General features: G+C 45.2%; 2 pseudogenes; one reads left to right on the top strand and one right to left on the bottom strand.

The window, feature by feature from the left end:
• Nucleotides 1-40,606: 40,606 nt before the first annotated feature.
• On the bottom strand, nt 40,607-41,713 carry LOC121465969 (annotated as a pseudogene).
• Nucleotides 41,714-69,694: 27,981 nt separating this feature from the next.
• LOC121466257 lies at nt 69,695-69,791 on the top strand (annotated as a pseudogene).
• The last annotated feature ends 2,298 nt before the right edge of the window (nt 69,792-72,089 follow it).

The raw sequence follows: 72,089 nt of genomic DNA, 5'->3' as shown, positions 1-72,089 counted from the left end.
TCTAAGTTGGAACCTTTGTTCAAATTCTGCAAGAAGTGGCTGGGGACTTTGAGGTCAAAATGTGTCATGTCCCCAGTCCATATGCTGGTGGATCCCATGTTTTGTCTAGGGAGCAAGTGGCATTATGAAAAGTAGAAAAAAGAAAGAAAAAAAAATTCATAGGAAGTGATGGACAGTTTTCAATCAACTCCAGTTTCTTGGGGGAAAGGGAGAAAATGGGGACTGCAGGCCCAACCAGCTTAAAGTTCAAACAAAAGTTGCTATGCTTTCACATAGAGAGCATGGCAGGAGACTATGGTCTCCCATTGTAAACTGAGACTGCTCGTTCATTTCCTGGCCGCATAGACCTGAATAATCACACAGAAACTATACTAATTACAACACAGCTTGGCCAATAGCTTAGGCACATTTCTAACTAGCTTTTACATCTTAAATTAACCCATTTCTATTAATCTATATGTCTCCATGAGGCTGTGGCCTACCAGTAAGTTCTGGTGTCTTTCTTCTTCGGCAGCTACATGGCATCTCCTGACTCCACCTGCTCTCTCTACATATAGCTGTTCAGACTTCCTACCTGGCTTTACTCTGCTAAGCCATTGGCCAAAACAGATTTATTCATTAGCCAATAAAAGTAACATACAGAAGGACATCCCACATCATTCCATAATTAACTAGAATAAACCAAATCAAACAGGATGACCAAGGAACATGCAAAGACAGCTAGAAACCTTTGACTTCTGCATATCTTGTGTGTGAGAGTTAACACAGCTTAGATATACTTTCCCTAAGACGCGTGGGACTAAAAGTATTTTGGGCTTTGGAATATTTTACATATATAATGAGACATCTTGGAGATGAAATCCAAAGCTAAGTATGAAATTCATTTATGTTTGATAGGCATCTTACAAACTCAGCCTGCAGGTGCTTTTCTCCCATATTTGTAGTGAACCGATGTTTTCACTGTAACAAATAATTGAGGTCAGAGGTCAGATGTGAAATTTTTCTCCTTGTACATCATAACAACATACACAAAGTTTCAGCTTTAAGAGCATTTCAGATTTTTAGATTGGGAATGTTCAACTTATATAGGAAACCAAAACAATATGCTGACGTGTGAATCCAATTAATCTTATCAATAAAAACTAGGAGTCAGCTATCGGAGTAAAAACCTTAAAGATCAGAGAAGCAGTGGAACAGCCACATCGCTTCCTACCTCTTCCGTTCCTCCCATCCCAAAGGGCTGAGATCCTGTCTCTGTCCTGCTTTATCACTTCCTCTTCCTCTCTCTACAGTCCCCCAACCTCTATGGTTAGCTAGTGGCTTGCTCAGGCCTCTGATTCCAAGCAAGCTTTATTTATCAGAACACAATTAAAAAGACACAAAACAATATGCCTCACTATTTACTCAATCTATTGTATATTTCTATAGTCAATTATAAAAGTGGCCATACAGATTTTATCTTACTCAAGGTACCTTACCTGTGTTCGTTTCTACAGCTTCTTTTGCAGTTGTGAAGATACTACTGGTCAGGAACTCTTCTAGGAGGTGGGGTAGCTTAAAAACTTGAGTAAGATGGGATGTTGCCTCTCAGGAGGCCACAAAGGAGATGGGTGTGCAAAGAGGTAATTATAATGTGTTCTGGGAGAAGCTATAAGAGACTCCATGTAAGGTGCATGGACTCTCAGAAGAAAGACTAATTTCTTAGGCTGGCAGGTGAAGTGGTACATGAGATAGCATTGCAGATGGTGACTCCCATAGTTTATTTAGATTCAGAGAGAGAGAGAGAGAGAGAGAGAGAGAGAGAGAGAACACATTCTGAGCTGCCTTGGATAGATCATGTGCATGCTGAACTCACACCAAAGATTGGAGCATCTCCTTGTACATTTTAACTTCCTGGGCCTCCTTGAGTCTGGCCTGTTGACACTTACTGTGTCTTGAAAAGTATCAGTTTAAGGTATGGACTCAGAGTTTTTGTTCTGATATTGAGGAATCTACCTTGAATAAAAACAAAAACAAATAACCAACCAAATAACAAGAACAACAAATCAATGGTTCCCTTTACTGTCAATCATTCATTCATTTCCCATCAACCTCTACTTCCAAAAAATTTCACTAGTGTCCTCCTTAAAATGGATTTGGTATCATGAGTTGGCATTCCAGAGAGGAAAACTAAGCTTTCCTGTTAAGAAATATACGTCTATGGAAGATTTGATTGAGCACCATAGTTTCATAGCCTTTTCCTTGGTAGTTCAGAATGATATCCTAAAAAAAGAAGTGTAGGGGCTGGCGACATGGCTCAGCGTGGAAGCACACACTGCTGTTGCTGGCCCCAGAGTTCTGTTCCCAGCACACATGTTCTCAGCACCCAGCTCACAACTGCCTGTAACTCCAGCGCCAGGGGATCCAGCGCCCTCTTCTGGCCTCCATAGGGACTCGCACTCTCGTGCACACACATTTACACAAACACAATTAAAAAGAAATTTAAAAGAGGTCTGGCATTCCTAAATGCAAGCTTGAAATCCTCTGGAATTACTTTGCTGTCTTTCCTAGAGAATGTCCACCTTCTAATGCCCACAAGGCATAAAAAGGTGTGGCAGGCAAGGGGAGAGCTTCAAAAGAAGCCTAAATTAGCTTCGGCAGAAGAAATAAATTCATCAGCAATGTCTCCTCTCCGCATCTGCCCATAATTCTCCCAGCTACAATTTAGTTGGTGACCTTTTCTGTATTTCTTTGTATTGAGAATTTACACAACTCAAGAAAGACAGGAGAGGAAAGAGCGTGAAAGTGCACAATACACACGTGTTGCTCAAGGTACGTATGCATGTGTGTGCATGTACGCAAATCTGGCTACCAGGAGGTGAGCAGTCTCTTCCCTCAAACACCTTCTATCATGGTGTTCTGCTTCACACAGGTCCAGAATCAACAAAGCCAATTGATCGTGGACCATAATCTCCAGAACCTTGAGCCAGGAATGAAATTGTTCTCCCAACACTGCCCTGAGCTTGAGACCAAGCTTTCATGGATGTTAAAGGGACAGCCCTAGCAACCACCAGAATTACCTCCCTGAAAGTAACTCATTAAGGGAAAAAGGTTCCCGAGGAAAGAAGCCACGTTAATGAGTGGGGCTGGAGGCTGTTCATTGAAAAGAACTGTGATTAAATTGGGCGGTGGTGGTGCATGCCTTTAATCCCAGCACTCAGGATCAGCTGGGCAGCGGTGGTGCAGGCCTTTAATCCCAGTACTTGGGGTCAGCCTGGTCTACAAAAGCTAGTTCTAGGATGGCTAGGACTGTTACACAGAGAAACCCTGCCTTGGAGTTGGAGGTGGGGAGGGGGAAAAGACGGAAGAAAAGGACTGGGAGAAGAAAAGCTAATGGAGCAAATGATGTCTGCTATCAGATATCTGAAGGTCTCCAAAGCTATGTAATGTGATAGATTGGTAATGTCTGCCAAGGACCAAGGAGAGGGAATAGCAGGGACTCACTTTGCCTTCTTTGCATACGTAGCAGGTATTGTTTGCTTACTTTAAATCTAGTTTTCTTTCACAGTTTTTGCTTTATCGTTAGGATGGAGTTTATTGCTCTGACGGGGGTGGGTAGATGTCTCTAAGGACAAGAGATCTAGATATGGAGTGAGGGAGAAGAAAGCTAACTAGTGGAACCATTTGCAGCAGACAGAGGGAAACAGAACCACCCCCTAATAGTGGAGGACTCAGAGTCCAGGGAAGAAGAGGCTCCATGAGACTCTTCTCTGCCTCTGAGCCTCAGCTCTGGAAGAGCCTGGGGCAGACAGACGCCACACTTCCTGCTTAGGACCCTGTGCCAAAAGAAGGAGGCCATGGTAGTGGGCTGTTTCAGGAAGAGAGAGGGAAGAAGCAGGTACCCCAAACGTCTCCGTTCCTGTGTAGGTTGAAGTGTTTGAAAGCTCCCAGTGTCCCTGCAGATGAACAAGGCCCCTCTCTTCAGTGCCCACTGTGGGATGACAAATGACCAGATAAGGGACACAACTGAATGCCAGAGTTCCTATAAGGCCAAGGAGATGTAGGATGCCATCAAGTCAAGCAGGGGTGACAGCCAAGCCCCTTGTTCCAGGTCTGAGTGTGAGTCCATAGAAGATGGACAAGGGCAGAGGTGGGAGCCAGAAGGAGCCCAATGGAGTTGAGCAGAGAGTGGCAGAGAAGCAGAGCACTTGCCAGGAGCCTCTCCCTGGAGCTGTGGGAATGTGTAAGCCCTCTAGCCTGAAGACAGCAGAATGGGGGAAAGAGGGTAGAGCCTCTGAAAGGTCCCCTGGGCAGCGTGAACTTTAAATTGCCCAATGGCTGCAACTGCAGTCAGGTTGTCCTTTCTGAATCTGAATGCAGCCATGTTAGCATTGTTGTCTCCTCACCCACAGATGCCCCTTGAGTACATGTCAATCACAGGAACCTGACATGGATGGTGTAGCTGCAATAGAAGGTCAGAGGGAGACAAAGTAGATGCTCGTGAAGCAGAAGCAGCAGCAGTGTAGGAGGAAAGGAAGAGGGGAGGGCCACCTGAGGGAGGACTTAGTACTCATCACTATCATTTGGGTGCATGCTCACTGCTGCCAATACAGCCAGGACCCCAGCAGGCACTGCCCAGATCTTGTTAGAAACCCTCTATAGAGCTGGGGACATGGCCCATCTCGTCCAGTGTATAAGCATGAGGACTTGACTTTCCTGCCATCAGTTTTCACATTTTAAAGATGTATGTTATTTCATTGTGTGTGTGTGTGTGTGTGTGTGTGTGTGTGTGTGTGTGTCTGTGTGTCTGTGTGCCTGTTTGTTGTGTCTGTGTGTGCCTATAGCGGTCAGATGAGGGTATCAGATCCCCTGGAGTTAGAGGAGGTTAAGTGCCCCCTGATTTGCACATTGGGAACCAAACTCCTGACCTCTTGGAGAGCAGAAAATGCTCATAACTGCTATGCCACCTATTTAGCCCCAACCTTATTTACCTATTCTGTCAGGTTAGCTTCACTGACCAGAAAGCCCCAGGTGTTGTTCCTTGGGACCCCATTTACTTGAATTTTTATTTTTTAAAATTTTTTTGAGACATGGTTTTTCAATGGACTGGAACTTGCTGATTCTATCAGGCTCACCTGTCAGAGAGTCCCAAAGATCCAACTGTCACCATCTCTCCAGTGCTTGCTCACACACCCTAGCCCCTTTAGATGTGGGTTCTGAGGCTTAAACTTGGGTCATTAAGCTTTTACAAGGCAAGCATTTTACTGCCTGAGCTAACTCTCCAGTCATGATTTAAACTTTTAAAACTGTGAACAATTCATAGGGGTAGTGCTGAGTGTGGGGGTCAGAATGGGTGTGTGGAGGTCAGAATGGGCGTGTGGGGTCAGAATGGGCATGTGGGGGGTCAGAATGGGCGTGTGGGGGTCAGAATGGGTATGTAGGGGTCAGAGTGGGTGTGTAGGGGTCAGAATGGGTATGTAGGGGTCAGAATGAATATGTGGGGCTCAGAATGGGTTGTGGGGGTCAGAATGGGTGTGTGGGGGTCAGAATGGGAGTGTGGGGCTCAGAATGGACGTGTGGGGGTCAGAATGAGCGTGTGGGGGTCAGAATGGGCATGTGTGGGTCAGAATGGGTGTGTGGGGTCAGAATGGGTGAGTGGGAATCAGAATGGATATACGAGGGTCAGAATTTGTGTGTAGGGGTCAAAATGAACATGTGGGGCTCAGAATGGGCTGTGGGGGTCAGAATGGACATGTGGGGGTCAGAATGGGCGTGTGGGGGTCAGAATGGGCACATGGGGATCAGAATGGGTGTGTGGGGGTCAGAATGGGCATGCTGGGGTCAGAGTGGGCACGTGGGGGTCAGAATGGGTGTGTGAGGGTCCTGACAGGCTCTGTGTCTGAATATAACCCGTGTTTAGGAATTCTCTCAGATTTGGAGCAATGGGTGCCCTTAAAAAACAAGGTATTTGGGACATCTCTCTGTCCGGCTCTGTGAGAATGCTGCCTTTGAGGCTAGGGACATCCATGTCTTCAAAGTAGTGCCCTGTGTGACAGGATATGAAGGAATCTTGTGTTCTCCCAAGGTCAGTAAAAAGATGGGCTGTTGGCTAGAAAGCATCAGTGTTGGTAGGACCTGGATTCTTGTCCCATCTTTGCATTCCAGAACGGATATTCTGTCAACCTATCAGGAGTAGGCTCTTCTATAACACCAGATGACTATGGCTTTCTAGAGACACAGCCCCAGAGACAGTAGCCTATACTATGGACAGGAGAAACGTCTTCCTATTCCTGAGCAACTTGGTTTTCTAGCGTACGACCTTCATTCATCTCAACCCTGATAGGTCAGGACATCTGCCAAGGCTGGGGGAACCATCTCTGAATTAATGCCTCCTGCAGGCTGTTCTGACTGCCCCCTTTCCTCTTTCCTACCTTCCACACACTAGTACACCCTGAGGCCCTCCTCATCCAGCATCTTACAGCCATCTAGCATCTTATAGTCCAGTTGAGAATGAAGATATCTTCATTGTATCCAGTCGTGTCCCACCCAAATGACACATTAAAGTCTAACCCTAGTTCCTCAGAATGTGACTTTGAGTGCAGATAGTGTCATTACAGCCATTAGTAGTTAGCATGAGGTCACAAGGGGGGGTCCTGATCCACCTTGACTGAGGGGCTCATCGTGTGTGTACCTCAAAGGCAGACACTAGAAGGGAAGGCCATGGACCAGAAGCAAGGAGATGACCATACCCAAGTCCAAGGGAGCGATTTGGACCAGATTCTTCCTCCCGGTCCTCAGGAGAAAAGAACCATCCTGATGCCTTGTCCTCAGACTTCTAACCTCCAGAACACGGCGATAATGCATTGCTGTTGTTTAAGTCACTAGAGTTAATGTTCTGTCCTGGCGATTTCTGGAAAGTGATAAGGATGTATAGATGAAGCTACAGAGCACAAGGCAAGGCCAGGGCCTCTGGGGATTCTGTTGGCAAAGAAACACCTGACCCTTCAAGTACACAAGCCCAGTGAGAGGGTGGATAACCCACCATAACTTTCTGTGGCACTTACGACACCAAAATATAAGCAGGGCTACTCCCGAAAGCAGCAGTTCCGAGAAGACAGTGCTGAGTCATAGTGAGCCCCTGAGCTGGACAGCTCAGCCAAAGGAAGACCATGGCTGGAATGTAGCCTCTCCCCCAAAGTTCACATGATGGACCCTGGATCCCCAAAGTCACACCAACCATATGTGGAGGTGGGACATTTGAGAGATGATTCAGATTAAATGAGGGTCTTTAAGATGACTCAACAGATAAAGTTACTTGCCTCTAAGTCTAACAACCTGAGTTTGACCCCTAGCACTCACACAGTGGATGGAGACAATCAATTCTTGCAAGTTGTCCTCTGATGGCTACATGCATTTCTTTCTTTTTTTCTTCCTTCCTTCCTTCCTTCCTTCCTTTCTTTCTTTTTTTGAGACAAGGTTTCTCTGTGGCTTTGGAGCTTGTCCTGGAACTAGCTCTGTAGACCAGGCTGGCCTCGAACTCACAGAGATCCACCTGCCTCTGCCTCCCGAGTGCTGGGATTAAAGGTGTGTACCACCACTGCCTGGCTTGGCTACTTGCGTTTCGTGACGTGAGCACACACACACAACTGACTGACTAAATAAACAAACAACTCTTCAATCTAAAAACAAAAAATAAGGTTGTTAGATGAGGTCCCGAGGAGCCCCTAGGATGGTATCATGGAGATTGTAAGAAGAGAAACCTACACTGGCAAGTTTGCTCATCCACACCACAAGATGCCCTCACTCTGCTCTGATGCAGCAGAAAGACCCTTGTTGGAGGCCGATATATTGAACTTCCCAGCCTTCAGCATTATGAGCTAAATAAACCTCTGTTCTCTATGTACCTTGTCTTAGGTCTTTTCTAGCAAAGCTGAAGCTGGTGGGACAGCTTGGCAAAGAACTTGAAGGATTCCACTTCAAATTAGTAAACAACGTACAAACCCGGCCCATCAAAGAATGAGGTTTTTGCTTCCAGGAAATCATTTTCTCCTCTGATTCTTGGAGTCCAGCAAGTACTGAAAGGAGCAGGCCAAGCACCTTGGCCAGAGTACTGCCATTTTGACTTCAGACTCCATTTTATCTGCAGGGTGAAATAAAGGTCAGGTTCCCAAGCCCCAGGGGAGCGGAGAACTTCCCAATGGCCGATCAACCTTCTCCCTAAACCATAGAAATAGTCGTTATGCATCTTTACTTCTCTAGAAACATCATGGCTGTTCCTAGCAACAGAAGGAAACAAACTAAGCTGATTGATTGGACTGAAAGGCTTGCATTGTATGCTACTTGACAATGATGGAACACTCGAGAAAGCCCCTAATCTCTAAATCCTGATGGGTGGAAATTGTGACTGTAACTTGGCAACAAATGTTTGTGAATTTTGTTCTTATAAACCCCACTTCTGCCCCTGTGCGGGGTTGTCAGGAGAAACAAGGCTCCTGAGTCCTTGTCCTGTAGCCCTGATCGATCAATGGCCTAATTATGTGGTAAATTATTAAAATCTTTGGAACCCGTAAGTGTTGTCTCTCTCCTTCCTCATGGAGTATGCAGGCTAGGGGTAGCCACACAAAGTGCAGAATTTCGATAGTTATAATAAACAAAGAGCTCACAGCCTAGTGCCGAGCAAAGACACCAGACCCAAGAGTGCACTCTGCATGAGTCCTCTAGGCTGAGATTCAAGAACAAACCAACCTATAGATACAGTGAAAACCCGTAGGCTTCTCCAGGGAAGCAGTGACTAGGAAGCACCAGGGGGCAAGTAACTGGAGTGATGATGCCCTGTTCTGGGAAAGAGAGATGACTTGGGCAGGAACCCTTGTTTGTTAGTGCTGGACAATGGATGTTTGTAAGCTGGCTGTGTGAATGTCGCCCTAGAAGCATACAAAGCCTACAGTACTCCACTCTCAAACCCTAGCATTTGAAGACAGTCTGCAGGCATTTCTCACTTTTGTGTTGTCTTATTTGCTCTGGGAAGAGTTTATTTTGCTGAGAATATACTATATATACCGTTTTGGGTCCTTTTTCCTTTTCAAATTGATGTGATTTTATCGTTAATGTCTTGGTCAACATCATTTTACAGTCTCTCTCTCTCTCTCTCTCTCTCTCTCTCTCTCTCTCTCTCTCTCTGTGTGTGTGTGTGTGTGTGTGTGTGTGTGTGTGTGTGTGGACATGTTCAGGGGGGTGTGGAGGATGGAGAACAGCCTTAGGCATCATCCTTGGAAACAGTATCCATCTCCAAAACATTCTCTAGTTTTCCTGGAGATCAGAATTAAGCTAGACGTCTGGTCCCAGGGACCCCCTGCCTCCACCTCCCCAATCTTGGTAGCAAATGTTTGCTACTAAGCATTTTAAGTGGATTCTGGAGACTGAACTCTGGTCCTCATACTTACAAGGCAAACACCTTCATTTTTAAGAAACTTCCTTGCCTGTGCTTTTAATTCACACACAGCTCACAGGATTGGGCATTCAGCTTGCCTTGGCAAAAATAAATAACTCTGATTAACATCTGTGCCCATACATCTATGTCTGCATTTCTGATAATTTCTCTAGAAGATTGCTGCAGAGCGAGTGCATCCTGTAAGGTTTTGTGGTTGCTAGTTGCTGACTGCCTTGCCTTCCACCGAACAGGTGCCACGCTTTGCTCATGTCCTCAGGGGTTTTAGGAGAGAGGCATTTTGTTATTGTGATTTGTATTTCTAGGGTTACTGGTTGAGCTCAACACTTTCCCATGCATTTTAAAGTTGTCTCTATTTCCTTGTCTGTGACTGTCTACCCATATCCCTGGCTCACTTTCTGGTAGGACTGCGTTCTTAATGTGTTTCTTACTGAAATGAAACCCTTCTAAAGACCGAGGTTGTTAATCCCTTGAACACATTGGTGGTAAATACTTACTCTTGGTGGACTTTAGACTCTGAATTTGTTTTAACTTGTGTCAGCCATATATCTTTCCACCTGAGTGAAAGTCCACTGAGTGAGATACTTTTCTGATTCGTTTTTCTCCCCTGTCCCCTGTCTATACCTCAATGCAGGGTGTTGGAGTAGAGTCAGCCCTGCGAACTCTGGCCTGGAATCCAAAGAGGCCGAGAAAGAGGGGCCAGGTGTGCAGGTGTGCATTTGTCTTGGGGAATGTGGCCATGTGAGGAAGGGTCTGGATTAGTTAGAAGAGAGTGGCACATGTTTCTAAAGCTGAGCTATTGTCCCAAGGCCACAGAAACATAAACTGTAGCTAATCTCAGCCGGAGTGTGCTGTGACAGAAGCCACACTCAGAACAGAGCAAATACTGTCCTCACTGATAGCTTATTAAAATGATAATATTTTGGCTATGTTGACTTAATCGCAATATATTATTAAAATGTTGCTCTCTGAAAATCCATACATACAAACAACATATTCTGGTCATATCTACCTCTATTTCTTCCCCTGAGACCCTCCAGCCTACATCCTTCACTACTTCCCCACTTTTCTTTTAAAACTGATTATGATTAATAACCTCTCTGAGTCAAACTAGTGCTGACTATATGCACAAGGGTTTGGGACCATCCAATGGGATGCAAACAATGGATTATCCTCAGCCATTTCCCCCCGAGAAAATTAGTTTTCTCTCTCTCAGCATCAATAGTCCAGGATCTGCTAAGGGTAGGGGCCTCAAGAGCTCTGATCCCCAAATTAAAATTTCAAAGTGGTTACTTGAAATCGTGCATTTTCATGATGGTTCAGTTTTTGTTGGGAGGCTCCGACACTGGCCACCTGTGGGATGTCCACTCTGGTGAGAGCTGGCACAACTTCTTTCTCTCTTAATTTATATCTGCGTGAAAAACCCTTTGAGTCAGATCATATGATCCCCGCTGTGGCACTAAGAAACCTTCACGTGAGCAGCACCGCATCACTAATGACTCCGTAGGACATGCGGTCTGGATTCCTGCTGTTTCTAGTCCCAAACAGGGAAGTCATTTCATCTCCTTGAGCCTCAGCATCCGTGCGGGTTCTCCATGATGCTGAGTCTGAGATGGAGGTCAGAATGAAATGGACTTGTTAGGTTATCGGACTCACTCCTTGGATCAACACTGGTAAAGGGAAAGAGAAAGCAAGTCGGGGCTTCAAGGCAGGTAACCAGGAATGATGAGCTCACCAAGCTGAGTTCACCAAGGGTTCTGGAGCTAGGATGGCCCTGCACTGCAACCCCAGTCAGAGTAAAAAGATCACAGTTTCGTCATCCATACCCATCTGCGTCACTGGGTGCCGTTTTCCTGGCAAGAGCTGTGACCTGGAATGAGATGTCTCATTCACCTAAGAAAAGGGAGAACCTCAATGAAGGCTGACTGTGGGCAGCCTTCCTAGTAACTGGGGCGAACCATCAATCCTGAAGAAGGCTCTATGCTATGGGACACAGCATCCATGACAACAGTAAACAACAGCAACTAGCCACGGAAGGATCAAATGAGGATGTTTTAAAACATACGTAATAGAGAATATATAATATATAAGCTTCATCATGTATACAAGAACATTTATGCTCTTATGAAGATAAAACGAAGACAAGCGATAAGGAAACAACTTATCAAAGGTACGTGCTGTGGATGTTGCTCAGTGGGTAGAATACCTAGGACACATGAAGCCATGGGTTCAATCCCCGGCATTACATAAATCAGGCATGAGGTATAATCCCAGCATTTATGAAGATCAGAAGTTCAAGGTCATGCTTGGCTTCACAGTGAGGTCAAGGCTGGTCTGGGCTACATGAAACTGTTTCAAAAAGAAAGTTATTGTGTTATGTGAACTGTTGCATTCACCAGGCTTGATAGTGAAGGGCCGTTGTTCTAGATCAATGTAATTTTATAGAGAGGATGAAACTGAGGTAAAGAAAGCTGACATTAGGTCTTGTCCTAGTTTTATTTCTGGGCTTGTGAAAAACAATGTCCTGGCAAACAGCCATTTAGGGGAGGAGGGTTTATTTTAGCTTACAGTCCAGTTTCAGTCCGTGACAGCAGAAATGTCAAGGCAGGCTCTTCAGTGGCTCATCCCATCACATCCATGGTGAGCAGAAAAAATGAACCACTCACTTCTCGCTCACTTGGCTTTGAGCTCGCCACTCTTTCTTTTTTGAAAGATTGTATTTACTTGTTCTATGTATATGAGTGCTGTGTCTGCATGGATGTCTTTTTGGAGGAAGAGGGCACCAGATCCCACTCTAGATGGCTGTGAGCCACCATGTGGTTGCTGGGAATCAAACTCAGGACCTCTGGAAGAGCAGTCAGTGCTCTTAACCACTGAGCCATCTCTCCAGCTCCTAGAGTTTCCCACTCTTAACGGTGTTCAGGACCATTGCATAGGGAATGGTGTCACCCACACTGAACTGGGTCTTCCCATATCAGTTAATTAAGGCAATCCCCCATAGACATGTTCAGATGTAGACAGTACCCCTTCAATACTTGCCCCCCAGATGAGTCTATGATTGACATTTTGGCTTTTTCCTTCATAGCTCCTGCTCATCCTTTTCTTTAAAAATGTTCATGAACAATCATTTTAAGGAGCAAATACATCAAAAATTTGTAAGCTTTCTAAAGGTGGAATAAGAAGCTGAAAGAATGCAGGTTTTGAGTCAGGCGTACTTGAATGCAGTTTCTGCTCTCCAAGTGTCTGTGTCTTCAGCTACATAAAAACAGGGATGAGTCAGGGCCTGTGGCTGGTCAGAAGTCCTTAGGAACAAGCATATTCTTCTGATACCTTTCAAATGGCGTGGACTCACTTCTGCCCGACCCTCACACCATGAGGCCTGGAGGATACTGTGAATAGACCGTAGACCCATAGCTCTGCAAAGCCTGTGCATCTGTGGGCCAAGGCTTGTGGGAGGAACCTGTTTACATCTCAGAAGGGATCCAGTGCAGTAAGGGGCTCACCGAATGGAAGGACTGAGCTGATTGATGGGGCCAATTTGGAGTCAAGGCCAGCCAGTGAGGGAGATTTGCTGCCTTAGTGGTACAGGCTGGCTAGGTGCTTTGCTTCCAGGAACATCCGTGCTGGAACTTTTCACAGGCAGACCCAACAAAACCAGATTCCTAAAAAGCTGGTTCTTTCTATCCAGATGGCTTCTGTAGCCTTGGCAGAAGGGCTTGGGAGTGTGCGTGTGTGTGTGAGTGCACGCGCGCGCCTGTGCATGTGGAAGAGGGTGGCATTCTCAATCTGTGCTTCTTTTTATTTGTTTATTTATATATTTTTAGGCCTTTAAAAGCCCCTTTATGACTCTTTCTCAGTTCAGATATACTTTTTGATTTTCTTTTTTCTCTTCTTTTCTTTTTCTTTTTTCTTTTGGCATTTCTAGACAGGGTTTCTCTGTGTCACTTTGTTGCCTGCCTTGGAACTAGGTCTTGTAGACCAGGCTGGCCTCAAACTCACAGAGATCCTCTTGCCTCTGCCTCCCGGGTGCTGGGATTAAAGGCGTGTGCCACCACCACCCTACTCTCTTTTTGATTTTCTTACACATTCAGTCTAGGAATGAGAGCACACCAAGGGTCTCATGGTGGAGCGCATTCAGAATCTCCTTGGTGACAACATCTATGGTGACTCTTGCTTCCATGCATCCCTGAATATGAACTGATAGATCTGGAAGCCAGGGAGAGCCCTACAGCAAGTGGGGGAAATGGGTTAGTGGATAAAACGCCTGTTGTGCGAGCATTAGGACCTGAGTTCAGATCCCTAGTGTAGACCAAGTCAGGCTCAGCATGTGTGAGCCTACAATTCCAGTGGTGGGAAGGCAGACGCAGCGAGATCCCTGGGGATCATTGGCCAGGCAATTTAGCCAATCAGTGAGCTCCAGGTTCAGTGAGAGACCTTGTCTCAAAAAATGAGGAGAACTTCCAACACCAACCTGTGGCTTCCACATACATGTGTACACACACAGACACACACAGACACACAAACACAGACACACACACACACACACACACACACACACACACACAGAGAGAGAGAGAGAGAGATTCCTCTTGCTCATTTAAGCCAGCTCCATTCTCTGCTAATACAGAAGTTCTAACAAGAAGTTTATTCAGCAATCACCTAGAAACACGAGCATCTCAAATTCCCATATTAACACCAATGACCATTTACCTAGGAAGGACCAAGGCTTAGCTTCAGAACTCCCCTGGGGACATTCAGATATGACTATTGATGTGCAAACCTCTTTCTTGCCTAGTGAATATCTTTCTGAATAGCTGAAACCCCGTCAAGAGTTCTGAAAGCAAAGGGGAGAAAGCAAATATCCCCAAAGAGGCCTCCTGAGTCACTCAGGAGGTTGGGGCATTAAAATGTCTGCCCGCACAGCTCTGTCAAAATAAGGTTGTGGGATCCCTACCCTACACCAAACAGCTTCGAATCTCCACGTGAAAGGTGTCAGGTGTGTGTGTGTGCTTCATACATGCCCGTAAGTCAGAAGACGATGTGTGGGAGTTGGTTCTCCCCTTCCACCATGTAGGTCTCAGGGGCTGAAGTCAGCTCCTCTGGCTTAGCAGCAAGGGCTTCCACCCTCCGAGCCACCTCACCAACCCCTCAGGCCGCAGGTACATTTTGAATAGACTCTCTGGGTGATTCAGATGGGCTTGCTCAGGTTCAGAACCACAAAGGTAAAGAGATAGGTTGTCCCTGGATATGCCACAATAGCTATCTTCTTCAGGCAGCCAGACTGTCATTGGCAGCTTTTCTTCCAACAGGAACTACATAACAGGGTTTTGGGTAGGTGCTCTGGGCCCAAAGGCCTCATGATTCTAGCTCTTTCTTTGGGCAAGTCTCTTACTGTTTTTCTCTTTAGTTTCCTCTTCTGTAAAATGAAAGTTAGTAACACCTCCCTAAGGGAGTAGTTGTGAAAACTGAGGAGACATATATAATATAGTTAGTGTTTGGCTCATGGTGAGAAGCCTAGTCCTCATGAACATAAGCTGTTGCTGCCTGTACATTTACATAATAATAGCTCCAAAGTAGGTTGAAATCTTCATTCTGGGGCCTCCTGGACAGGTACGCTGTGTGCTTCTTGCTTATCTCCGACAGAAGCCCAATGGTTTTCCTCTTTGGAAATTCTTTTCTCAGCAGAGGAAGGCACATTCATGCAAATTTGTTCAGGTCTGCAGGTGCGGAGCGAGTTGGAAATTAGCTTTAGCTAAAAATAAACCAGCTTGATCGGTTGGTTCTGTTTCTAGCAATAGAGTGAATTGGCGGAACATTTCCCTTCTACACAGCTGAAATGCTAGGTCCAGTGTGTTGTAAGAATGCACCCATCTGTGGGCTGACATGGACAGGAGGAATCCTTTGGATGAGACTAAAAGTTCTGGGAGGGAAGAGGATACCAAGATTCGTTCTGTCCTGTAAACTCCTACCAACTGGCAAGGCCTTGGGTTTCTGCCCTGGAAATGTGGGATGCGAGACAGGAACCTAAGTCCAGAGTTTGACCAAGGTGGAGTACCGCAGAGGAGATTTGCGGAGAAAGTAGATCTCAAATGGTGCTTTTGGTGAACACCAGCACAGCTGCTGGAAAGGCTCACATTGGCCTTGACCCAGACAATCTCTTTGGCCCAGCACAAACTGACTCTCATGTGCCTTTGCCGATCAAATTCACGACATGTACTTGGTTCTAAAGTTCCAGCTTCGAGGGGCTGGAGTGGTGGCTCAGCGGTTAAGGATGCTCGGTGCTCTTGCAGAGGACCTCAGTTCAGTTCTCAGCACCCATGTCAAGCAGCTCACAGCTGCCTTTCACTCCAACTCTAAGGGATTCAGTGCCTTCTACTGGACTCCATGGGTGCCCACATGCATGTGTTCATACAGACATACATACACATAAATCAAATAAAATAAGTAATTTTTAAAATGAAGAGACTGGAAAGAAACAATCAAAACCAAAACACGTAAAAGGTGACTGAGAAGGACACCAAGGGTTGACTTCCATATACACATACACATACACACACACACACACACACACACACACACACACACACACACATGCACACACGCACACGCACACGCACATATGCACACCCTGTACCTCCGCAGCACAGAGAGTACAACTGAGACTGTCTAGCAGGCAAAGTCTCTGCAGAACCTGCACTCAAGGTGTTCCACAACAAAGAACCCGAGGCTCTACTCCCAAGTGTTGTTTTCCGCCAAGCCTGGACCAACTTCCCAGGGCCATAGTCTCAGCTCGTGGTCTAAACACTGATTTACATCCGGCTCTGAACTCTGGCAAGGAAAAAAGAGGGGGCTTTTCTCTGTCTTCTTCCCCGTGTGTTAATGAGATTGCCGCTCGGGGTCAATGACTTCCTTCAAGGTCGCTTGCCTGGTGAAGGCTCTCGGGCTTCCTTCCATTCTGCCTGTCATTATGCAGCTTTTTCTTTTATCCTTTCTGGGAGGGCCTCAGAGAAGAGCATATTAAAAGGCCACGGTAATTAGCCTCACATTGTAACACCCTTGACTTCAGGCTAGTTCCTGCAGCAGCCAAGGGGCTGATTTTATAATGCTCTTTCTCAGACAGGTCTCAGACTGTGGTGCAAAACCAGCAAGAAATTTCAGGAGGACACCTGGGTTGGGGGACGGGTCACTGTTACCCCTAGTGGCTTTTAAATAGCAACCGTAGGTAGGTAGAAAGCAGCAGGTCTCATCTTGGTGGCGGCGGCACTGATAGGTTGTTTTAGAGGACTGGGTAATGTATTTCTTTTCTGTCACCGTGATTTTCTGACATAAAACAGTTCAGAGGATAAACAGTTTATTTGGGTTTACGGTCCCAGAGGGACAGAGTCCAGCATGGCAGGGAAGCCACGGGAACAGGCTGGGAAAGTTTGCCAGCAGGAACGGGAAGGAGGTTGCTATACAATCGCTCATCCAGCAAGGCTGTCCACCTCTTAAAAGTTCCATGACATTTCCAAACAGCGCCACCATCTGGGGGCCAAGTGTTCAAACCCAAGAGCTTATGAGAGAATTTTTGTATTCAGACCACAGAGGGAGAAGGAACAAAACGCCAGGATTTTGAAATCCCTTACTACATCCTGAGATGTCTGCTTGCCCCGTGATACTAGCCTCTAGCCTGTGGAGCTGGGCTGTGCGTGGACAGGTGTGAATGGTGGGCGGGGTGGGGTAAGTGAGATTTGTAGGTGGGTGTGTATTATGCATTCTGGGGCTCATTCTGCTGCCCAGATGTGATGAGGTAGACACATCACTTCTATAGTCATGTCTCCCAAACCTCTTTACTCCAGTCCAAAGACAAACCACCCGATGAACTTCCTACAAGAACAGTAAGTCTGCATATAATGACTAGGGTAGAGCTCGAAGTTATGAAGACCAAAGAAAGGTTGATAAAACCTCACAGGTATGAGGAGCTGTGAGGAGAGGAGCATTACAGTGCCTTGGAAGAGAAAGAGGCTGTGTCTTAGTTAGGGATTTATGGCTGTGAAGAGAAAAGCGAGGCCACCATGACTACCACGGCAACTCTTTTAAAGGAAAACATTGAATTGGGGCTGGCTTAAAGGTCAGAGTTTTAGTCCATTATCGTCATGGTGGGAAGTATGGCAGCATGCAGGCAGACATGGTGCTGGAGAAGAAGCTGAGAGTTCTACATCTTGACCAAAGGTAGCAGATGGAGACTATGAGTCACACTGGGCACAGCTTGAGCATATGAGACCTCAAAGTCCATCTCCACAGTGACACACTTCCCCCAACAATGCCACACCTACTCTAGCAAGGCTACACCTCCTAATAGTGCCACTCCTTGTGACCCTAGGGGGACCATTTCCTTTCAAACCACTATAGGCTATTAGTGGAAAAACCAGTGAATCTCAAATAGGCATGCACTAACAGTAATATATCAGTTTTGTTTCTAAGGCTTGCCAAATATGTCGAATTGACAACAGGAGGACTGGGGTGCTGGTGCACAGCTTTAAACCCAGCATTTGGGAAGCAGGCACAGGCGGATCTCTGTAAGTTCAAGGCCAGTCTGGTCAGCATATGGAGTTCCAGGCCAGCCAGAGCTACATAATGAGTTCCTGTCTAAAAGAAAAAACAGAAAGGGAGAAGCTATGAAGAGGGACCAGACAGCTCTCTGAATCAATCAATCTATCTATCTATCTATCTATCTATCTATCTATCTATCTATCTATCTTATTATCTCTAACTTTGCCACAAATTATAATTTTCATATAATTCTGTGAAAAAGATCCTGGATCTAATACCTAGTGTGACCCGGTATAAGTTATTCTTGTTCCTGTCACCTTTTGAAAATAGGGGGGTAATAACCCCCCATTGTGATGTCATAAGGATTAAATTAGTGTATATGAACCATTTATAACTCTATTACAAAGTGGGTGCTTGACAAATCTTAGCTCTAGTCATACTATTTTTTGTTTCATATATGATCTGTTTCTGGTGATTAGCTACTCAGTGTGAAATAGAGCAGTGTCCACAGTGGGATACAGGTTGGGTTGTACAACATTAGCCATTGGCAGGTAAGGGAAACAATAGACTTTTAAAAAAGACATTTTTTAATGTATGTGTATGTTGCATGGGTATGTACATATACTACATGTATGCTGGTGTCCACAGAGATCAGAAGAGGGTGTGCTGTCCTTTGGAGTTAAAGACAGTTGGAGCTGTCCAGCATGAGTTCTGGAAACTGAACCGAGGTCCTCTGCAAGAGCAGCAAGTGCTCTTAACCACTGAGCGTTCTCCCCAGCCCCACGATTTCTGCTTCTATGCTGTGTTTATTTTACATCCTAATTCCCCATGTTGTCAGGTGTGCTACAATGCACATCTTAAGTAGGTCAGACTATACTTCTAAATGCATTCAAAAGGGAAAGTGTGCTCCACTGTTTTTCTCAATAGGGCCAATGGCATGAAAGGCCTGAAGTGTGTGTTGTTGCTGGGGCAACAAAGACTCAGGTATCTGTGTGACCTTCTTGGGCCTCAAAGACACAGACACTTAAGCAAACTAATTTCGTATTAAGCCCTAATGTCTGTGACATTTAAGTCTGCAGGAAAATAATACTCCAATCTAGAAAACTAAACGGGTTGAGGCCGACTCTCTGTATTTACTGCTAGCGTTCCTTCGGTGCGGACTATTTCAATTTGTCCCATTACCAGACAGAAGCTCTCCACTTACTTTTGAGAATTTAAATTTCCCCTCTTGGCTCCCAGCAGGACTTATTTATTACTTTGCAAACTCTTCTCGTTATTTCAGGCAAAGTCGTTTATGACCCTAAAGCTCTTTGCATCTAGTTGATGATGTTTGTAGCAAAGCAGAACAATGATCTTTGAGGCATGGACCTACATAACTTTAGTTTTAAGCTTTCTATAAATGTATTTACACAAATCATTCATTCCAGCACTAGTTTAGTTGGGACCATGTCAAAGGTCAAGCTTCTAGAGATGGTCAGACCTACTGTCCTTAGATTTTGTCTTCTTTCAACTCTTTAAGTTCATTTCATCATCATAAAGTGGAGCTAATGTTGGGCTTGCAGAGTTTCAGGGGTGAAAATAACACTCCAAGTGAAGCGCTTGGTCCAGCGTCCCGGGCTTGAGAGATGACTAATAAATAGTATTTGGGTTGAAAGAGAGCTCCGCTGGTAAAGCACTCGCCACGCAAGCCTGAGCACCCGAGTTTCTTCCCTGCATCCACAGGAAGGTGTCAGGAAAAAATCAACTTCACAAAATGAAGAACACTGTGTCACGCACATGCTGCCTCCTGCCAAATAATAAATAAATAAATAAATAAATAAATAAATAAATAAATAAATACTGTAATCTGGCATGGTAGCACATGCATGCAGTCTGAGTACCTGGAATGCTGGATAGGAGGATCAAGAAGTCAAGACTAGCCTGGGCTAGTGAGACTGGGTCTCAAAAAACAAAACAAACAGATAACAATAACCACAAGGAATTCTAAATGAGAGGCCGGAGATACAGCTTGACCTCTAAGAGCAATTGCTACTCCTGCAAAGGACTTGGGGTCATTTCTAACCCCTCATGTTGGCTCACAATTATCCGTAACACCAATTTCAGTGGATCCTCACCCTTTTCTGGCCTCACATATGAACATGGTACACACACACACACACACACAATAAAAATAAATTTTATTATTTTATCGACATTGTGCCAGCTACTAAGAACAATAAAAATGATTCTTACATATAAGGAATGAGTGTATACACACACACACACACACACACACACACACACACACGAATACAGAAATAAGCCTAAGCAAGCACGGGGTGGAAAGTTGATCTCCTGGCGGGCCCCTCCCATGCCCTTGGCCTCTTCTAAGGAGGTCTTTTTCTTATCAGAGCTCCGCTTTGGCACACTTCGTTATTCAAAATGCTGTAATGAACTTGGTCTTCCTTAGCTTCGTCAGCTCTAGGACAGCCAGCTGCTTCCTTGCGGTGGCAGATGAAGAGTTACACCACCTGGATCAACATCTCTCTACCGTTTGTCTTCCTAGTAGTCCATACTTACCCTTTTAAAATTCCATTTTTAACTTCAATAATATGATTACCCTCTATTGCTTGTTTAATCAGCTACGTCTGTGCCATGTTTTCTGAAATGCAGGTTCTCTTCCTTTTATCCTTTTCTGTTCGCCTCCTACCCTCTTTGAAGACACGGCCCACTTCTCTGCTTTGCAGTTTGATGCATTTGCGAGGCTGCCAAATTTATCAGACTTAGGGTTTCAGTGTTTCCCATTGCTTGTCAGTTTAGACTCTCCCTCAGCCATTTCATTTATATGGACGCTTTGAGCAGACACTTCAATCAATCTAGACCGGCATTTGCGTGCGAAAGCTTTGATTTCCGTTGTCAACGTTAGTAGATCTGCACACAAACCAGATTTGTAACGAAGTTTCCTTCTTCTTTCTAGTTGACTTAACAAGTGTCTGATGCCTTCTGGCCTCCAAGGGCACCAGGCACTCAGCTCACAGACTTAACATGCAGGCAAAACACCCACATACAAAAAAATAAATAAGTAAATCTCTTAAAAAATAATAATCCACAAAAAGGCACTTGTGTCATTATGATCAATGAGTCCTTGTATCTGTCCCACAGGGAGGAACAGTGTGCTGGACCCTAGCCAGTCTCAGGGTTTCCTGGCATTTCTCATTTTTCACCCTTCTTTCTCCACCCTCCCTCCTCCCTCTTTCCTTTCCTTTCTAGAGGAAGAAGAATGCACAATGTAGCCTTGTCTGGGGGATTATGAAGCTTTCCCAACAGTGGTGGCAGAGTTCCAGCTTTTCTTTGGTCTAGGGTCATCCTCACCCACCCCACCCCATCTTCATCTTAATATCTGCTCTCTTTCAAAAGGCCATCCTCAAGGGGTCATCCACACTCCATGCTGCCCCCCATCTTCATCTTCCTTTGCTCTTTTTCAAAAGGTAAATACAAAACCCCACAGTTTCTTAGACCCATGTCTTCCATTTTCTGGACTTTCTCATCCATGTTGACGGAGTGCATCCCCAAGTAACATGCTTTCAAGATGTCTTTGTTTAGATAAATCACATTTGCTCAGAAGTGCAGCCAGACATGCATCTGTCTTCAACAGCCATTGCCTACTGATTTCTGTTGACACCCACTGTGGCTCTGAGCAGCTTGGCCTCAGCAGCTTCTCTTTCAGGGATAGCTGCTCTGGTCCTCAGTCAACACTGGGAAGTGCTTCCTCCTTCCTTATTCAATATTTCAGTCCTGGGGAGTTTTCCCCCTATTGTATAAAGATGCCCCCTTTTCCATTCTCCTAGCTTTCCTGTGACAGATGTTGTTTGGATAACAGTCCTTCTAAATTGATAGCTGATCTATTTTTGTTACTCTGTTTCTGCTGTGCTTTCTAATCTGTTGGCGCTTTTGGCATCCTCTTCTGGAAAACTCGCTATTAAGATTTTAATTTAATTTTTTAACTCCAGACTTTTATCATTTTGCTTGCAAAGGATAGTACAACCCTTAAGTATACATGTTTGTGTTTTTGACACTGGATTTCTTGTTGGCTAGTGATTTCAGATATTTTGTGTTTTCTGAATTATCTTTAAATCAATCTTCCCTCGGTTTCGTTCTTTGTGCTGTTGATTTTCTTATGGATATTCCTGTCAATTCTTTCAACTTTCTTACAGGCTTTCCCCAATCAATCCTGCTCTGCTTGAATTTGTTCCACTTGAGCCTGTTTTATTTTTCCCTGAGTAAGAAACAACCCTGTCACTCTCTGGTGACTCTCCCACCTCAGGATAAGGGGGAAGTCCTGGGCATTTAAAATGACCTTCAAGTCCACTCTCAGTGTTGTGATCCCAGCATGTAAGACCAATAGTACTCAGGTTCCACGGAAGAACTCCAAGTCCGAGTTACTGAGAATGTCTTAAAATATAGTCTTACTATGTTCACTTGATTTCAGGACCTTGCTTGGACATAAGAAAACATCACTCGCGAAGTGTCCTGGTAATGAAACAAGTAAGATAAATTCTATTTACATGGAACATTTACGACTCTCCTTCTATGATGGGCACATGTGTCTTCTACAGTGTTACCATATTTACACCCATTACTAAATAGGCACAAATCTATAGTAGGAAGACAGAAACTTCAACTCTAACCCCAAACCCTAATAGAATTAGTGAGAAGGAACGTTGTCATGAATCTTCTATTCCCAATGAAAAAGCATTAGTGAGCTTGTTTTTATACCTATGCATCCATTATATAGATGGTTCAAACTTTGGTGGCAGCGCTGGGAAGTGATAAGATGGCTCAGCAGGTAAAGGCTCTTGCTTCCAAATGTGAGGACCTGAGTTTAATCCCTGGACCCACAAGATAGAAAAGAGCAGTCTCCTGAGACTGTCCTCTGACCACATGTGTAGTGTGTCACGTATGCATGGGCACACACACAAACAATACACTCACAATAATAGTGATGCTGTTGCTAATTTTAAAAAATGTATAATGGAGGCAAAACAGTAATATCCTACTGGGTGGGTTGTTGCCAAGTTCTAAAGGAAATAAGATTACACAGATATATTTATACTAACACAACCCAAAGGTGAGCTGGAGCAGATCAAACTTTGGAATTGGTTTACCTGTGTCAATATTGCATAGCATTTCTTCAGTGAAGAAAAGAAAAACAACAATTTAGCCCCAGAACACTTTCAAGTGTCTGGAAGGCTTACCCCGTGCCTGACTCACATTGCTCGTGAGCGCAGATGTCCTCACAGATTGTGACATAGCTTTGTGTGAGGAGCAAACAGTCCATGTGTTCAGAATCAACCGGAAAGGGAAGTCGAAAGGCTTCGCATATGACCTCAGAGGTCATGGAGGGGAGGGACCCACAGGGACTCTTGGTCCAGTGCCTGGCTAGGATTTCAGTCTCTTTCTCTCTGGGTTGGCAAAGACAACAAAGCCTCTCAGACAGAGAATCCCCTGCTGAAAAGTCACCTGTTTCTCCATCTACTGCACAGGTCTCCAGCGAACACCTCTTCCACCCCCGACAGCTCAGATCTGACACTGTTGGCTCCTCATGTCTGCAGAACACCTGCACTATGGATATAAGATGCTCAGTTGTGGCCCTGGGGTCAAGGTTCTTGACGGGAAGGTGCTGCTACTGGGGCGATAGGGTCCAGTAGGATATCCAGAGAACAATCAGCTTTCCATCCTCCCCAAAGCCATCCCACATCAGGACTCAGGTTGAGTTGCGCTTCCCTCAGGCAAACCCCTTGCTTGGTGAATGATTAAGTGAAGCCATTGACATTTCCCCCAGTGACCCAGCAGTTGTCATTCCAATCATTAACCTGGCTCCCAGCTCCTCTTTGTCACCCCATCTTCTCCTCTTTGAAGTCAGTTGTGAAAGAGATGAGTCCCACGAAGGCCATCTCTCTTCCTCTTCTCCAGAATGTCAGCACTGGCAAGGATCCATCTTCAGTCCTCTCTGAGGGCTAGGCCTGGGACTCCCGCAGGTGGCATGTCCTCGTCAGCCTTCTCCCAAGATGTGCCAGAGATCCCCAGGCCCACACCTATCTTTTCTACACAAGCCTTTCACACCTCCTCACTGACTCTAGTGCAGGGTCAGCATTGCCTGCCGTTGGCACTCCAGGATGCCCCTGCTACTGATCTGTAGACACAGCTCCCAAGTGAAAAGCCCTATGGTGCCCTCCACACACTCTTCACCCTGGGACTTTGTTCCTACCTGGGATGGCCTGGCATGCCCGTCTCTGCATATTGAAACCCTGTTCATTTTCAAGGCTAAATCAAAAGCTAGCACCTACCCGGAATCCTCTGATGGTTCAGTTCCTCTAACACTGTGTGCTGCTGGAGGAGTCTCATCTCAGAATGCTTTTCATGGCTGGTGTGCTGGCGCAGGCCTTTAACCTCAGCACTCAGGAGGCAGAGACAGGTGGATCTCAGTGAGTTTGAGGCCATCTTGATCTGTGTAGGGAGTTCAAGGACAGCCAGGGCCACATAGAGAGATTCTGTCTCAAAAACAAACCAATAATAACAATAACAATAACAATAATAATAATAATACTAAAAACAAAAAGAAAAGGAAGGAAGGAAAAAATAAGGAAGGAAAGAAAAAGGGTACTTTTCATGGCTGACTTCATGGCCTGTCTCCGGTGACAGTGCTGAAGCTCAGAGACGTTGATTTGCCCTTTGTGGTTTGTGGAACTCGCTGTTTCTCCCAGTGCAAACATCACAATGCCTTGGGAATGGGGCCCTCGATTCTAGTTCATGGAAAACTGGAGTTTTAATGTATGGAAACAGCAGGCCCTGCGGCTGGGGCTCCTGACCTGATGGTTAATTAGATCTGTTCTCTCCCATCTCCCTAGCATGCGTGTGTGTGTGTGTGTGTGTGTGTGTGTGTGTGTGTGTGTGCCTCTTTGTGTCCCTCTCTATGTCTGCTTCTCTCTCTCTGCCCTCCCTTTCTCGTCTCTTCTCTGTCTCTCTTTGTGTGTACCTCTTCCTCAGCCTCTCTCTGCACCCTGTGTGTGTTTATGTGTTTGCCTCTCTCTCTGCCTCTGAGGACTTCATGTCCCCATCAACATTCCCTCCCCACTGCTTTGAATGACCAGTTATCACAGGAACCCAAGTGAGCTCCCTGGTCCCCATAGCCCTCTTCTGGCTGCTCTACCTTCAGGAACACTACTTCGATCCCTTTCTCACTTCCAGGAATTATATCTTGTCTGGTCCTCATGCCCCGCACCAGATGGCATGCTCATTTCCTTCTGGAAGATTCAGTGGCATGCTCAGGTCTGCCTCTGTGTCTTGGCTAAGTGCAGTCAGCTCTTCGCCTCTGCTTGTCTGGTGTTTCCAGCCTACATAGTCACCACTGTGTCTGGCCTCTGAATTAGGGGCTGTCAGGCCATTGATCCATCCCTCCATTAGCACGTATTCATCAAGGTCTTATTACCTGTGGGGCCCAGTGGGGCTGAAATGAATGAAGACTAATTGGCCCTGCCTTTCTGGGCCCTTCCAGTCTGGGATAATGTACTGTAAATGGTTTTGTGGTGTCATCCTGTCTGCTTGCTTAGGGAGGACTGTTAATTCCTCGCTGGCAGGAACTTTATTTTCTTGGTCTTTGTGGCCTCCACATGGCTTACTATAGTGTGGGTATAACATAGAAATGGCAACAGCGGATAATGTATAAAGACTTGTGAAATATTAGCAGCTTAAGGAGCGTGTGCAATTACACTTTTTAAATTGGATACTGGTCTCGTGGGGTAAGCAGGATGAGACTGAAGGATGCAAGTTCCGAAAAGCTTAATAATCCTTTTTCGATAAATACTGTTCAAGCCTTATGCGGTGAAGACTAGAAAAACTTCCTTCCAAGCTCTCTGCCCACAGCAAGGGGTTTTACTGACATTAAAAAAAAGTAATTTTTATAAAGAATGCGTGTGTTTTAAAAGAGTAATATGGAAGGGCTTCTAGTGAAAAAATAACAATAAAAAGAGACTCCTTCCCCAAACCTTAGTAGTTGTTAATCTGTGTCTCAGCTTTACAGGGTCAAAGCATGTCCAGGAACACGGTTAACCGCTGCTTCTGGTGAGTCAGGAAGGATGTATGTGGCTAAGACCTACAGTTGAATTGGTGGGTTTAATGTGAGGAGTCAGGGGCTCAGTTTTGTTTCTGGTGTTGTGATAAAAGGCCCTGAGCTGAGAGATGGAGGCATGCTCACTTGGTTGCAGCTCAATTTCTCCATGCACAGGCACACACTGTTCAGGATGCTCTGCCTAGGGAATGGGGACACCCATGGTGAAGGTGGATCTTCTTACCTCAACTAACCCAATCCACCTGCTCACAAATACACTCAGAGGTTGTTTCTATGGTGATTCTAAACCCCACCAAGTCGACAGTCCAGACTGACCATCACCCCTCTTTTCTTCCCTTCTTTTTCTGTGGGTCCCCGGTGTCCCCCTAGACAGTTTCATTTCTATGACAGTCATACAGAAGTTACTTCAAATATGCGACCTAGGATCTGCAAATGAAAGAAAATGTTTTATATCTATCTTTCTGGGTCTGGATTAATTTCTCTAATATGATCATCTCCAGTTACTCCCATTTTCTTGCAGACAATGTGACTTTATTCTTCTTTGTAGCTAAAGAAAACTACATTGTATATATGCACTGTATTTTCTCTACCCATTCTTCTGTGGTTGGACACCTAGGTTGGTCCAATATTATGTGTATTATTGTTGTCTCAAGCTGTTGTTTTGGTTTTTGTGTGATTTTGATTTTAGCATTCCATTATATAAACTTCAGTACTGAACACAATGAAGGAAGATTTAAAGTATTGAGGAAGAGCTTGGGTCCATATTTTTACCATTTATTTTTATGAATAATTTAATTTTTAGTTATTTTAAAAGTACGTATATGTGGTATGGAACATGTGTGTGCATGCAGGTGCCTACAGAGGCAGAGACGTTGGATCCCCCTGCAGCTCAAACTCCTGGCAGCTGCGAGCCTCCTGGGACCAGAACCCCGGTTCTCTGGAAGAGCAGCAAGTCCTCTCAATCACTGAGCCCTCTCTCCAGCTCCTTACTACATTTTAAAAATTATGCGCGTGCGGCTGGGTGGATAACTACATGTCAGTGCAGTGCCCATGGAGGCCAGAAGAAGGCATCAAGATGCTGGAGTTATAGGCGGTTCTGAGTTACCTGACTGAACTTGGTGCTAGAAACTGAACCTGGGTCTTCTGTAAGGGAAGTAAGCACTCTCAGCTGCCAAGCCATCTCTCCAGCCCTTCAGATTCTAATTTTAAAGGGATGAACTGAACATATAATAGCCAAGACATACAGGAGTCCACTTGGCATTCTACAGGATGCGGTGCAGTGGAACGAAGAGAGAGGGGTGCATGTCAGCCATTGTGGCTGCTCACTGGCCTTAAGAGGCTCTCAGGGGTCTGGAGTTGCTGGGGCTCAGAGCCAGGGAATGGCACCCTGGGTTGACTGCATTTGGCTGTGTGTATATCTCCTACAGCAAAGGGAGTCAACACATGCAGTAGATCTATTTTCAGTTAAAGCAAAAGAAAGAAAAACAGTGAGTTACAACTCCTCACCTCTGGTATCACAAGATCACGGTGTGAGAATGAGATCTTCCTTCTCCTGTTTCTCCCCACGGCTACATCTCATCTGGTGAGCAAGCTTAAATGCTTTGTCTACAGTGATCCCATTTGTTCCTAGGAAGTGGCAGTGATGTTTATGTTTGTGCTATTTGTTTTTATTGCTATTGTCACTTCCAGGTATGCTTAGGGGACTTACTCTGGGATGTCCTCTCTTCTCCTGTCTAGTCAACGTCAGTGCTCAATTTGATCCAGCCTGGAGTCACCCGAGAGGAAAGCCTCTCTTGGGAAACTGCCTGGATCAGACTGGCCTATGGGCATGTTTGTGGGCGGTGGTCTGAATTATGAATCGATGGAGAAGAGCCCAGCCCATGAGAGGTGGCACCATCCCTAGTCAGGTGATCCTAGCCAATATGTGAAAGCTAGCTAAACATGAGCCAGGGAGTGATCCAGCAAGCAGCCTTCCTCCATGAATTCTGCCTTGTCTTCCTTCAGTGTTGGGCTGTGACCTGGAAGTGTAAGATAAAATAAACCTTTCCTCCCCTATGTTGCTTTTGATTAGAGTAATTTTACCACAGCAGGAGTATGGGAACCCAGACACCCTCTAATGTTTGCATATAATGTACTCTCGCTCTTCCAGATACCTTGGGCCATCTCTAGATCTCTCTCAGTTACTAACGCAACACAAACATGAGTAACTAGTTGTTACCCTGCCTTGTTTAGGTGGCCGTGACAAACATCTGAAACACGGCCCGTTTTAGATCATCTTAGATCCAAGGCTTGGCTGAACTGGGCGACATGGAAAGCAGGCTTTCACACATGCTTTGTACTTTCTGTTAGCAAAAGCCCATCATGTGGCAGTTTTAGAAACATTTCCCACATGAAGTGTGAAGTCACTTTGCACTGCTGGCTGCTGGGAGTGGGATATTTGAAAAAGTTATATGGAAAATGATTACTGTAGAAAACGTCTCTCTCTCTCTCTCACACACACACACACACACACATACACACACACACAGAGAGAGAGATAGAGAGAGGGAGAGAGAGATAGAGAGAGAGAGAGAGAGAGAGGAGGGAGAGAGAAAGAGATATTAAAGAGAGATTAGAGAGAGAGAGGAGGGAGAGATAGAGAGAAAGAGAGATTAAAGAGAGAGAGATTAGAGAGAGAGAGAGATTAAATACATTTATTCTGTAATAGGATAACAATGACCCTTCTACACATTACATTTGATTTGATTATTAAATCAAAAAGCTCTGTGCCAGGAATGGATCATCTCCTGTCAGAGTTCTCGGTGACCTTCCAGAACTTGACAGTAAGACCCTGTGCTGACCTGGCATCTTCATCCTCCTACTGTCTAGCTTTCCTAATGCTGGAAGATGCTATGCACGATACTGGAGAAAGAATTGCCAATCATGGAGCCAGCTGTGAACCCAGTGGGCTACCTCTGTGACTTATCCTTTCTACCTTGGCTTCTCCCTCTCTCTTCCTCCTCCTTCCATCCTCTGCATTGGCTTATTAGAGATTTCCCTCCCTGATTTGCGATCTCGGGAAGGTGTTTGTAGTCCCGTCTGTTGCAATTTATGCAGCTTCATTTTTAGCAGCAGGGCCCTTTGGAATATTCTTGCGCTCCACTCTCAGAAGCAAAGCCTACCCACTTCTCATCTTGCATAAACTTACCGAGATCTCTCATCCACGGGCAGTCCCTTCTGGTTCGCTGCGCTGTTGCTGATTTTGTCCTTTTTCATTCCTGTAGTTGCATCTTAACATCCTCTCTAGGGGGAGGGAAAATAAACGCCTGGGTGTTCAGACATTATTTTGAGCAACAAACCAGAACAGCTTTTTCCATATTAACTTTTCCTATGCTTTGCTTTGTTCTTCAAGGGCTTTAATTGAGTGCAAAAAAGAGAGATTAAAAATAAATAAAAGTGGCAAGCTAAGCTCTGAGGTAAAATATTTCCAGTTAATTAACTTCAAGGTGATGAAAATTATACAGACTTAACACTTTTGAAAGTAACTTCCGATGATTTTCAAGGCACCCCCTCCCCAGCAAACCAAATCTAATATTATATATAGGAGGTCAATACTTACATAGTTATTTTGAAAATATATTGTTTTAATAGATGATGCCATAAGGTAGCACTTTACTTTGGAAGGATCTTTATGTTTTATAACATTAGTTACTTTTTAAACTGGGGATGTAGGACACACACACACACACACGCTCACACACAGGCTTACACATCAGTTTTAATGCTCAGGTGATCTACCTGTGTAGACAAGCTATCCCTAAGGCAGAGACAAATGCAGACTAGAAAAGAAATCCATAATCACAATTACTCAGGCACTTTCCCCTTCAAGTTGATGATTTTCTTCTTTCTATATTCTCAGAATTTACTGTTTTTCTTTGTCCTATTAGCTCATTTTTATTCCCTTTATCAATGTAGTAATATAGAGTCATGAATTTCTTCTCTGCAAGTACTGCTTCATCTACATCCACAAAGTTTTAATATATAGTATGTTATTCTGATTTCTTTCTTTTGTATTGTCTTTATTTTCTTAGCTGACTTTACAAAGTAGTACATTTCATTATAGCATCTTTATGTGTTGTTACAATTTCCCCTCCCCCCACCTTACATGAATGTGTTTATCCTGTGAGTATTCACATAGCTAATATTTTACAATTGCCTAGTGTACTTTCTTCCCCATGCTGACATTTATTTCTAAAAATTTTCTAGTTTGAGTTTTGTTGACCAAGGTTTCTGTCCTGCCTGGTCCCACAGTTGTTCAGTCCCAAAGAAACACACAGAGGTCTACATTAATCATCAACTGATTGGCCTGTCAGCTCAGGCTTCTTATTAACTCTTTCTTGCGTCTTATATTAGCCTATTATTCTTGTCTGTGTTAGCCACGTGGCTTGGTACCTTTCATCAGTGAGGCATTCTCATCTTGCTTTCTTTCTGTCTGGGTGACAACTACAGACTGCATCTCTCTTCTTTCCAGAATTTTCCTGTTCTTGTCTCCCCACCTATACTTCCTGCCTGGCTACTAACCAATCAGAGTTTATTAAAAATAATGACAGGATAAAAGACCATTGTCCCACAGCAGCATTTGACCTAAAATTGTGTGTAAATACGGATATTTTCCAGACATGATTAGTGAACTTTCCTAATATATGAGAAGAGTGACTAAGAAATCAGGGCATAGGTAGCACAGGCCTTTAACCCCAGCCACTCTAGAAGCCGAAGCAAGGGAATCACAAATTCAAGGGCAGCCTGGGCTACCTGTTGTGACTGCATGTGTTTGTAAAAGACTAGCTGTGTGAATACTCATAGGACAAACACGTTCATGGAAACACCATCCAAACCAATAAATAAAACAAAACTATGGCAGTTTGGGTCTTTTAATTGAACTGTTTAGTCAACTTATAATAAAGGCAAATCTAAATGTGTATATATGTTTTTATGCCTACATGTCTACCTACATACCTACTTATATTTTTGTATACATATGCATACATATGAATATGGTAATATTTTGTGTTTTAATTAATAAAGCTTACCTGAAGATCAGAGTGCAGAACTAAGCCACTAGAGTCCAAGGAGTCATGGCACACACCTTTAAGCCCAGAACTCAAGGCTACCCTGGGCTACGTGATATTGAGTCTGTCTAAAAGAGAAATAGAGCTCACACAAAGGCGATCCCAGCACTAGGTAGTCACATGCCTTTAATTCCAGCACTAGAGAGGTGGGGACAGGACTGATATAGCTGGGCAGAGAGAGGTATATAAGGCAGGAGGAGACAGGAACAGGACAGTCTGAGGTTTGATGGAAAACATTGTAGTCTACAGTCATACTGAGAACAGGATTACCCCTTTGTTTGTCTGAGCCTTGGTAGAGGTAAAGACTCTCTAGTGGCTTGGCTGCTTGGCTTTTCTGATCTTCAGCTTGAACCCCAATATCTGTCTCTGGGTTTTTATTAGTTGTGCTACATCTTAACATACATGGGGATATTTAGTGTACACAATCATGTATATATTACATAATATATACATTCATGTGTTTATTATGTATGCACATGTGCATATAAAATCATATATACATACCTGCGTGTACATTCTTATTTATGTGAACATATGTATATGAGGCTATGTACACATGTGAAATATGCACGCACATATGTATAAACACATGTATGTATTTAAAATACATATGTACATACCTGTTTACATGTGTGTGCAAAAACACTAACAGTTTATTTGCCTGATTGCCAGGGGTGACTTTTCTTGGACTCACTTACTGGGTGCTAGAGGACATACACAAATATTTAATAAGACAATGATATATATCTATATCAGTGCTAGGCAGCCTGACCCCTCGTGAGAGACTTCCCACTGGCTGCTGGAGGGACCATTGTAACAAATAAAGGGACCTGGAAGGGAAGACTCTCTTCCCTTTTGTTGGCTTTTCTAGTGCTCTGTGCTGCTAATTTTGGTTATCAATGAGCCTAGACTATCTCAGGCTTGGAAGAGTGACTTGTACAGTACTTATGTCATGTGACTGTCATGTACATTTTAAAAAGCACTCTAGAGATGCATTAATATCTTTAGGGATGATTTTAATTTTCACCCAACAGCTCTGCATACTTTAAGGAATATGGAATCAATTTCTGTTTCATTAGTTATGTAAGATGGCACTTTCCTTGTTCATGTTAATTGGATCCACATTTTTTATTTATTTCAGCTTCACATTAGTACAGCATGTAGTTTGTGTTATCAAATGGATTTTTAAGTTTAGTTTTAGAAGTTGGCGTATTATTTTTTAAAGATTTATTTATTATTTTTAATGTGTCTTTATGTATGCCTGCATAATTTATGTGTACCATGTGTGTGCAGTGCCCTCAGAAGCCTGAAGAGGTCAAAAGGACCCACCCTGCCCCGAGCTGGAATTGCAGGTGGTTGTGAGTTACCTCTTATGGGTACCAGGCTCTGAACCTGGGTCCTCTGCAAGAGCAGTGCATGTTCTTAACTACTGTGCCCTGTCGTATTGTTTTACTGCAAAAACTTACACTGTAGAAACTTAAGGAGATTCTTCCTCAAATCCCTGACATATTTTACACACAGGTAGACAATCTCCAACACTGTTATCCATTTATAGGTCTTCTATGTCTGAAATCTGTTCTATTGTGAATCTGTAATTTTTTTTTCTGTCCAGGAGCAGTTCTTAAAATGCTAAACACTTCTTAAAAACTTAAGTTGCATCTTGTAGAGGTAATACAGTATTGCCTGTTTACTGCCAGTCTAAACCTTAACTGTGCTGTTGTTATGGTAAGTATGATCATTCCTGCCTGAGGTCAGCATAGTTCAGCGTGGAGCAGCCGCTCCTGCTTCAGATCCATTTAGTGCCCCTGAGCCACACAGTTCCAGGCACACAGCAAGTCCACATTTGAGCCACAGTCAGCAGTTTAATTCTGAGACTGAGCATGTGGCACAGAAACTCTTTTCATCCAAGTTACAGCCAAATCTGACATGCAGAGCACTGCGCAGTCTGAAAACACGTCTCTGTATGGTGGCGGGAATCCGCCATGCTCTTCTGCCTGCTGAACCATCGGCAGGGTCTCAGAGCACCCTCCTTCAGATCCCAAGCGGGAACACAAACATCCAGTCCCATAAAAGCCATTTAAATGCTCTAAAGCCAGAGTTTGCACTGGCGGCACAGCCCTAGGAAGCCGCGCTTTAAAATGATGCAACTTTTTTTCTGCTGTTGTTGATGAATCAGAAAAATCTTTCTACAGCACGCCCTAGCAAATAGCAAAATCTATGTTAAACTCTCTTTCCTTTATTTTTAAGCCTTTTCAGGTTTTTAAGTGGATTTAGCTCATCATGTTGGGCGCCACTCTGTAGTATGAGGAACAGCGGGCCACTTCCCACCACCCGGCTAGCTTTACCCAAAATAATTACAGGGAAACTGTATTCTGTTAAATATTGCCTGGTTCATTAGTTATAACCTCTTATTGGCTAGCTCTTACATATTGATCTAACCCATTTCTAATAACCTGTGTAACACCACAAGGTGGCTCTCTGTAGCAGGAAGTACGGAGCGGGCGGCCTGCATTCCTGCCGCCGGCTCACGGTGCCTGTACGGCTAGCTTTACCCGAAATAATTACACAGAAACTATATTCTTTTAAACACTGCCTGGCCCGTTATCTGTAGCCTCTTATTGGCTAATTCTCATAACTTGCTTTATCCCATTTCTAATAATGTGTGTAACACCACAAGGTGCCTTACCAGGAAAGATCTTAACCTGTGTCTGTCTAGAGTGGGAGAATCATGGTGACAGACTGACTCAGCTTCTTTCTCCCAGCATTCTGTCTGTCTACTCAACCTACCTCATTTTTTGTCCTATCAGGGCCAATTGTTTATTTATCTCACATTTTCTCCATATTGGGAGTTGTTTTTTTTTTTTGTTGTTGTTGTTGTTGTTTATGATGGGATCTTGTGACCTGCTCCATGATCTAGTCTAGGCAGATGCTGCTTGTTCATTCCTGGCCTTCCAGACTTGAAATAATCACACGGAAACTGTATTAATTAAAACACTGCTCAGCCTATTAGCTCAAGCTTCTTATTAACTAACTTTTACATCTTAAATTAACCCATTTCTGTTATTTTGTATTTTACCATGAGACTCATGGTTTTTACTGGTAAAGTTCTGGTGGGCGGGCATCTTTCTCCTTTTGCAGCTGTATAGCATCTTTCTGACTCCACCTTTTCTTTTCCTCTATCTCTGCTTGGAATTTCTGCCTTGCTCTATTCTGCCTGCTATAGACCCACAGCAACTTCTTTATTAACTGGTGGTAATAAAACATATTCATAGCATACAGAGGGAAATCTCACATTCCCTCTCCTTTTCTGTCTAAATAAAAAGGAAGGTTTTAACTTTAACAAGGTAAAATTACATATAACAAAACATGTATCAAGCAAGAATTACAGTTAAAATATTTATTTCTATTTTATCTTTTATCATAAATAAAGAAAACTACAACTATAATTATATTTTTAACTCCATCAAAGACCCCAGAAGGATATAATATTATCTAAGTAAACAGAAAGTGCATTGTAAGCAACTTTAAAACTCTAGAATTGACAGAGACATCTTGCTGCCTAAGCAGTCAGCCAAAGTTTTTTTTTTGTAACATTGGGGCATTCATTTTCAGCCTACAGGCCCATAGTATTTGTCAGGCTTTTCCATGAAGCAGGAAATTTTAAAGACAGTTTTGCCTATATTGGCAGTTTGTCAGTCACTTTTTTTTTTTTTTTTTTTTTACATCTTGCAGAATGTCTGGCAGACTTTTTTTATGAAGCAGCAACCCTGAAGGACTGTCTCACCTTTAGGCAAGTTCAGCAGTCATTTTTCTGTAGGTCCTGCATGTACCGTTCATGCAACATACCATCAAGAAGTCCAGGCAAGAACAGTTTCTTGCCCAAATGGCTAACAAACTCCATAAGGAGCCGCTTCTATGCCCATCATCCTCTTGAAGTAGAGTGGTGCTGCCAGGAGTAGATGAGTCTCATAGTCATGAAAAGTCCTAAGTTTCTAAAACATTTTTTTCAAGTTTTTTTTTTATTGAGAAAAGGAAAAAAAAAGTATACGCCTCCTCCCAGCCTCCCATTTCCCTCCCCCTCCTCCCACCATTCTTCCCCTCTCCCAAACTCCTCTACGCCTCCCTCTCCAGTCCAAAGAGCAGTCAGGGTTCCCTGCCCTGTGGAAAGTCCAAGGTCCACCCCCCTCCGGCCATGTCTAGGAAGGTGAACATCCAAACTGGCTAGGCTCCCACAAAGCCAGAACATGAAGTAGGGTCAAAACCCCGTGCCATTGTCCTTGGCTTCCCATCAGTCCTCAGTGTTCACCATGTTCAGAGAGTCCGGTTTTATCCCATGCTTTTTCAGTCACAGTCCAGCTGGCCTTGGTGAGCTCCCAATAGATCAGCCCCACTGTCTCAGTGGGTGGGTGCACCCCTCGTGGTCCTGACTTCCTTGCTCATCTTCTCCCTCCTTCCGCTCCTCATTGGGACCTTGGGAGCTCAGTCCAGTGCTCCAGTGTGGGTCTCTGTCTCTATCTCCATCCATCACCAGATGAAGGTTCTATGGTGATATGCAAGATATTCGTCAGTATTGCTATAGGATAGGGTCATTTCAGGTTCCCTATCCTCAGCTGCCCAAGAGACTAACTGGGGACATCACCATGGGCTCCTGGGAGCCACTCTAGGGTCAAGTCTCTTGCCAACCCTAAGGTGGATCCCTTAACTAAGAATTGTGCTTCCATGCTCCCCTGTCCAACCTTCCTTTATCCCGATCCTCCTGTTTCCCCAAGTTCCCCCCTCCTTCCCTTCTCACTTTTCTCTCCCCATCTCCCCTTACCCCCATCCCACCACACCCCCAAGATCCCAATTTTCTCCCCGGCAATTTTGTCTACTTCCCATAGCCAAGAGGATAACTTTATGTTTTTCCTTGGGTTCACCTTCTTATTTAGTTTCTTTAGGTTCACCAATTGTAGTCTCCGTGACCCTTATTTATGGCTAGAAACCAGTTAAGAGTGAGTACATCCCATGTTCATCTTTTTGGGTCTGGGATACCTCATTCAGGATAGTGTTTTCTATTTCCATCCATTTGCATGCAAAATTCGCGAAGTCATTGTTTTTTACCACAGTGTGTCCTGCGCTACCGTCTTGCCAGCAAGAACGATGCGGCACATTCAGGATCCTTCTGCAGAAAAGCTTTATGCGTCTTGAGAGGGAGAGCATAAGCTTACGGAGCGAAGACCTCAAGGGTCAAAAACCCGTCCCTTATATAGCTTAACAGTCCTCGCCTCGGACGTGTCAAACTCTGACTGGCTGCAGCCTGTCAAACCCTATGATGCCATAGGAGAGGCAGAGAACAAGGGATGGAAAGTTACTATGTGCATGCGCATTGGCTTGACAAGGTAAACTGTCATTTACCATGCACATGCGCACTGGCTTGATTACAGTGGTGGTGCTGATGGTCAGCGTCATCTTGCAATGGAGTATGTGGGAATGGTTTCCCACATCTCCCCCTTTTCATTTTTAAAAGCAATCAGGCTTTCCCAGGCTATGAGGGTAGAGACAGTGGTTGTACTTCCCAATGTAAAAATATGTAAGACGTGTACGAAATCTATTCCTAGATTCATTGAACCCGGGATGTTTTCGACCTGCCCTCTGCCATTTTTTTCTGGGAAAGGGAAAATGAGGCAGGCAACCCTTATGCAGGACAACATGTCTCTCAGAGAGAACCACTCTCTGTGCGATGCCCTTAGCTCAACACCCCTCTTGGGAGGTCAGGCTGAACACTCTACCTTGTGCAGTGAACCTGAGTTCCAGGTGTGCAAGAGCTGTTCAGTCGGTGGCCTATTGCTTGAGCATAAATATCAGTGGAAGCCCCTTGTTCTAGGGCGACCAGAGCCTGTGCAATCATCACCTTCTCTCTTTTGTTTTGGGTTTTGAGCTTACAGACCAGTCAGAGAAGTAACACCAATCCACAGCAAATGACTGCACCAAATAATTCCACCTCCACCCATTCCTTGAAGTATGAAACAGCAGACAGTCCCTCTGTGAAGGACAGATCAAGGCAGGTAGAGTTGATCTGGACAATGGCGGCTCTCAACTCGTGAAGACATCACCGGCATCGGCAACAGAAAGGTCGACACGATCAGCATGAGAGTGATCCCCGCCATCCTTCCGTTCCAAGATTTTTCTTGTTAGCCGTTCAGGGACCCAGAAAGGATTTTCTTCATTCTGTGGAAAAATACAAACAGCTCCCCTGGATCTTATTAAAATAGGATCCGGGCCTCTCCATTCATTAGTCAACACATCTTTCCATTTTACAAGTTCCTTTGGCTGCTGTGGCTGCGAACAGTGTCGGTCCGCCGCGGTCTGATCATGGTCATCCTAATTTAAAAAATTTATAGTGAACAAAGCAGTGGCAATGGCCACTCTTGGTATCAGGGGCCACTCCTTCATTATTCCTCTTTTTTGTTTAATTAGATAAGACTTAAGTGTGCGATGTGCTCGCTCAACAATGCCTTGTCCCTGAGGATTATAGAGCAGGCCTGTATTGTGTGTAACTTGCATTTGCAAACAAAATTGCTTAAACTTTTGAGAGGTATAGGCAGGCCCATTATCAGTTTTTAAAAATGTGGGCTTGCCCCAAGCACTCCATGCCTCAAGGCAATGTTGAATGACATGAGAAGCCTTTTCTCCTGTGAGAGGTGTGGCATGAAGAATGCCAGAGCATGTGTCAATTGACACATGCACATATTGAAGTCTTCCAAAAGCAGTGATATGAGTAACATCTATTTGCCATACCTGTAAAGGCAAAATTCCTCTGGGATTTATCCCAGTGTGTCTAATAGGGAGAAACTGGCAGCAATTGTGACACTGGGTCACAATGTCACGAGCTTCCTTTCTAGTGAGAGAAAAAGCACCTATGCAGGGTTTCAGCTGTAACACGAAAGTTATTATGAAAGAGTTTTGCAGCTTGTAATAGGGAGGCAAGGGCCACCGCAGCTAGTCGTGTAGCGCGATCAGCCAAATCATTGCCCGAACTCATAGGACCTGGGAGGCCTGAACGTGCTCTAATGTGTGTAATAAAAAATGGAGCTCTTCTGTTTAATAAACATTCTTGCAGTTTGTGGAAAAGAAATGCCATTATGCTGGTAGTTCTTATAATTCCAGCTGTCTCAAGTAATTTGACAGCATTGACCACATAGGCAGAGTCGGAAATGATGTTGAGGGGGCAATGAAATTTTTGAAAAACTTCTAATACCACCATGCATTCCACCACCTGGGGTGGGGTGGCAGGGAAATTTTTTGAAAACACTTTGGAACCCATAACATAAGCTCCCATGCCATTTTTGGAGCCATCTGTGTATACCACCATTCCGTCTTTTAGCAGGATGGAAGATGTTACCCAGGGAAACACAATCAGATGACATGCAGCAAACCGTAGCAAAGGGTGTTTGGGGTAGTGATTATCGATTTTCCCTGAAAAGGTGGTGACGAAAATGACCCAGTCATCAGAAGTGGCAGCTAAGGTTTGTATCTGAAGGGAAGTATAGGGAATGATCATAACCATTGGATGTTTACCAAAATGACTAACAGATGTTTTCAGTCCTTTAAGGGCCATCTGAGCTATAGCTGCTGGATACCAGTCAATAATTTTTTGAGGGGAAGCATGTGGATGAATCCACAGCAACGGTCCATTTTGCCATAACACAGCAGTGGGCAATTTCCTTGTTTTAAACACACAAAGAGAAAATGGTTGGGTCACATCAATATGGCACAATTGTGCCTCCTCAATGGATTTTTCCACTAGTGTTAAGGCTGCCTCTGCTGCTGGTGTCAATGCCCGAGGGGAAGTAATATGAACATCCCCCTCCAAGATGTCAAATAGGGGTTTTAAATCAGCAGAGAAAATCTTTAAAAAAGGTCGTAGCCAATTAATGTCTCCTAATAATTTTTGAAAATCATTTAATGTTCATAAATCTTTTTTATAAATTTTTAATTTTTGTGGGAGGATCTTATCTGAAAGAACAATGGAGCCTAAAAATTGGCCAGTATCAGCAATTTGAACCTTTTCAGCAGCTATCTGGAGGCCCCAAAGCTGTAAGTTTTTAAGTAGTAATGGATAGGCCTTTTCGAGGACCTTTAAATCCTCATGACACATAAGCACATCGTCCATATAATGGACCATAAGCAACTGTGGAAAACGTGCTCGTAGTGGTCTTAGAGCCTCCTGTACATACAATTGGCACATAGTAGGACTGTTGGTCATACCCTGGGGTAAAATTTTCCATTGAAATTGTTTATCAGGCTCCATGTGATTAACTGAAGGGATAGTAAATGCAAAGTGAGGTCTATCAGCAGGGTAGAATGGAATAGAAAAGAAACAATCTTTAATATCTATTATTATTAGGCTCCAATTCTTGGGCAGGGCAGAAAGTACGGGGAGCCCCCGTTGCACTGCTCTGAGAGGATGCATTTGCTCATTGATAGCTCTTAAATCGTGTCGCAAGCGCCATTTTCCTGACTTCTTTTTAATGACAAAAATGGGAGTATTCCAAGGGGAGGTTGATGGTTCTATATGTCCCAAAGCTAATTGTTCTGTAATAAGCTTGGTCACCGCTTCCAATTTTTCAGAGGTCAGTGGCCACTGGGGAACCCACACTGGAGTCTCTGTTTTCCATGGTATAGGTCGTGCTGCCCCAGTGGCGCCTAGGAAAAACCCAGGCCCTGTCTTTCTTGGTTGGGGTTGGGCGCTACCGGCTCTATCTGTCCTTGTCCTAGTGACCCAGCCCTTTTCCTGCTTCGTACCCCATCTTTCTCATTATATCAGTAGCTTGTGGTGAATATTCATTAGACAATGTTAATCCAATGTCTTGCATAACGTCCCTTCCCCATAGGTTAACCAGCAGGAGGAGCACATACGGGGTAAACCGTCCTTGTTGTCCCTCCATGGTTCTCCAGATAAGGACCGAGGAGCTAATGGTTGGGTGAGCATTATATCCTAAACCTTGTAGTGAATGTGATGCCTCAGTGATTGGCCAAGATTTTGGCCACCAGTGGGAGGAAATTATGCTCTTGTCCGCTCCAGTGTCCAGAATCCCTTCAAAGTGCTCGCCATTAACCCAGAGGGATAGTTTTGGTCGGTCCTGAAGACTGGCAAGAAATAGACCGAATCCTGACCTGAGGATCCCATCTGTCTATCTCCTGGTTTTTGATGGGCTTCACCCGGAAGGAGTAGTAGCTGAGCTATTCTGTCTCCTTTGCTGATAGAAAAGACTCCGTTTGGACTGGAGCACAATGTTTGAATTTCAGAAGTGTGTTGGTTATTAATAATACCGGGGTGGACAATAAGTCCCTGTAAGGTAAGCAATCCTCGCCCCAGGATAAGGCCCACACTTCCTTGGGGTAAAAACTCAGGCACCCGAACAGGGATGGGCTGTACTCCCATTTGGGGCATCAGTATGAAGTCGGAGGAGGCACACAAGTCCATTCTTGCTCTGTCCCTAGAGAGACCTCGTCGGTCATTTTGATGAACCTGTTCCCATATTTTTGTGGGCCCTGGAACCGGGGGCCCACTGTCCCGTTTTTTGATCCCTCAGTAACAGGTGCCCTTAATGGGGGAAGAATTCTGCCTTTTATATCCCTCACTGAATGGCGTAGTTCAGCCTTGTGGTAGCCTTTACCACACTTGGAACAGAGGGTAGAGGGAGCCCTCTCCTTTTCTGACAATCTACAATCTTTCTTTAAATGTCCTGGCTTGCCACAGTTAAAACAGACCCTTTTATCTGGTTCCTTAAAGGGGGGTTTTTGTATTTGTAAGACAGCAGCGGCCAGCCCAGCATTGGTGAGGGGACCTACCAACTCTCTGCAAATTCTAAGCCAATCCTGTAGTCCCTTACTTTTTCTGGGGGCTATGGCTGTGCGACATTCCTGGGTGGCTTGTTCAAAAATGAGCTGTTCGATAAAAGGCACGGCCATTTCAGGATCGCCAAAGATACGTCTTACTACCTCTGTCATTCGCGCCACAAAGTCTGAAAAAGATTCTTGTATGCCCTGAATGATCTTAGTGAGCTGATTATTCGCTTCTCCTTTTCTAGAGAGTGCTTTCCAGGCCCTAATGGCCGTGTCAGGAATCTGTCAATATGCACCCCAATGATAATCAGTCTGATTAGCGGTAAAACGCCCTTGGCCAGTTAGGAGATCGAACGTCCATTGTTGTTGTTCTGGAGTCAGAGCCATGGCATTGGCTCTGGCTTGCTCCTGGGCTGCTTCATACCAAAGGGCTTTCCATTCCATATATTGACCCATACTAACAAGTGATGCTTTGGTGACCGTTTGCCAGTCAGCCGGGGTCATGGCAGTCATAGCAAATCTGTCTAATTGGGCTAGGGTAAAATTAGCGGTAACGCCATATTTTCTAACCGATTCCGCCAATTCTTTTATTTGGCTATATTCCACAGGTGCGTGCACCCATCCTCCTTCCACATCTTCAAAGACGGGGTAGGCCAAGTGCAATTTTCTCTTTACCTTCTCAGGAAGGAAGGAAAAGGCCCTTGGGCGCATCTCATAAGGAGGGGGTGCCGAAGGAACCACCTGTGAAGAGGCTGTGTAAAAAGCTGTCCTCTGTCCCTTTGTAAGCGATCATCGGGATAACATCTCTCCTTCTCATATCTGGCTGCTTCCTCATCTAGTTCAACTTCTTTCTTGGGGTCTAAATCTTCATCCCCAGAGCTATCAGAGTCATTAGAGCTATCTATACTTAAAGCCTTAAGTTCCTGCAGAGGGTACCGGCTAGAGCCATTCTCCTTACTTTTTTTTATCATGGTGCATTGTGGACCATTAGGGTCCGAAGTATTCATCCCCTCATCCTTAGACTTACCAGGGAGGTCTTTTTCCTTAATAGGGGCTAATTTTTTTTCTGCATGCGCCCAACCTCTCAGTACGTTCAGTTTCTGACATACTGTCCTGGACTACTTCTAGGACGTTTCTTCCCTCTGCCACTATAGCCTTGCAGGCTTCATCCTCCAGACAGTGTTTAACCAACTTCCAAATGGCCTTTGTTCCTTGCCTTAAGTCTCCCTCAATTAGTTTTTTATCGAGGTCTTTACCTAGTTTGTTCCACGAGGCAAGAGTCAACGATCCGGAGCAAACATACCAGGGAGCCACTTGATCAATCTCTTTTACGAAGTTTTTCAGCATCCGATGGGCAATTTTTATGTCTCTTTGTTTTAACACCAACTCTAGTGCTGTGATAACGGACTGCGAGGAGCCCATGATGACAAGCAGGCACCCTCGGCTTATCTACGTCTGTCTTACAAGTGCGGCAAAAACGAAAGTATCCGTGGGTGGCTCTTTTATCTACAAGAGACTGAAGCACTTATCTACGTTGGACTTACCGTACCTAACAGTTATAACGGTGGTCCCAAAACGATGATCAAAAGCGCTCTCAGAAGATCACTAAGGCCTCCACGCTACTCTTCAGGGCGATGAAAGGTCCAATCTGAAATCCAAAAAAGACATGCCTCTCTGAACGTACTCACCTGCAGTTCTGAATCCTCCTTGAGTCCAAGGGGTCTCCGGCGGTGCTGACGATGTTAAGATTCCCGGGATTTCGGCACCAGATGTCCCGCACTACCGTCTCGCCAGCAAGAACGACACGGCACATTCAGGATCCTTCTGCAGAAAAGCTTTATGCATCTTGAGAGGGAGAGCATAAGCTTACGGAGCGAAGACCTCAAGGGTCAAAAACCTGTCCCTTATATAGCTTAACAGTCCTCGCCTCGGACATGTCAAACTCTGACTGGCTGCAGCCTGTCAAACCCTATGACGCCATAGGAGAGGCAGAGAACAAGGGATGGAAAGTTACTATGTGCATGCGCATTGGCTTGACAAGGTAAACTGTCATTTACCATGCACATGCGCACTGGCTTGATTACAGTGGTGGTGCTGATGGTCAGCGTCATCTTGCAATGGAGTATGTGGGAACGGCTCCCCACAGCAGCGTAGTACTCTAATGTGTATATATTCCATACTTTCTTCATCCATTCTTCCATTGAAGGGCATCTAGGTTGTTTCCAGGTTCTGGCTATTACAAATAATACTGCTATGAACATAGTTGAACAAATGCTTTTGTCATATGATAAGGCATCTCTTGGGTATATTCCCAAGAGTGGTATTGCTGGGTCCAGGGGTAGGTTGATCCTGAATTTCCTGAGATACCGAAACACTGATTTCCACAGTGGTTGCACAAGATTGCATTCCCACCAGCAATGGATGAGGTTACCCCTTCCTCCACAGCCTCTCCAGCAAAGGCTATCCTTGGTGTTTTTGACTTTAGCCATTCTGACAGGTGTAAGATGATATCTCAAAGTTGTTTTGATTTGCATTTCCCTGATTGCTAAGGAGGTTGAGCATGACCTTAAGTGTCTTTTGGCCATTTGAACTTCTTCTGTTGAGAATTCTCTGTTCAGTTCAGTGCCCCATTTTTTAATTGGGTTAATTAGCATTTTAAAGTCTAGTTTCTTGAGTTCTCTATATATTTTGGAGATCAGACCTTTGTCTGTTGTGGGGTTGGTGAAGATCTTCTCCCAGGCAGTAGGTTGCCTTTTTGTCTTAGTGACAGTGTCCTTTGCTTTACAGAAGCTTCTCAGTTTTAGTAGGTCTCATTCATTCAATGTTGCCCTTAATGTCTGTGCTGCTGGGGATATACATAGGAAGCGATCTCCTGTGCCCATCTGTTGTAGGGTACTTCCCACTTTCTCTTCTATCAGGTTCAGTGTGTTCGGGCTGTTAAATGCCATATTCTGAAGGTCTCTGAAAGATTTGAAGAATACCTATTCATCTGAAATATATCTCTGTACATCTAGAAAACCTAACTAACATGATTACAAGTTTGACAATTGTAGATGACTATTAGCCTGCATTTTTAAATTATACATTACATTTTTAAATGAACTGCACAAACACAATACCTTTAACAAAAACAGAAATACATGTAACAAAATTGACCTTAAATTTTTTATCAGTAGACCAAGATCTATACAAATGCAAAGTATTCATCTCTATATCATATCCCCTTTAAATGTAAACAAACATTTATAAACAATATTTGGGAATTTGATTGTAGTTGTCTCTAAACTTCTTTTGCATTTTGTTTGGTAAAGTATTTGGGGGTGGTTTACTGAGATCTTTCTGAGTTTTTTTTTAAGCCTATGTACATTTTTTAAACACACAGTGACCTGTTTAGAGGTTTATTTTTTGTCTGAATCTGTTTTTATTATATATCTGTAATTTTTTTTTTTTTTGATTTTCGAGACAGGGTTTCTCTGTAGTTTTTTGGTTCCTGTCCTGGAACTAGCTCTTGTAGACCAGGATGGCCTCGAATTCATAGAGATCCGCCTGCCTCTGCCTCCCAAGTGCTGGGATTAAAGGCATGCGCCACCACCGCCCAGCTTGTAATTATTTTTTGACAAGGAGTGCTTTTAAAATGATAAGCAGCTTGGTTGCAGAAGCCCTGGTCTGGCTCTGGCTCTCTCAGCCTTTTAATATGGTGGAGGTAGTTTACCACCAGTTCTGGGACTGCCAGGTGGGAGCCGTCATCACCACCTCAACTCTGAGAAGCACCGTGCAGCACCCTTTTTATCTGAATAAAAGCTAAATCTGCCACGTAGTGCACTGTGCAGCCTGGAACTATCTCTGTGTATGGCGGCGGGAATCCGCCATGTTCTTTTGCCTGTGTACTAGCAGACCCGATCCCGCTGCCTGCCCAGATGGGGGCTCTCAGCCACGGGTATGGTCTCCGCTATTTTCCTCCTGACCCTGAGTGGGCACATAAGCACCTGGACCCAAAGTGGATGGCGGGCGCCATTCTGTAGGCAGATGCTGCTTGTTTGTTCCCAGCCCCCCAGGCCCAAAATAATCACACAGAAACTGTATTAGTTAAACACTGCTTGGCCTATTAACTCAGGCTTCTTATTAACTAACTCTTATATCTTACATTAACCCATTTCTATTATTTTGTATTTTACCAAGAGGCTCGTGGTTTACCAGTAAGGATCCGGTGGGCAGGCATCTTTCTCCTTTGGCAGCTACATGGTGTCTCTCTGACTCTACCTTTTTTTTTCTCCTCTATCTCTGCTTGGAATTTCTGCCTTGCACTATTCTGTCTGCCATAGACCCACAGCAACTAACTTCTTTATTAACCAATGGTAATAAAACATCTTCATAGCATACAGACCCCTCTGTATCTCACATCATCACCCTAGCACAGAAAGGAGCTGCATAAAGTATTTGTTGAACATCTAGCATAGGGTCATACAGTTAGGAATACTCCACACAACTTACTTGAGGAAATAGTCTACTCCAGAATGTTATCCAGAGCAGTAAACAGATTCCAGGCCTTGGAATATTCTGTATGCCATGCATGGATTTAGAGAATTTCCTAAGGCCATTTAGAGATGACAAAAAAAATCCAATTTGGAAAGATCATTTGGTTGGTTTCCCGTAGATCGTATAAATGGCTCTCATGTACTGTTGGCATGAGAATGGACAAAGCAATCTGAGGGATGCGCTCCAGCTTCCCTCATGCCTTGGATTTTATTCTTTGAGGCAGAATTTAGCTCAAGAGGGGGAGCCTCTCTTCTCCTAGCACCTCAGAATGTGTATATACTCCAAGAAATGGTCTTAAAGAGGTAATTAAACTTATATAAGTCTCCTGAGGTATGTCATGGTCCATTCTGACTGAAGTCCCAATAAGAAACTAGAGCAGGGCTGCGGAGATGGCTTAACAGGTGAACAAGTGCTTGTTTCTTAAGCATGAAAACCTGAGTTCAGATTCCCATCAGCCACCTAAAAGGCTGGGTTTGGTGGCACTTGTCTGTAATTCCAGAGATGGGGAGACAGGAGCTCACTGGGCAGCCAGTATACCCTGAAGAGTCATAGAGGAAGAAGCCCATGCCAGTCTCTGACCTCCATAGACACAGACACAAGCTCAGGTGCGTGTGTTAGAACAGAAGAGAGACTTGAAAAGTATGGAGGAGTTCAGTAGACTGAAGGGGCACCAAGAGAGGAAGTACATTCTAAGTCCCAAGAAGAGCTCTTCACCACGGCTTAAAAGAGTAAGGCTGGGGAGCTTATGTATTTGGGGACCATGAGAACCATAAGGATAAGATGGATAAACCTGGGTGGAGAGAGCCACAGGGAGACAGAGAATGTTGGCTGCTGTTTGGTGGCAGAGGACTTGGGGTTCTCTGCTCATAGCTGTGACACTTATCTGGAAATAGCAAAGATTATATTGGCAGTAGACGGTTACTCTCACTTCCATGGAAAGACCCAGCTCACTGGCGGTCACCTCACACTTTCTAGCACGACTTAGCCTTTCAGCTGTGTCCCCTGAAGCCTCACCTCTCTGAGTTCCTGTCACTTTTCTAAACCTTCTCTGTGATCTAACTGTGAGAAGGAACAGAGAGACAGAAGGCCGGACAGGTGGTGAGGGGGTTGTAGCGTAGGACAGATGACCATCGTGAATGTTGCAATGGTCCCGACTGACGTCAGAGCTACAGAAGGGTTTTAGATGAGAGTTCCATCCTCAGTTGGAAAATGATCTCTGGAGTTGGCAGATGGAAAAGTGATGGAGGACAGTTAAGAGTGGAAGCAGTAGTTGCTCAGATGCCAGGATTGCAGCATCCTCTGGGGAGGGGTCAGTACACTTCTGGTACCCAAGGAGAACAAGCTGATGGGAGGGCAGTGAGGAGAAAGGAAGTCAGGGAAGAAGGTTCTGAAGCAGGAACCATGGAGGATGTTCCTTGCTAGCCGGCTTCTAGGCTAGCTTGTCCTTAGCCAGCTTTCTTATACAGCCCAGCACTACATGCTTAAGCATAGTGCTGCCCACAGTGGAATGGGTCCTCCTAGGTTAATTAAAAATCAAGACAAGCCTCCACAGACATATCCAAAGGCCGACCTGGTCTGGGCAATCCCCCCAGTTGAGGCTCCATTCTCAAGTGACTCTAGGGTGTGTGAAGTTACAGTTAAAGCTACAGTTCTCTTTTGTCTCTTCATTGTTATATATCGCCCATCTCTGTGTCTGACCTGAAACCCTTGTCATTATCAGTAAAATCACTTTTGGAATGTATACACTATGCTTTAATACTACAGACCCAAAAGCCAAGAATGTCAGATGGTATCTGAATCCTATAGCAGAGATTTCCCCACTTTGCTCTAACCTGCCTACCCAGTTTTCCACCTTCATTTATAATGTGTTTTGTTCTGTAATAAAAGCTTCATTAAGCCAGGTGATGGTAGCACACGCCTTTCATCCCAGCACTTGTGGAGGGGCAGAGATAGTCAGATCTCGGTGAGTTCCAGACCAGTCTGGTCTACAGATTGAGTTCCAGGACAGTCAGGATTTCTACATAGAGAAACCCTGTCTCAAAACAACAGCAACAACATAACAAAAAGAAAGAAACAAAAGCCTCATTAAACTGTCGTCACATTGGGACAATATGGGGTAATCTGAATACATGCACCCTGGCCCAGAGTCATTCACATTTGCTTTGCAGCTAGGTGTTTGAATCATCTCCTGCTTGGAGAAAAAGAGAATCCTTTATCTGTGAGTATAACCAGGGAGGACTGTGAATTCATTTTGAGACATTACTGTAGCTCAAGGATGTCTGGGAACTAAGGATCAATCAACTGATATCCCACTGGGACCCTGACAGACCAGAGGAGATATTCCATCAGTTGAGAAGGTTTTTTTAATGACCACCAAAGTTTAATGATACAACTATGGAAGTAATATCAAAAATGACAATTTATCTTTCTGCTGCTGCAAAAAATACTCAAGAAAATTGACTTCTAGTGAGGAAAGATGTATGTGGGCTTATAATCTCAGAGGTTCTGGTCTGTGAAAGCTTGGTCAAGCTGCTCTGGGTTTGTGTTAGCATGGTACATTATGGCAGAAGTCTACACAGAGGGAGGCAGCTCGTTTCTTGGTGGCTATGAAGTGCAGGGTGAAGAGGTAGGGGCCAGGGTCTTGCCATACCCTTCAATAGCATAATTTCAAAAACCTAGCATCATTTCACAAACCCCACCTTCTAAAGTCTCCCACTTTCCAGTAGCATCAAGACTGGTAATTGATTGTCGGCATAGGCAACACTAAGAGAAACTCAAACAGTAACAAGCAGAGCTTGTCTCTGGGACCCTCCTTCATGTCCTCGTCTCTGGGACCCTCCCCCGTGTCCTCATCCCTGGGACCTCCCTCATACCTTCATCTCTTGGACTGTTGTAATAGGAGTGGCGGGGCTGTGTCCCCAGCACCCCGGCCGCCTGGCTAGCTTATACCCGAAATAATTACACGGACACTGTATTCTTTTAAACACTGCTTGGCCCATTATACCTAGCCTCTTCTCGGCTAACTCTCGCACCTGGACTAGCCCATTTCCAATCATGTGTGTAGCACCCCAAGGTGAGCTTACGGGGAAGATTCTAGCCTACGTCCATCCTGGATCGGAGCTTCATCATGTGTGCCCCAGAGAGCAGAGCTCTCACGTTCACCCGGGAGAGGGGAGCATGGCTTCTCTCTGAGCTCACTTCCTCTTCCTCCCAGCATTCTGTTCTGTTTACTCCTCCCACCTATGTTTTAACCTATCAGGTTTCTTTATTGCTTAACCAATGAAATCAACAGATTGATATATGACACTCCCACATCATGGGACCCTCCCCCGTGTCCTCATCTCTGGGACCCTCCCCCGTGTCCTCATCTCTGGGACCCTCCCTCATATCTTCATCTCTGGGACCCTCCCTCATATCTTCATCTCTGGGACCCTCCCTCATGTCCTTTTTGTCTGGATTCATTGCCTCCTCCTCCTCCTTCTTCTCTTCCTTCTCCTTCTTCTTATATTTCATTTATTTAGTGTGAGTGTTTATTGGGGTGCACATGCTTTGGGGCACTTGTGGAGGTCAGAGGCCAAGTTTTGAGAGTCAGTTTTCCTCTCTTACCATGTCGGGCCCAGGGATCAAAATCAAAACCTTGGACTTGGCCCCAAGCACCTCTGAGCATCTTCCCTGGCTGGGCCTGTTTGGGTTTTGTTAGCCTTCACAATCACTGCTGCCCCAAACCAAGAGCCCTGCAAAGGCAATGCTGGGTTTTTTCCCACCCTAGATTTTGCAGAGTAGTACTTTTAAGAGAAAGTCAATTATAATTAGAGCCATTCTCACCCAAGATTAGATCTGGGGGTGAGAGGAGGTCGCAGAAGCTATTCAGTCTGAGGTTGTATTTAGATAGGAGGAGAGGCGGGTGAAGGCAGAGAGGCAGGGATGAGGAGGAGAGGAAATACATTAAAATATCTTAGATCAACTGAACTACCTCAGGATAAAGTTGACATTTTGGTGACTTTTTTTCTCTTAAAATTATTTTAATAGTTCCTCTAAAGAGGTTTGCTGATTAGATTTTAATTTTGCTCTTGAGCATACTTGGGTATCCTGATTGCACAGAAATCATATGCCGTGGAGCATGGAGGCACAGTACCCTTTAAATACTGCTTCAGTGCCCAACAGTCCACACAGAGACAAAACAGAAGCTTCCAGAAATGCGCATGAAGACTGCCTCTGAGCCCTTGGAAAACCACATGGTACACCTGCTGACAGTTGACTTGCTGTGTCTCCCTGTTTAAAATGAGAAACAATTGCTTTTTCTCATTTCAACACTTAATAATCTATGCTTGCCATAAAGGGTTTGAATACTTTGGAAACTTAGGAAATAGAAGTCTTTCCTTATTGTTTCCCAGGAATTACAAAGTAAAAGTCTTCCCTCATCATTTCCCCAGGAAATACAAAGTAAAAGTCTTCCCTCATCATTCCCCAGGAAATAATTTTGAATGTATATCATGTTCTTATCATGTACACACCACCACTGTAAAATAAAACAAGAAATATTAAAATGGAGGGCAAACTGATCTGTTTGGTTATTTTTACGTGTATATATGCTTGAGGGCACGCATGTGCCAAGGCATGTGTATCAAGGTCAGATGAAAACTCATGGGAAGCAGTTTTCTCCTTCCACTAGGTTGGTCTCTGAGACTGAACTCTGGTTTGGAAGCAGGTGCCTTTACCTCCTGAGCCACCTCGTCGCCATATCCTTGCTCAGTATCCCCGGAACGCGCTTTTCCTGTTGAAACACTAAGGGAATTGCAAATTTGAAGGGAAGGTGAGAATAAAAAGTGCCAGGCCCTCCCACTGTGGGGAAGATGGTGGGCCCTGTGGGGCTCAGCCTTAGGATAAATGCTAGGCCCCGGAGTCCCTGTGCATATGGAGTTAGATTCCCTTTGCTCTGGGTGCTGCTACATATGGGGGTGGATTCCTTTCACTCTGGCTGCTGCATGACTTCCTGGCTGCTAAACATCAGATTCTTGAAGATTAACTTGGGAAGGTGTGTACACTGTTTTTCAACCTGCAGGGCCATGGCCCATATATATGTGTGACTAGTATAAGATAGGAAGTGTCATAAGTGAGGTAAGTGTAGCTTTCGTTTGAGAGTTTATTTTGGATGTGTGAGCTTTGGTATACCGGCTGCTTTCATGTTGCCCTGACAAAAATACCCAAGAGAACAACTTGGAAGGAAGAAGGGCATGGGGACTTCAGCCCACTGTTACTGGTCCCAGGCACTGAAGGCAGAATGTCATGGCGGCAGGAACATATGGCAGAGACTGTTCTCTACTTTTTAGCAGACAAGAAGCAGACAGACAGGGATGCCTTCAGTGTTCCACGTCTGGCAACATCTTCCAGCAAACCTCACCTCTAGGATTTGCCAAAATAGCAGCCCTGATGGAGGAAGGTCATTGGTCACTTAATAAAGAAACTGGTTGGCCCTCATAGGTTAGAACATAGGTGGGTGGAATAAACAAAACAAAATGCTGGGAGGAAGAGAAAGTGAGCTCAGACTCGATAGCTCTCCTCTCTGGGGCAGACACGATGAAGCTCCAACCCAGGATGGACGTAGGCTAGAATCTTCTCGGTAAGTGCACCTTGGGGTGCTACACACATTAATAGAAATGGGCCAGGCAGTGTTTAAAAGAATACAATTTGTATTTTGTTATTTCAGGTAAAGCTAGCCAGTGGCGGGAGCCGGGTGGCAAAATGCAACCCGCAGCTCCCACAACACAGCCCCAGCTAGAGACCAAGTGTTCGACACATGAGCCTGTGGGAAGGAGACTTGTTATAATTATGATGGTTTATGTCAACTGTCAACAGTAGCCTAGTATCTAGACTAGCCCTTGAAATAAACCTCCAGGCATCCCTGTGATGGTTTATCTAGGTTAGGTTAATTGAGGTTGGCACAGTTTCGTGGATCCAAACGGCATAAAAAAGGAAAAGTGATCTAAGAGGAGCACTCATCGCTCTCTGCCTCCTGCCTGTGGATGCGCTGGGACCAGCGGCCTCCTGCTCCTGTCTTCCACTCCATGATGACGGATGACATGTGCTCACGGATGACTCTTTGTGTCTCTGTCAGTCTGTCCTGCTTTCAGGTGTCTACGAAGGAGCGAAATTCTGGGTGGTATGACAGAGGTATGCTTACCCTTTAATGAAAGTGCCAAGCTTTTTTCTAATGTAGCTGTTTCATATTTTGTCAATCACATATTACTATTATCTTTTTAATCAACTACCAGCATTGGGTTTGTGGTTTATTGTTCATTAGCCGTTTTGGTAGCTGAATGGTAATCCACCACTGTGGCATCACTTGGCATTTCCTTATTTTTTTTTTCTTTTCTTTTCTTTTTCTTTGGTATTTCGAGACAGGGTTTCTCTGTGTTAACAGTCCTAGCTGTCTTGGAACTAGCTCTTGTAGACCAGGCTAGCCTTGAACTCATGAAGATCCGCCTGCCTCTGCCTCCCAAGTGCTGGCAATAAAGGCATGCGCCACCACTGCCCGGCAACTTTGCATTTCCTTAAGGTGATGGAGGAAGGTCATTGGCTAATAAAGGCACTGCCCTGGCCCATTTTATTGGTTAGAGGATAGAGGATAGGTGGGAGGAGTAAACAGAACAGAACGCTGGGAGGAAGAGGAAGTGAGGTCAGAGACTCCACAGCTCTGCTCTCTCGGGAGCAGACGCCTCAGAGAGAGACGCCATGCCCCGCTCCTGGCATGAAGCTCTGACCCAGGATGGACTAGGCTAGAATCTTCCCGGTAAGACCGGTTCTCACAGATTATTAGAGATGGGTTGATCGGGATGTGAGAATTAGCCAGTAAGGGCTAGGGCTAAAGGGCCAAGCAGTGATTAAATGAATACAGTTTGTGTGTTGTTATTTCGGGGCATAAGCTAGCAGAGCGGTGGCTGGGGTGCTGGGGAAGCGGCCCCGCCACCCTTATTACTACATTAAGGTCTGTTGTTTTATGTAGTTATCAGTAACTACATCAGTACAGTGATGGTTGGCTTTAGTTGTCAACTTGGCACAACCTAGAATCACCCAGAGAATCTCAATAAGGGACTGCCTACATTGGGTTCGCTTGTGCACACGTTTGTATTGGGTTGTCCTAATACATAACTGATGTGGGAAGGTGCGGCCACTGGGGGTGGCACCATTCCTTAGACAGAGAGTCCACAATTGTATACGAGTAGAGACACCAGGCTGAGCACAAGCAAACAGGTATATACACGTGTGCTCACCGTCCCTCTTTCCGTGGCTGTGGGTGTGACAGGCCTAGCTGCCTTAAGTCCTTGCTGTCTCAATTTACCTGCAGTGATGAACTGCAGCCTAGAATTGCGAGCTAAATAACTTCTCTCTCACTCAAGTTGCTTTTTGTCAGGGCATTTTAATCATAGCAATGAGACTAGGGCGCTAGCCATTGTGTCACTGATAAATAGTTATTCAAGTCTTATCTCATTGACTTGTAAGGATTCTTTTATGTTTTGGATATAAGCCATCATCAGACAAATGTTAAAACATTTTGTCAGTCTTTGGCTTGTATTTGGGTTTCTTAATAGCATCTGTTGAGGAGCAAAAGTTGTTTAATTTTGAGAAAGTCAATTTTTCCCTTTTGTGACTCATGCTTTGATGTTATATTTAAGAAATGTTTGCCTAATCCAAGGTCACAAAACATTCCTCTTTGAAAGTTTTACATTTGGCTCTTACGCTTAGTTCTATGATGTATTTTAAGTTAATTTTGGGTAGATACATTTTTTTAAAAAAAAGATTTTTTTTTCCTATTTTTAGTTAAGTGTTTGTGTGTGGGGTGTGTGTGTGTGTGGCTGTGTGTGCGTGTGTGTAAACACATGAGTACGTGAGTGCAGGCTCCTTGGCGGTCAGAAGAGGGTGTTGTGTGTGTTGCTGTGTGTGTGGCTGTGTCTCTGTGTGTGTGTGCCTGCACTATGTAAACACATAAGTACGTGAGTGCATGCTCCCTGGTGGTCAGAAGAGGGAGTTGGAACCTCTGGAACTGGAGCTACAGATGCCTGGGAGCGGTCCTCTGCAAGGGCAGCAGGTGCTCTTAACCACGGGCCATTTCTCCAGCCCCTGGGTAGCTATAGCTTTTGAACTTTCTTCTGACCAACGAGGAGAGTGAAATAAAAACACATGGCTCTCAGGTTCTCAGCCTAGTGGAAAGACTGAAATAGCTGATTGTCGGAATCTGCTGACAGAACTATTTCAGCCCACTTCGCCAAGTGTTGCCTCTCTCCTCGCTTGTTTAAAAAAACAAAAACAAAAACAAAAATCCTCAAGCTGGAGTCAGGTGTTTCCTACCAGATGAGCCCCCCCTGTCCCTTGACCCTGAAGTTATCCCTCACCAGCCTGTCCTCCCTCGCTGGCCTCTAAACCGGCTCATCACATCCACATCTCTTCCAGCTAAATAGCTTTGGCTCCTTTCCCTCCCAGGGGTCGCCTCTGCCCTTCGTCATCCTCACACTGCCTTTTGACGCTAACATTCTGGACGTGGCATGTGTCAATTGGTGTTTGTCCATTGCAGCTTTGAAAACAAGGGCAGACCAGGAACATGGAGTTGGACAGATTTCCCAAAGGGTGCTGGAGAAAAAACAGTTGCTGACTTCTGCCCCAATCTGTCATGCTGGACAGCTGGAATTGTTGGCTCCCTGGGATCACTTGGGGGAGAGGAGAGGCCAGGATACAGACCTGTGAGGAAAGATGGGCGTGAACCTGGAAACGCATGCCCAGGGTTGATGGATTACTCTCTAATCGTATTTTGGACCCAGCTGTCTTCTCTGTTTTAACTTGATCCTAAAAGGATTACGTTAGCACATTAGCTGTTATCTGCTTCTTGGTGAAGCGAAACTTTGAATCTGATTCAAATCTGATGTTTTGGCAACTGAGAGTTGCCAGCCTACATGTTCATTCGGTTTATGGGAATGGACAAGAGATACCTGGCAGAGACGGGGTACAGAATGTTCTGTGGCAGATAGACCATCAGACCAGGTGTGTTTCTACGTGACAGTGCGGACACCCCTAACAGGAACTTGTGCACCAAAACTGGGTAAGAAAGAGCTACAGCATTACACAAATAGCACAGGTAAAAACCAAAACAGATTTTTGCAAAACTACAGTACACATACAGGCACCGTTTCAGCCATGTAACCGGAAGTGTCTTATGTGGGGTAAGAAACAAGCATGAAAAGAGATCTGTGTTAATTTCTGGTGGCTACGGAACAACCCGGGCAGCTCCAAACAGATTTATCTTCTCGTTGTTCTGGAGGCCAGGGGTTGGGATAAAAACGCTGGGCTGAAATCTGGGTATTAGCAGAAGCGTGCCCCCTGGGGGAGGTCTCCCCACGTGCCCCCCTGGGGGAGGTCTCCGGGCGGCAGCAGCGGGGGTGAGGGGTAGTCTGTGCTCCTTTTGGTCAGCTTTGCTCAGCTGCCCACGTGCTATGCCTGGCAGTTGCATCACTCTGTCCTCCAGCCTGGCACCTCACATCTCACGGTTTCACTGCGTCTTCATCCATTGTGCATGAGATCTTATTAAATACAAGAGGTTATGCTTAGAGTCGACTCAGGTAACTGACGGTCACCTCTTTTCAGGATTCTTACCAAGGGGCTGAGAGATGGTCCAGTGGTTGGGAGCGCCTGCTGCTCTTGCAAAGGGCCTGAGTTCGGTTCCCAGCGCATACATTTCTCACCAATTTCTCAGCAAATTATGTTGTTTCAACTTTCAAAACATCAAGAATTGGACAGCTGTCACCTTCTGCATGGCCACCAGTCAGCGTCCTTGCAGAAACTATCACTGCTCTCTTTGTTTCTGCCTTAAACTATTGCGCTTACCCAGCATGCCTTGTTTACACAGTAAACTATTGCTGTTTCCCAGCATGCCTTGTTTACACAGTAAACTATTGCTGTTTCCCAGCCCAGCATGCCTTGTTTACACAGTAGCCATAGTGTTTCCTTTGACACCTCAGGTCGCATCACTTTTATTCCCCCCTCCCCTCTTTTAAAAAGAAACAAACAAAAGACAGCTTTGGGACTAGAGAGAGGGCCCAATTGTTAAGAGTGTGTGCTGCTGTTGTGAGGTACCTGAATCAGGTTCTCTGCTCCCATTTTGGGCAGCTCACAGCCACCTGTAACTCCAGCTCCAGGAGTTTCAGTGCCTTCTTCTGACCTCTGCAGGGATGGGCATGCATGCACGCACGCACGCACGCGCACACCTAAAGCGTTTTAAAATGTCTTTATTTTTTCCTTATTGCATTACCAGCTGGTGCATCATTCTCCCGCTTACTCATTGTCTGTCTCCTCAGACAGGCATAAGTTCTGCAGGAGCACATTTTCTGCGTTCCTGGGAGAGTAGCACATAGCCGACGTCCTAAATCACCGTGGATGAATAAATCAAGGAGGGAAGCCATGCAAACAGATGGCCTTCGCGCAGACCTCCACTGGAGGTGTGTCATAAGCTGAGGGGTTTCCTTTATTCACTCCGTGTTTCTGTACCAAGAAAATGCAAATGAATTGAAAGCCCCACATTTGCATAAGCAGAATAGATGCCTTTTCCTTCAGTCTATATAGGTCCTGGTGGCCAGTGAGTGGACCTGGCTTGGAGTCACTCCTCTGTGGACCTGGCAGTCTCAGGCAACGGGGCTATGGCTTGAAGCTGAGGTTCAGTCAGATCCTTCTCGGTTACATTATCTTGGGTAAACTACATGAGCTCTCTGAGCCTCTGAAGCTGGAGTTGCTAGCTGGTTGTGAGCTGCCTGATCTGGGTGCTGGGAATTGAAATCGGGTCCTCCTCAAGAGCAGCGATTCCTCTGAGCCACCTATCAATTCCTTCAGTGTTCTGGAAATTTCTTCCTACAGCACATCTGACTCTTGCTCCAAATTGGGGTCTTATTTCTCTGAGGCTACTGTGGTAGATTCCGTGGTTGTCATTTTCCTTTTGCAGTGCTGTGTTTTCCTCCAAGTTACTTTCACGTGGACACGTAGGCACGCGGAGCTTTACCGCTGCAGCGGCCCTGGTGACACCTAAAATGTCACTGGGATCTTTCTACAGGGGAGACAAAAAAAGGAAGTTTGTGATAATTTTTTGGTTTCTATAGATAACAAAACAAACTCAAACAAATTAAAAAACCCTAACATGTTCCCAACAGGCACTGTATCAAATATTTTGTGCTCATTATTCTATATAAGTCTCACAGCGCCCTTATGAGGAAGGTCCCACAATAATCTCTGTTTTATAAGCTTGGAGACCACAACAGCGAGCAGTCAGGGAGCCGAGCACAGATTCTGACTGAGGTTTTAAAAATATCTTACGTTTTCATGCCTGAAGATCCAAACTGGAACTTGAAATGGATCAAACCTTCTAATAATTAAAATTCCTTCTCTCTGTTGTCTATGTGGAAAGCCAGAAGGTTTAGAAGTTTCTACAGTGACCTCTTAAAGTTAAAAGAAAACAGCTGAATACATGCAGAACAGTCCTTCATAGTCATCTCCCAGCCGAAGGCTTTCCCCTAAGAGAAGCTACCAAAGAATCAAGTCATTAAAATGTGTCGGCAGCTGCCGCACGGGGCTTACTGATGCTCATTTGATTAAGAAAATATTATCGCTCCCCACAGCTATGCTTTTGTCAGAGACGGGTGAAGATAACTGAACTGGCAGGCCAAGGGCTCAGAGAATTCATCATTGGGATAAATAGGAAAAGGGATTCACAGCGGCTTTTCTGGACTTTCAGGGCCGGCAGAGCAATCGTTCTTGCTTGGTGTCCCAAGCAAGATTCGGCTCCTTTATGGAAAATTAACCTGAGGCTTAGTGGGCTGCCCAGTGAGCCATTTCATGGACAGTGTCCATTTCCCCTTCCATGTCTTTTGCGGGTTTGTTTCACACTGGGTCTCAAAGTTACAGTGAAAAAGTTATAGTGAGTGGCTAGCCATGCTCTTCTGATGTTTCATCTTGACTGTTAACCTGATGGAATTCAGAATCACCATGGAAACACAGCTATGGGTATCTAGGAAAACTCTAGAGAGTAGTTTGGGTTAATTGAGATGGCAAGAACATTCTACAGGCTGAGGTTCCACACTGAATTAAAGGAGAGAGCTGAGCCCTGACGTTCTTCTCTCTCTGCTTGCTGACTGTGGACGCAATGTGCCCAGCCGCCTCAAGCTCCTGCGCCATGATCTTCCTGCCACAATGGACTACATCTTTACAGAATGGACCAAAATAAGCCCATCTTGCCTCCCTCCCTCCTTATGTCCGTTGGTCCCCCTGTCTCTCCCTCCCTCCCTCCCTTCCTCCGTTCCTCCCTCCCTCGCTCTCTCCTTACATTGCTCTTGTCAGGTGGTTTTTCTCATAGCAACACACAAAGTAACGAATACAGCCTCCAATCTCCAGGTTACTGCTCTGTCACCAGATTTTATAGAAAACCTCAGGTCTCTCTCATCAGTCACTACCGAAATCCTGTCGTTTTCACGTCACAATCCCCCTTTCCTCTTCAGGCTTCTTTAAATCCTTCCCCCATGCCCTCTGCTGCCACACACTTCTCTTGTCAAAGCCAGGCTAAAGGAATGCTCCATGGCTGGCCTTGACTTACCATCTGGTGACTGGGGGGCATGGAAGGTGGAACTGGACCAGTGTGCAGGGAGAATGCTGATGGAAGGAGCTGGATACAGTTCTGGGGCCTCAAAGGACCTGACTCCGTGCTATTTCCACAGTCTGGACACCTTCCCTCTTCAGCCTCAGAATGAATGCCACCATAACACAGTAGCAGGTATTGGCTGCTCAGATCACTCTCTATGTGACTGATCCCAGTGTGCCCTGTGAGCAAACCGTGGCTGAAAACGAAACTGAGTGGGCGAAGGACAGCCCAACCCCTGCTGACCTGCATGTCTGCTCAAGAGCTCTGAGGAGAGTGTTGAGCTAGGAGCGAACATTTTGCCCTGCAGTTCCACTTTTACTTCCGGCCACTGCATCTTAAGTCCCAAAGGTCTTACTTCTCAGAGGAGCCTACCTGTGTAGCCTGCAGGTTTTTCTTTGGCGTCTTTTCTCTCTGTCACGTATCTGTTCTTCTTCAATGCCACCAGGTGAGTTGAGGAATTAAGACCTGTCAACACTCTACTTAATGTTTGAAACCCTCTCCCCACCTTCTGGATCAGCCAACAAGCAGGCCTGCTGACTTATCTTCCATTCTTTCTTCAGCTGTGGGTCCAACTATGGCTGAGATGGGCTAAGAAGGACTTGGAACGAAAACTGCATCTAAGGCAACATTTCGGTATGGCAGGACAGAAAGCCTGAATTGGATATGCTTTCTGACCTTGGCACTTAGCTTACCGAGACTCCAGTTTCTGTAGCTCATATACAAGGGACCAATCAAGATAACCCCGGGGACGACACATCAACTCCAACATCAACCAGTGTTTCTATGTTTTACAACCATCCTCACTCCCTTTGGAAATCTGAGCTGTTACTATATTTTTGTTTTCTTTGTCTTTTGTGTGTGTGCGTGTACATGTATATGTCATGGCACAAGTGTGGAGGTCGGTCAGAGGGTGACTTTCAGGATTTGGTTCTCTCCTGCCACCTTGTGGGATCTGGGGAATCGAACTCAGATCCTCAGATATTGTGCAAGTGCCTCAACCCACTGTGTAATTGCTCCAGCCCTAGATGTTTGTTTGCTAGGGCTTTTATTGTTCTTGATGTTATTGTTTTGAGGTGGGGTGTCACTATGTAGCCCTGACTGGTTTAGAACTCATAATGTAGAAAGGCTACTTCCCATTCACAGTGACTGATCCTCCTGTCTCTGCCTCCTGGAAACTGGCACCACAGCCAGTCCCCCTCCAGGATCTAACTTAGGAATGCAACCTCATGAAGGGTCTATCAGTTCACATAGCACTTAATCTGTGTGAACTCTTGAAAGTCACCCTAGGGCTAGAAGTGACTCAAGAGGTTAAGAGTTCTTGATGCTCTTCCAGAGCCCCCACACCAGCTGGCTCCCAAGTCCACGGAGCTCCAGCTCTAGGGGATCTGACACCTTCTTCTGGCCTCCATGGGAACATGAACAGATGGCATTCCCTCAGACACATAAGTAAAAATAATAAATCTTAAAACAAACAAACAAACATATAAAGCCCCCACCCCAAAGTCACTATATAATTCCAGGAGGAAGCAGGGATGCCTCCCTTCCTTTATCTATAACAGGAGCTCCTTCCTAAGAGTTTAATTGTACCCTCCAAGGCCACATAGTGCCCCCAAACTATCAGCATTCTGTTAGTTCTCCCTTTGAACTGAGTGCTCTTACTGGGAAGGCTACGGACATTCATCTGTCCCAGAATCAGCTTGGTTTTTCATCTTTCTGTTGGGTGGGCATGCTTCCCTTCCGCCTGACAGATAGCCATCATCTGCCTTTATAAATGCTTTTATCTGCCACTGCTTTTATCTTATCAGACTGGCAGTGTGCCCTTGTCTTTCTGCTCCTAAAGATAATTCCCACTTTGCTACGTGTCAGAAGTGGCATCTCAGGCACGGCTCAAAATAAAAAATAGATCTATCTCCAGTGTGGAAAGCAAGCTGGCTGCACCTGGCTTAGACAGTGAGGATGAGGGTGTAATCTGTCTGCTAGTAGAAAGAGAGAGAGAGAGAGAGAGAGAGAGAGAGAGAGAGAGAGAGTGTTCCTTGGGGATATATGTACTCACACTTTGAGAGGTAGGACTATGCCAGGTCAGAGCGGGGTGACAGTCACTTTTTAAACCAAGTAGTCAGAAAGTGACAGGGCCCTTTAAAAACCATGTTTCTGTCTCATTCCTATTTCATTATTTTGTGTGTGTATACACACAATCACGTATGTGAATACAGGAATGAGGGTGAAGTAATACATGGATGGACATCAGAAAATAACCTTGGGTCTCAGTCCTTGCCTTCCAATGTGTTTGAGACAGGGTTTTGTTATTTTTTTTCACTGTGTACACCAGGATAGCCGGCCTGTGGGCTTCCAGGAATTCCGTTTCCACCTCCCATTAGGAGTGCTGGTGCAAAAGATGCTCACACTACGTCTCCAGCTTTTCTATGAGTTCTGGGGACTTGGTCTCAGATCCTCACACTTGTGTGGCAAGCCCACTATCCACTGAGCCCTCTCCCCAGCCTCGTGAGAGAACTTTGAAATGAAGAGAACCTAGCCTATTGCTTTAGCCATTACAAGGCAAGTGGTACGCAATAGAGGACTCCTGTCAGAATTCCAAAACAACTTCTAGAATCCTTGCCCTGCCTCGCTTTTCCTTCATGAATCCCAATTCAAGTGATGGCCCAAGAAAGCTCCTTTCCCCTCCTCGGGATTTTTCTCATGCAATCCTGTACGGTATGCTGTGCCTTCTCGTTCTAGGACCCTTGAGAATGCTGTACTTCTGCTTTTCCTGAGCCTCTCTTCTGTAGCCTCTGGTAGCTACACCTGAAAAACCATGTCAGAATGGCTATTCAGGAAATCAGCAGCAAGCACTGGTGCAGACGTAGGGTTGACAGGAGCCTTCTACACCGCTGGAAAGACGTTAAGTTTGCATTGTTACAATAGCAATCAACATGGAGTTTCCTCAATCAATACAAAGCAAAACACTAGGACTAGGGTTACCGGATGACCCAGCTATGCTGCTCCTGGGTATGTACCAGAAGTAATCCAAGGCAGCGCCCCACAGAGATGCAGGAGGGATGCTGCTTAGAATCTTGCTCTAGGCTTCTACCTTCAGTTCCCTTCCTTCTATAGCTCAGGCCCACTTACTGAGGGATGTGACACCCACAGTGGCTTTTCACATCCATTAAAAGTCAAGAAACTGCCTTTAATTCCAGCAATCAAGATGCAGAGGCAGGCAGATCTCTGTCAGTCCAAGGCTAGCCTGGTCTACAGAGCTAGTTCCAGGACAGTTAAGGTTGTTAGACAGAGAAATCCTGTCTCCAAAAACCAAAAACAAACAAGAAATTAAGAAACGGTCTCACATAGCCGGGCGATGGTGGCACACGCCTTTAATCCCAGCACTCGGGAGGCAGAGGCAGGTGGATCTCTGTGAGTTCGAGACCAGCCTGGTCTACAGAGCTAGTTCCAGGACAGGCTCCAAAGCCACAGAGAAACCCTGTCTCGAAAAAAAACAAAAAACAAACAAACAAACAAACAAACAAACAAAAAAAGAAACGGTCTCACAGACATGCCCACAGGCCATTCTGACAGGGGTAGCTCTTCAGGTGAGAGTCCCTCTTCCCTTGGTTGTTACTTCGACAGCCAAGATTCGCCATCAGAGAGCTGGTGAGTATGGCATACACGTGAGAAAAAGTCATAATGAAATCCACTGTTTTGTGCAATTGATATATCCAGACATGGCTCCAGAAGCTTGGTGGTTCGCTAGAGAAATCAGAATTGCATATTAGGAGCCCTCTGAGAGAACCCTGGCGTCTGGGACTGAGGATGCAAAGGCTCTTCCAGGCTCTGCAACTGCAAAATAGTCCTCCAGGACTATTTTGTAAGAGATGCCAGAATGGGACAGCGGCAGGTGTGCTAGGTGTGAGCACACTTTGCTATTATTAGCTTGTTCCACAATGGATTGATGACCACTGCCTTGCCTTCTAACAGACTGTGCTATGACGCAGAGTGACTGCACACGCTTGCATAACCGTGCACCACTCTGAGGCCTAATGTCCTCCAGCCTGCGAGAATTGCAATATGTGCGGGTCAACGTCTCCTGCTGTGTTCATCTTGGGCATGTTTCACCAAGGACAATGGGCAAGCCCTGTAATGACTTCACTGTAGACCAAGTTTCTCAACTTTGGCTTCATTGACACTTTTGGGCTGGCGAGCTTATCGCTGTGGTGCGATGGTTAGTGGTTTCCTTGCCCTATTGGGTGCTTGTAGCACCCACATGCCAATTCCATAAGGTGACAACCAGACCATTTCCGTATACTGTCAATTAAAATGGACCCTGGTTGTGAAGCATTTTCCTATATGAACACAGGTAGTATACTCTAGATGTTAGATGTCCTGGGAATTGGAGTGCTTCTGAAGTCCTAGAACCTCTTTCTAAGGTCTGTGCTGTAGTCCCCTCAAGTTAGTACAGCTCCCCCTTTGTTCTTTGAGACCCTTGCCCCCAGGATGACCCCCAGGTTAGACCCTTACCTGAGTAGCCTCATCCCCCGAACTTTGACCTCTCTGTGCTTCAGGCTACAGAGCACCCCTCTCTTGGGACTTCCCTTGGTCAGCTCATGCCAGGAGCCATCCATTGTACAAGCAAATGTCCTGCCTCACTTTTAGACTTAATTTTTAATTATGTGCATATGTGCTTATGCCATGTGAGTCTGCTCTTTACCACTGAGCTATCTCTCCACCCCTGTCTTGTCTCTTTCTAAATGTCCTCTAGAAATGGATTATGTCCTGGGTCCCCTCAGCTGCCATTTCTTAACCGTGTCTTCCACAGCCTGGAAGTTGACCTTTCTAGTTGAAAGATAGGAGCCACCACCCAGCCTGCAGGCTGCCTTCTTACACCCCTCCAGAATGGCCTTCAGTCAGTGGGCGCAACTAGGGCCAAAATCTGCCAGATGCCAAACATTCTTGGCCCCAAAAAACATGGTCACTCTGTGAGTCCAAACTTAGCCTGGCAACTAAATCACTAAGACCCTTGTTAAACATTCAGAGTCTGGGTTGTATCCTATGATGACGTGGGCACTGAGAATCCATTTTATCACAGACTTCCTTGGAGACCAGGCACTGTGAAGGTCAGGAGAGCCTTGTAGGCTGAGCTTGTCCCAAACAGCGAGACCTCACAAGCCTCACAGGCCCTCCCTCTCTGCCCTCTGCTCATTGATTGATTTTTGTTTCCCCTACCCCTCCATTGAGGTTTTTATTGTTGTTTCTTCATTTGTTTATTTTCCAAATCAAAAGTTGAATAGTTCCTCAGAAATTTGACTGATGGCCCAGAGGGTTCCTGGATGGGAGGTCAAAGTTTGCTGTGGACAAGACCTGGTGCTCCAAGTCAGAACTGTGGCTCTTGCTTCCTCTACACTGGCAGAACGCTAGTCCCCTGCCACCTTTGTCCCTCCATTGAGTAGCTGAAATTAGACAAAATGTGAGCTTTCAGAACTTTTAAATGAAATGGAATTCTCTCGCTCCTTCAGATGGAAGCTTGTCGGGAACTCCCATATGAACGCCCCCTGTCCCAATCCTATATCCCCAGCTTTCTCTGAGGGCCCTCAAGGGAGGGAGACCCACAGGGTCTGGATTTCTTGCTATGATGTCTGCAGCTGACAAGACCGCTGCCTAACCTCTGGGATGATCAGTTTGCAAGTTTATTTTTCCTTCCAACTTTAAGTATATTAGATGGAAATGTACTCTCCATCCCAGGTAAAAATGCCAGCAGGTCCGTAAGGTACCAGCTCACTGTCCGTAGATGTGATCACTTTAATTCACAGAACACAATCTCAGTTCAGTTTTGTCCACTTTAAGAAATTCATGGTAGATCTATACCTCTTTTCTCACCGAGCACTCCCGACCTGGGGGTGGAGAAGTATGAGAAGGAATGGGAACAATGGTGCTGCACAGGATCCTGAGTCTATACTGAAATCTGTTTGCTTTGTGAGGCATTTTCTTGATTACCCTCAAGATTCTTCCTGTTGGGAGCTTTCTCCAGATCTCACATCTTAGAGGAAATGTCTGCCTCCTGGTGGTTGCTTGTGACCTCACCTTGCACTCCCCAGGCTCAAGGCCAGCATCCTGCTCCCTGGCTTTCTGTGTCCCCCAAGATGCCCCATTGCTCAGGGCCTGTAGTAGTTCTTGTTGGCTTTGGGGGGGGGGGGTTTCCTGTTTTCCACTGTCCTCAAATGTAGCCACCTTGCCTCTGAGGTCTGAGGTCTGAGTCAGGCAGTGGCCTCCATGTCTCAGTTGAAGGAAGAATATAAAACTGACTGGGGTAGGGGAATGGTGGGCCTTCATGGGATTTGGGAGAAAGGAAAAGGAGATGACACAAGGCACGGCTATTTGGCTCACTGAAAAACTTGCCTCAGTAAAGCAAAGAGCGCCAGCCACGGCAACCCTGTTCTTAGGATGCTCTTGAAGGAAGCAGCAGCCAGCTGTTCAGCAGCCTGGAGCTACTTTTCAAATTGTCCTTGTCCCACTGGAAGAGGCCAGCCCAGAAGCAAGCAAACTGTGAATCCTGCAAGCCAGCCAGTGACTGTGGCTTCGGTTGTCAGCCTCAGAAGCTGGAGAGGACAAACCACTAAAACTGCTCCTATTAAACTGGCTATTGTTTTCATCTTCTAAGTCACAGACCTTAAGGCTAAACCTAAGTTCGTCAGGAGCCCTCCTCCGTAGGGATGAGGAGCAGATGTTGGGGATGCCACAGCCAATTAATCCTTAAGCTTTCCCATCACAGGGAGGGACGCAGTGGAGGGGAAAAGTGCTAGAAATTGCTTTTAAAAATGAGCAGGCCAGCGAAATGCATCCCTCTGTGCCTCCTCGGGCACTTTCTGTGAGGGTGGCACGCCCCACCGCCGAGCCTTTGGTGTGGCTTTTAACCATGGCTCCGGGAATGGGAAGTTTAATGGGTTTTGACTCAGGGGAGAAAGGGCTATAGGAGATGGTGAGTGGCCTCTGTGGAGAGCTGTCAGAAGCAAGGATGGAAGGACAAAAGAACTAGAGGCCCCGGAGTTCACAGAGCATAGAATGTCCAAGTTGGTGTGGGTCAGTGTAGGAAAATGACTGCTTCCCAGGCATGTCCAGCCTTTTGACATTGCAACCCAGCATTGGTATTTTCAACGTTAAACCTCAAGAACCAAGCGCTCTAGTTGCACGCGCACACACACACACACACACACACACACACACACACACACATGCACACACACACATGCATACACACACAGCACACACACACACACGCACACACACACACACACACACACACACATACTCCCTTATATTTTACATAAATTTATGATTTTGTGTTGGACATATTCATAGCTATCCTTGACTGCATGTGTCCTGCAGGCTGCGTGTTGAACCCACCTCTTTAGTTCTAGTTGCTCTGAACCCCCAGAGACCCTTATATCCTCTAATCCACTTTCTGTGCATGAAACTTGCATTTTCTATACTCTAACCAGCTAAAGAAGGTCGCTCTGGGACCAGTGAGGTGGACCCTAGGTAAAGGTGCTTGCTGCCATATCTGGAGACCTGAGCTTGATCTCTGGGACCCATAGGATGGAAGGAGAGAACTGATTTCCAAAAGTCGTCCTGTGGCTACATCCTTGTGTGTACATACTATGAACAAATAAATGATGTCAAAAGAGAAATCAATTAAAAATATTCTAAAATGAAAATTTATAGTAGCAATAATAAGAGCCAACATAGGGCCTGGTGAGATTGCTCAGTGGTTAGAACATTGGCTGCTCTACCAGAGGACCCATGTTTGATTCCCAGCACCCACGTGGTGGATTGTAACTATCTGTAACCCCAGTTCCAGAGGACCTGACTTTCTCTTGTTGTTTCTACAGACACCATACACACTTGGAACACAGATATACATGCAGGCAAGAGGCCTGTACACACAAAATAAATAATAAAAAAATCAAATTAAAAAACTAGTAACCAATGCATTTTGGAAAGTTACTCTAAATGCCTTTGTTGCGGGAGGTCCTTCCGCTCCTCCAGCCTATAGCCGCTGAGATACCAGCCCAATGGGGCGTGGTCTCTCTCCCTTTAAAAACGTGGCTACATCCTTTCTCGCTCTCTTCGCTTCCTGCTCCGTTTCCAGCAACTAGACTCCTTCCTGATTGCGCAGAGGGCTGTTGTCTGGGACGGTTATCTGTAAGTTTTTTCCCCTTTAAATAAATACCACCCTATTAATCATAATTCCAAACTGTTGTGGCATTGTTTGTGACTTACGCCTTCATGCCTTATGCATTAACTCATAATCTTAATACTCACAACCCTGTAAGCTTGGGTGCAGGCAGATCTCTGTCAGTTAGAGGCCAGCCTGGTCTACAAGAGCTAGTTCCAGGACAGGCCCCAAAGCTGCAGAGAAACCTTTGTCTCGAAAAACCAAAAAAAAAAAAAAAGAGAGAGAGAGAGAGAGAGAGAGAGAGAGAGACAGAGAAACCATTTAAGGGAGGACGAGGTTGTCCTGGCCTGAGGTTTGAGGGGATGGAATCCACCATGCTGGGGAAGGCACGGCAGCAGGAGCAAGCTGTCACATTGCAACATCGCAAGTGACATGAGGAAGCACAGAGAGAAAGAAATGCGGGCGCTCAGTTGACAATATTAACCATCACAACCTAGAAAGTGTGCGTGTGTGTATGTGCATGCGTGTGTACATGCATGTATGTATGTATCCATGTATATGTGCACGTGTGTGTGCAAATGTGTGCATGCATGCATGCATGTGCGTACATGTGTACGTGTGTGTACGTACGTGTGTGTGTGTGTGTGTGTGTGTGTGTGTGTGTGTATTGCCACCTGGACACCCGAGGAAGAAGAAAGATGAACAGTTACTCAGACTTAGTCTAGTGATCTGGGGCTATAGCTCCACTGGTAAAGTGTTTGTGTATTGTATGTGAAGCCCTAGAACTGGTCCCTTAGCACTACATGCGTTAAGTGTGCTGGCACATGCTTGCAGTACCAGCCCTTGAGGAGGCAGGAGAATCAGTAATTCAGGATTGTCCTTGGCTCCATGGCAAGTTCAAGGCCATGCTGGCCTACATGAGACCCTGTCTCCAAACAACAGCAACGACAAAAATTAAGCCAGTCTAGCACTGGCTGCAACATCCCTGAGGCAGCAGCTGCCTGCCACTTTCTGTTTGTTGATTTATTTTGATCTGACATAGGCGGGCAGATGGCTGGGAGAGGGGGGTGCTAAGAGGCAATAACTGGTGAGGTGTGAAGACAGCACCTGTGGAATTAATAGACCATGCGTGGCGGGTTGCCATGCCGTGGAGGGATGGCTGTGTGGCATGCAGAGCAAAGGGACCACAGCCTGCCTCTGCTCCGGCTTTCTCAGTCTCCTAAATGCATCCTTGTGGTCCTAGACCAGCCATAGCCTCAGGCACTCTGGGTACTGCGGGTGATGAGAGGGCTTGCCTCTGGCTCTTCTGTCTCCCTCAGAAACCACACACATTTTAGCCCGGAGGCACAGGGATCAGAACTGACTTTGTAGGCTGCTTTAGATCTTTCTCCTCTCTGTGACCAACTCCCCACAAAAGCAATGCAAGGGACAAGAGGTTTCATTAGCTCACATTCAGAGAGAACTGTTGCATGAAGAGCAGGCCCTTTTGTTCCGTCCCTGCCACCCAGCTAGCTTACACCCAAAATAATCACACAGAAACTGTATTCATTTAAACACTGCTTGGCCCATTAGTGCTAACTTCTTATTGGCTAATTCTTATATCTTAATTTAACCCATTTCTATTAATCTGTGTATCGCCACATGACTGTGGCTTACTGGCAAGATTCTAACCAGTATCCGTCTTAGGCAGGAGATCCATGGCATCTCTCACTCTGCCCTTCTTCCCAGCATTCAGTTCTGTCTACTCCACCTACCTAAGTTCTGCCCTATCAGGCCCAAAGCAGTTTCTTTATTCAGTAGCCAATTAAAGCAACACTGAAACAGAGGGAACTCCTATACCAGTGAACAGTTTATCGTGGTGGGGAATGCGTGGTGGGATGGGTTAGTCTGTGATACAAAAACTTGTCATGTCGGCCAGGTGGTGATGGTGCACGCCTTTAATCCAAGCACTTGGGAGGCAGAGGCAGGCAGATCTCTGTGAGTTCGAGGCCAGCCTGGTCTACAAGAGCTAGTTCCAGGACAGGCACCAAAATCTACAGAGAAACTTGTCGAAAATTAAAAAAATAAATAAATAAAAGAAAGAAAACTTGCCGTGTCTTATTCTCACAGATTAGGAATCAGAGGGAGAACTTTGGACAGAAACAGACTTCCCTATAAAGTCCTTCTTCAGGGAGAGAAGGGCTTAGTGCATAAGTCACATTACTTTGGTCTGTCCTAAGAGCACAGGTCAGACCATGAACCAGAAGTAGACTCTCCTATAACCCTCAAGGACCTGCCCTCGGGGAACCACCTCTGCCAGCCATGCCTCCCACTGCAAGTGTCTGTCATAACTTTCCCTCCCTAGACCAAGCCATTCTTTCCACGAAGATAGTTTTTGTAGGGAAGCCTGCTGACTGTGAATTGTTACCCTCTGGGCTTGCTTTGACCAGCTACCTTCCTTATTACATTCAGGAAAGCACTAGTACACACAGTGTACCCATGTGCGCCACGGACGAGAGCACTGAGTCCCGAGCAGGAAAGTTCCAGGCGCCGCTTTCCTCTAAGCAGCAATAAGCAGCAATTAGCACTATTGATGCGTCTCGGAGTTCATGGCTGCAGCTGATATGAGAGGCAAAGCAAGTCCTATGATCCTCTGCTCTTCCTGGACTCATAATGACTTGGGTCAAGGCTTTTGCCCCAGCAAAGTCACCAAAGAAAAGACAGTGAAGTGACAAGAGTTTATTCCACAGGACTTCTTCAGGGGCTCCAAATGCTGGAGAACCTGTCATAAATTAGATCTTAGGAGCTGATGAGGTGTCAGAAAGGAGTCTCGGACACCGTCCCCCTTCAAACACTTCAAGTCTCTCCAGCTCCAAGTTGTCATTCCAGCTGCCACCCCAGCAACTCACGCTATCCCTCTCCCGTGTTTCTGAAGGAAGAAAAAAAAAAAAACATCCCAGATACTGGATCTGGAAGGAGGTCAGGTGCCCTGGCTCTGTGGTTTTCAATCCTTTTGCCCGCAATAGACTTATGATGAGTTTACTCCTTGGCCCCTGTTTTAAACAATTTGTCTGCCAAATGACCAGTGTTTACTAAGTAACAACAAATTAATTTACCAAAGTCTTCTCTAACTACTAAATCCAGACTGAAATTCCAATTGGCAGAAGGCCATGTGCTGTGTTAATTAATTCTATTCCTAAGCTTGGAAACATACTACATCCAGCAGGCTGGATCTGCAAAGACCGAGGCTTCAGGGAGGGTTTCTGCAGGAAATAGGGACAGGGGCGAACATGTTCTAGGCTCTGTGGAGTTCTAAGTCCAAATTCACTCACTATTAGAAGATTTTCATGTTCTTGCTTCGGCAGCACATACACTAAAATTGGAACGATAACAGAGAAGATTAGCATGGCCGCTGTGCAAGGATGACATGCAAATTCATGGTTTTTGGCAGTCTACAGAAAGAGAAAAGATCTTCACCAACCCCACATTTGACAGAGGGCTGATCTCCAAAATACAGAAAGAACTCAAGAAACTAGACACTAAAATACCAAATAATCCAACCAAAAATTGGGGTTCAGGTTTAAACAGAGAATTCTTAACAGAAGAATCTCAAGTGGCTGAAAGACATTTAAGGAACTGCTCAACATCCTTAGTCATCAGGGAAATGCAAATCAAAACGACTCCAAGATACCATCTTACACCTGCCAGAATGGCTAAGATCAAAACACTGATGACAGCTTGTGTTGGAGAAGATGTGGAGTAAGGGGAACACGCCTCCATTGCTGGTGGGAGTGTAAACTTGTTCAGCCACTTTGGAATTCTTACCACACTTTCATTGTCTTGCATTATAAACGGTGTGCGTGCACACACGTGTGCCTGCCACAGTGCCTGTGTGGGGGTCAGAGGACAAGTTGCGGGGATCAATTCTCTCTTTCCATAATGTGGACCCCGGGATTGAAGTCAGGTTACCAGGCATGGCACAAGTAACTTTACCTGCTCATTTACCTGAGAGGCATCTCATGCTCTCCCGTACTTCAAACTATGCCATCAGTAAGTATTTGTACCACGATGACCAGGTAACTGTTGTCTTCTTGGGATCTACTCTAATGTGACTGCTTGTCCTTTATTGCTCAGACCTTTGTCTTTTCTTGTTTATAATTGTCCAATGGCATCCTCTTTCTAGATCTTTCTAGACGATCTATTATACCAGTTACCTCCAATATCATCCTTTCTGTTAGGCCCACTTCTCCGTGGAAATGCCGTAAGAAACCCAACTCTGCCTGCGTCCGTGTGGGCTGGTGGCTCTTCAGTCCTGTCCCTCAGTCTTACCTGGGTCTTTCTCTTAACAGCTTTCTTTATTCATTCAGTTATTTTTCTGCTTACGTTTTTGTCTCGCTGGTGCATTCCCTGCAGTCACTTTCTGAGGGAAAAGAAGGTTTGCTTTCAGGGCCGGAACACAACTACAAACATATTTTTTTTTCTGTTTTTATCCTAGATTCACAATTCGACAAAAATGTAAAAATCTTAAGTTGGAGATTTTTCTCTAAAACTTTCAAGGCATTCCTCCACTGTTAGCATTGCTCTTAGAAGACTAACATCATAGGTGTCCCACACAGAGGACTGGGTAAAGAAAAGAGCACCCATACACAGACACATACACACACACACACACACACACACACACACACACACACACACAGGTACACACTTCAGATATATCACAAACATGACAAATTTCATGTTCTCTTTCATTTGTGGGTCCTAGATTTTTCTCTTGGTTCATAAAACATGTATGAATACATGGCATGCAAATACAATGTCCAGTCACGCTGGTGTCCAGTCATGCTGGTGTCCAGTCACGCTGGTGTCCAGTCACGCTGGTGGGATAAAGGGCACTAACGGGAGGGAGGGGTTGAAACAAGAGAGAATAGGCGAGTATGGGAGAACTATGCTCAATATGCACCATATACATGTACGAAAATACTTAAAACATTTTAAAAAGACTAACGCCAGGGACAACTAAATGGCTCAGTGTGTAAGGATAACCCCTGCCAAGCCGAACACAGACACACAACTTCTTTCTTAGTCATGCTTTTGATACCCCCTCACCCTGAGAGCTTTTATAGATTTTTACATCTTAAAGCTTGATCATTCATCAGGCCTTCCATAGCTAAGTGTGCCAACATTAGGGCCAGGCACCCATATCCCAACCCTGCTTCTTCTCTTTACCAGCATCGATACTGGTTGGGACCCTGATCTTCTCTGTGCGCATATCTTTGTAAATTCATGAGGAACTTCATGACATTTCTGTGAGTGTTAAAATAAATACTCTAAATATAGAGTTTTGAAGTGTGCCTGACTTATGGGAGCAACTCAGGACAAGTTCTTGCTGCATTGACAGTCATCTCTGCTCTCGGTTCTGCGGACGTGGAGGACAGCGCTCCATTTCTGACTGCGTGTCTGCTCTCATTGCCCGGGTTCCCACTTCTGACAGAAGATCACTGGGCACCAACCACCTTCTCGGAGGCTGCCAGGGAAGCATTCCTCCTGGCTAGGTTCTGACCGAGACTCTGAGTTCCGATCATCCTCATTCCCAGGTGCACTGGAATAGCTGCTCTGATCGGTCTATCGTTAACAGGCAGCTTCTCTCTAGTCTGCCTCATGACCTCGTATCCTTCACCTCCAGAGATTCCTAGTTCCTACAGAAGCATGAGACTCTGTGGGTTGACCCAGCACACTCCCAT

The sequence above is a fragment of the Microtus oregoni genome, unplaced genomic scaffold (assembly GCF_018167655.1).
Source record: "Microtus oregoni isolate MIOR12 unplaced genomic scaffold, Mior012 000032F_ref0000030, whole genome shotgun sequence".
Lineage (NCBI taxonomy): Eukaryota > Metazoa > Chordata > Mammalia > Rodentia > Cricetidae > Microtus > Microtus oregoni.
Note: the sequence above shows the minus strand (reverse complement) of the source record. Positions and strands in the feature narration are given on the sequence as shown.